At 38.5% G+C, this 69,519-nt stretch overlaps 1 protein-coding gene across 1 annotated transcript; it reads right to left on the bottom strand.

Annotated features, from left to right (window-relative positions):
- Positions 1 to 11,926: 11,926 nt before the first annotated feature.
- SUZ12 (SUZ12 polycomb repressive complex 2 subunit) lies at positions 11,927 to 57,762 on the bottom strand. Its single transcript, XM_077749860.1, has 17 exons — positions 57,650 to 57,762; positions 57,198 to 57,409; positions 54,806 to 54,852; positions 54,655 to 54,719; positions 50,364 to 50,432; positions 38,405 to 38,454; positions 34,549 to 34,634; positions 32,753 to 32,984; positions 31,740 to 31,833; positions 25,369 to 25,474; positions 21,934 to 22,111; positions 20,137 to 20,228; positions 19,787 to 19,930; positions 18,863 to 19,020; positions 18,325 to 18,523; positions 16,747 to 16,826; positions 11,927 to 14,045 (listed from the first exon to the last, which is right to left on the bottom strand). The coding sequence occupies exons 1-17, from the start codon at positions 57,760 to 57,762 to the stop codon at positions 13,700 to 13,702; spliced, it is 2,271 nt and encodes a 756-aa protein (XP_077605986.1). The 3' UTR covers positions 11,927 to 13,699.
- Positions 57,763 to 69,519: the final 11,757 nt, after the last annotated feature.

Genomic DNA, 69,519 nt, shown 5'->3' with positions numbered 1-69,519 from the left:
ATTTTCTCCAGACCGTTTTCATCTCATTTTCTTTGTCAGTTCCTTATTGAACCTCATTATTTCTCATCCTCTGCAGGAGAGTGACGTCTTCCATTTATACCTATAAAATCTGCCTTTTCACAAAAATTACAATAACCTAACTTAATGCTAGACAGGAGTGGATTGTAATATTTTGAACTCTGAAGCTACTTTAAATATTGTTGCTTTTTTTTTTCTTTAAGATTTTATTTTGGGGGGCACTTGGGTGGCTCAGTCAGTTAAGTGTCTGACTCTTAGTTTCAGCTCAGGCCATGGTCTCACAGTTTATGAGTTCGAGCCCCACATCGGGCTCTGTGCTGATGGTGTAGAGCCTGCCTCAGATTCTCTCTCTCTCTCCTTCTCTCCTTTCACTACTCCCCTCTCAAAATAAATAAATAAACTTTAAAAAATAATAAAAATAAGAGTTTTACAAAAAGATTTTAAGTAATCTCTGTATGCAGTGTGGGGCCCGCACCAGGAGTCTCACGCTCCACCGACAGAGCCGGCCAGATGCCCCTGCTTTTTTTTTTTCCCTTGAACTGTGAACATAAGATTTTATTAAAAGCCAGCTCATTCTGTTTCAACATAAAGTAGCCCAGTATTCCAAATCTGTTGGTATGCTTGGAGGGACGAGAGAGTTTGGGTGATGATAATTAAAACAATAATAAGAATTGATGTTTATTGAGCCCCTACTACGTGCCCGGCACAATGCTGAATTTTCAAAACACATTTATTATCTTCGTTTAATCCATGTGATATTTACTATACTGTTATTACTCTTATTCTACCTTAGAGACGATAACAGGCTCAAGAGACGTGAACTAATTTGAGGTCAAGACTAGTAACTAGCCTAGTCAGGATCCTAGCCCAGACCCGATTAGGTCTGGAGCGGCTGCTTATAACCGCTATGCTCCCAGGAAGGGCGGACGCCGCGGGGAAAGCCTCAGCTGTAGGTAAAAATCAGCCATGGGAGCAATGGTAGCAGTTGGTGGAGCAGCACTGTCTTCATACGTTCTAGGCGCTAGTGCCTTGGTGGCTGTAGGGGCTGCAGGTACCTGGTCTCTGGCTGGTCTCGGCATCCTCAGACCAGGGCCTTTTCCAGGGTAAAGTTTCTACTATTGATGAAATCGAATGTCTTAATCTTTCCTTTTATGATTGTGCTTTTTTGCTCTCCAGTCTGAGACCTTGGCCTAGTAGCCCTGGACCCCAAAGAATTTCTCCTGTGTTTTTTCCTAAAAGTTTTAGTGCTTAACCTATTACATTTATGTTTGTGATCCATTTGGATTTTAGTTCTTAGAAGGTTAAGTTTCACTTCGGAACATAACTGTTCATACACGTGATCAGTTGTTCCGGTGTCGTTTGTAGCAAAGACTGTCTTCCCTCCGCTGAACTGCTGTCGCCCCTTCGTCCAAAAGCAGTTGAACATATTTGTGTGAGCCTCTTTCTAGGCACTGTTTGTTCCACTGTGGGTCTGTTCCTCTGCCGGTACCACACAGTGTGATCACTGTAGCTATATAACGTTTTAAAATTGGGCAGGCTGACTTCTCTTTTATTCATCCTTTAAAAAAAATTGTTTTAGTGGAGCACCTAGCTGGCTCAGTCGGTAGAGCATCCATCTCTTGATCTTGGGGTTGTGAGTTTGAGCCCCATGTTGGGTGTAGAGATTAAAAAAAAAAAAAAGGTAAAAGAAAAGTTGTTTTAGGTATTCCAATTTCTTTGCCTTCCCATGTAGATTTTAGAATATGTTGTTTATATCTACAAAAAATCTTGCTGAGATTTCTATAGGCATTGTGTTAACCCGGCTGTCAGCTTGGAAGAGTTGCCATCCTTGCTGTGTTGATCCCTCCAGTCCATGAGTACATGTGTCTCTCCATCTATTTAGGTCTTTGATTTCTTTTACCTGCATTTTATAGTTTTCAGCATACAAGCTCTGTGAGTTTTGTTACACTGACTCCTAAGTGTTTTGTTTTATTTTAGTGATTGTAAATGGTATTGTATTTTTAATTTTGGTTTTCACATGTTCTTTCCTAACATATAGAATGTATCTTTCTCGTTTATCTTGTATCCTGCAAAATTGCTGAACTTGGTTTTCCAGCCCCCTCAAGATTTCCTCTTTAACACATGGATTTCTTAAAAATGTGTTATTTAGTTCCTGAGTGTTGGGAGATTTTCCTGCTATCTTTCTGTTATTGACTTCTAGTTTGATTATGTTGTGTTTGAAGAACAGTTCGTATGATTTCCGTTCTTTTATATTTGTTGATTTATATCCAGCATCTGGTCAATTTTAGTATATGTTCTATGGGTACTTAAAAAGACTCTGTATTCTACTCTTAGTGAGTAACATGTTTTGATCTTGTAGAGTTCTCTCTGTCTTCCCCGATTTTCTCTCAGGTTGCTTTATCAGTTCTTGAGAAGGGGGTGTTGAAGTCTCCAACTGTAATTGTGGGTTTGTCTGTTTCTCCTTTGAGTTCTATCAGTTTTCGACTCTTGTAACTCTTTTGTCTTATGAATACCCACTTAAGATCGCTGGATCTTTTTGGTGGACTGACCATTTTAGCATAATGTCCCTCTCTGTCTCTGGTAATTTTCTCTCCTTCGGAGTCTACTTTATCTGATATTAATCCAGCCACTCCTGCCTTCCTCTGATTAATGTTCACATGATATATATTTTGTGTCCTGTTCTTACAGCCTTTCTATATTAATGTATTTGGAGTTAGTTTCTCGTAGATAGCATATAACTGAGTCATAGTTTTTTGTCGTTAATTTACTCTGTCATTCTCTGAGTTGCGTTTGGTCTGTTACACCACTTATATTTAATTGTTACTATCGATATGTTAGGATTTAAGTCTACCATTTTTTTTTGTTTTCTGTTCTCTTTGGTTTTCTGTTTTCTGCACTCTTGTGGGTTGCTTGAACATAATTCCATTTTGACTTATCTATAGTGTTCTGAGTGTCTCATCCCGCAGCTTCTTTAGTGATTGTTCTAGATATTAAAAATGTTTATAACGTATTTTGATATATACATGTGTATACATTAACATGTATATACATTAATATATACATAGTGTATCTATATTACATATATATGTTGTGTATGTGTGTTTCTACAGATATATATGTGGGTATTCCTACATTAATACGGAAATGGCTTTTTTCATAAAAGCAAAAATCCTCTTTGGATTTCTTTGCATTAGTGAAAACAGATACTGATATAGGGCTTCTTGTAAAGTGATATGGCATAATGTGAACTTTAGAAAGCAGGGAATATTGTTCATTTTATGCCAGTTCAGCTTATGAAAAGTTTTTTTCAAAGCTATTTGAGAGAGAGAGAGGAGAACCAGTGGGGGAAGGGCAGAGAGAGGGGGCACAGAAGATCCCAAGCAGGGTCTGCGCTGACAGCCTTGAGCCCGACGTGGGGCTCAAACCCATGAACTGTGAGATCATGACCTGAGCCAAGTCAGATGCTTAACCAACGGAACCACCCAGGCAGGCGCCCTCTTACGAAAAGTTTCATAGCCACGCTCCACCTGTGGATAGTGGGGGATATAAAACTTCCCAGTGTGTTCGTGTCATCATTTTATCCGTTCAAGTGAAATCATCCTTGCATCTCTTTATCCTCCCCTGTGCACAGTAATTACCTTTCTTAAATATTTTCTCTGTAAATATTTAAAACGTCAGACGACTTTGGCCTAAAAATAAAACAATATTTCAGAAAACTCAGGAGAAGTGTCATCATTTGTATTTCTGCTTACTGTGTTCTGTTTTCCTTTGTGATGCTCCCGTGTCCCTCTGTTATCATTTCCTTTCCGTTGCAAGAAGTGACTTTCGGCATTCTTCCAGAAGCGTAATTATGATGTGCCTTTGCCTGGGATTCTTTGGGGTTATGCTCTTTGGGTCCCTCAGCTTCTTGAATTGTTAGGTTTATGTCTCTTGCCAAATCTGGAAAGTTTTTAGCCATTATCTCAAGTGGTTTTTTCAGCCCTGCCCTCTTTCCTTCCAGGACATCTTCCGTGTGCATCCCCACCGACTCCTGAGGTTTTGTTCGGCTGTTTGAAGTTGGCTTTCTCTCTGTTTTTCAGGCTAGGTAATTCCTGTTGTTGTACTTCCAGTCCACGGATCTGTCCTCCGTCACATTCATTCTACTTTTGGGCCCCTCTGCTGAGCTTCTTGTTATGTATTTTGGTTATTGTATTTTCAGCTCTAAAGCATCCATTTGGGTCATAGTCCTATCTTCTGTTTCTGTGCAGACGTTTTATATTCTTTGCCGAGGCTGTTCATTGTCTCATCTTGTTCAAGTGTGTTCGTAATTGCTTGTTGAAACATTTAAATCATGGCTCTGGTGATGGCCAGTCCTATGTGTCAGTTCTACTGGGCCAAGGGATGTTCAGATAGCTAATTAAAACGTTATTCTGGGTGTTTCTGGAAAAGATTAGCATTTGAATTGATGAACTTGAGTAAAGCAGGTGGCTCTCCCCAGTGCGTTGGGCCTCTTCCAATCTGTTGATGGCTTAAATAGAACAAAAAGGCAGAGGAGGGGCGCCTGGGTGGCTTAGTCGGTTAAGCGTCCGGCTTTCGCTTAGGTCACGATCTCGCGGTTCGTGGGTTCGAGCCCCGCATCGGGCTCTGTGCTGACTGCCAGCTCAGAGCCTGGAGCCTGTTTCAGAGTCTGTGACTCCCTCTCTCTCTGACCCTCCCCTGCTCACACTGTCTCTCTCTCCTAGAAATAAAAAAAAAAATAAAATAAATAAATAAAAATTTTTTAAAAAGGCAGAGGAAAGTAGAATTCGCTCTCTGCCTGTTGAGCCAGGACACGGATCTCCTGCCCTCGGTGCTCCTGGCTCTAGGGCCTTCCTGTCTGGACTGGAATCTACTCCGTGGCTCCCAGGCTTACAGACTACGGCACCGGCTTCCCTGGGATCCCACCTTGCAGGCTGCAGATCCTGGAACTTCTCAGCTTCTAAAATGGTGCATGGGTTCTGTTTTTTCTGGAGCACTCTAACACAGTGGTTTTAAGTCTTCATCAGATAATTCAAATAGCATTGTCAGCCTGGTGTTGGCATCTGTTGTCTGTCTTTTGAGATCTCTCTGGTTCCTGATAGGACACGTGTGATTTTTCATTGACATGCAGGCATTTTGTGTTATGATATAGGACTCTGGATCTCGTTCAGCTGGCTTTTTGATACCACTCCAGCAGGAGAAGTTGGGGGAAGGGAGCTGCCTCGTTACTGCCATGTCTAAATAGAGCCCCCGGTGACAGCCAAGAGGAGATGAGACCCCTTGTTATTGGTTGCCTGGGTATGGGGTTCCTTCTGTGACCCCACGGACACTGCAGCGGGGGGGCCTCATTACCCTAGGCAGCGGTAGAAGTCCGACTTCACTGGGCTCCTTCAAGACTGCATATCAGAGAGGGGGAGAGGTATCTTAGTGGTGAGAGTGGAGACCCAGGCTCCCCTCTCACCGGGGGAAGTGAGTGGCTTCCTTGCCACCCCGTGGGGTGAAAGTTTTGCCTCTCTGTTTGGTCTTCTCTGACGCCATCTTGGCAGAGACGTTGGGGGACCTCATTACAGCCTCGTGAATGTGCAAGTCTAGGCTCCCCACTTGGCCTTTGCCAAGCTGGGCAGGATGAGGAAGCAGACTTTTCTATAGTTATTTTAGTTTCTTACGGCTTCCATAACAAATTTCTATAGTCTTGGTGGCTTAAAAAGACCGGAGTTTATTCTCACAGTTTTGGAGGCCAGAAGTCTGAAATCACGATGCTGGCCAGACTGTGCTCCCTCCAGAGGTCTGTGGGGGGGGGACCGTTCCTTACCTCTCTGCCCGCTGCTGGTGGCTTCATACTCCTTCACTTGCCCCCGCATAACTCCAGTCTCTGCCTCTGCCTTCTCCCTGCCACCTTCTGTTTGTTACAAGGACACTTGTCTTGGCTTTAGGACCCATCCAGATAATCCACAATGATCTTATCTCAAGATCCTTTACTTCTCTGTCTCTACAAAGACTTTCTCCAAATGAGGCCACCGTCGCAAGTTCCAAGCTGTCGGCATATGGTTTCACGGGCCACTGTTCAACCCCGTGCCGCGCTGTTCGGCTGGAAGGGAGCCGTGGTTGGCTGAAGGTTTTCTGTCTTTCTTACTAGGCGCCCCTTCTGTGGTGCTTTGGCTGCAGAGAGCAGGCTTTTCTTGGGGCTTTTTTCTTTTTCTTTTTTTTGTCTGTCTTGTTGGCAGTTCCTGGTTGCCGGCTTCTTCAGCCCCAGCTCTGGGCTACACGAAACAGGAGAAAATCCAAGGGACTCAACACTGTAGATCCGTGGGTTCTGAGACTCCTGGCCAACTGGCTGTCTTTCAGAGTCTTCTTAGGCTTTTTCTCTTGTTTTGGTCTTATTATTTGTTTCTTCCAGGATGTTTAGTTGTGCTTAGCAGGAGGAATAGGGAAAACATGCTATTCCGTTTTCTCAGAGAAGCAGAAATTCTGAAGCTGTGTAATAGATTTTAATATCAAAATGTAAAAAGAGACCAGTCAGGGGGCGCCTGGGTGGCTTAGTCGGTTAAGCGTCCGACTTTCGCTTAGGTCATGATCTCGCGGTTCGTGGGTTCGAGCCCTGTGTCAGGCTCTGTGCTGACTGCCAGCTCAGAGCCTGGAGCCTGTTTTGTCGTCTGTCACTCCCTCTCTCTCTGACCCTCCCCTGCTCAAGCTATCTCTCTCTCTCTCTCTCTCTCTCTCTCTCCTAGAAATAAATAAAACATTAAAAAAAAAAAAAAAAAAAAAAAAAAAAAAAAAAAAAGACCAGTCAGTAGAGAGAAAAATCAAATGCAGCACTTAGGAGGGATTTCCCTCTAGGGAGCACCTGAGGGCCTCTGTTACCATGTGAAGGACTAGTCCAAGGTCAAGAAGTGAGATGTATTAAATTATTGGTAACGATAAGCTCCTGTGACAACTGTGACTGACAGACACTCATGTGGTGTCTCCCAACCTGGCGCAGGCGGGCAGCGACACGCACACAGAACTCCCCGCCGGGAAGTGGGGTCTCAGCTCGCACCCGGTGCCGCCCTTCATGCTCCCCACTCTCCCTGTCTCCTTCCTCGGATTAGTCCAACTATTTTATAAAGTGAAGTGCCTCCTCCCCTTCCTGGGAATCAGTAGCCAGGAGGCAGGATTTTTGAGAAACAGAGATGTGGAAATTCCTTCCTTTTCCCTCCAGTTGATTGGTGATGACTGGTTAAGAATTCTAGGTTGGAGGGGTCCCGGGGTGGCTTGGTCAGTGAGTGTCCGACTTTGGCTCAGGTCATGATCTAATGGTTCAAGAGTTCGAGCCCCGTGTCGGGCTCTGTGCTGACAGCTCGGAGCCTGGAGCTGCTTCAGGTTCTGTGTCTCTATCTCTGCCCCTCCTCTGCTCATGCTCTGTCTGTCTCTCTCTCTCAGAAATAACATAAAACAAACAAAGAATTCTAGGTTGGAGATCATATCCCCTCAGAATTTGAAGGCACCGCTCTATTGTTTTCTAGCTTCTAGTTGTGTCTGGAAAACTTTATTGCTGGTCTTCCCAAGCTGGTGTAACACTTGGCTGCGTAACCCATTTCACAGACCTTGTGGGTCTGTGATTTAAATTTAAGTCGGTGATGACCTGCTTTGAACCCACTGGATCATAAGTTCCTTGAAGTTTTGTATCTACGGTGGCAGTTGTTCACAGTGCTGGCTGCAGGCTAAGCTTTCCTGGAGAACTTCTAAAAATAACAGAAATTCTCCTGTGATTGGTATCAGTGGAGGTCAGGCTTTTTGTTGTTGCCTCTGTGTGTGTGTGTGTGTGTGTGTGTGTGTGTAAGAAACAGATCAGTGGAGGTCAGGCTTTTTGTTGTTGCCTGTGTGTGTGTGTGTGTGTGTGTGTGTNTCCAAAGCAAATAAAACTCAGTCTCCGCAGTGATTGTTACAAATCAAGATGAATCCTACCAAAAAGACTATCCTTTATTCTGAAATAATAAAGGATATTATTCCCTCTTCCCTCTTGTTCTTTTTGTACCGTCCTTTCATAAAGCGAAAGTTCCAGCAAGGTCAGTCAGGTTTGATTGTTTTGTTTGCAGGTCTTCTAACCAGACAAAACAAAAAGTCAGAAGCGTGAGAAATGCGGATTGCCGCTCTGTGAAGTGCACACCTGTGGGGTCCGCTCACCCCCCTACACTACCTGCTATCTGAGCGCCTGAGAAATACTTTTAAATGAACACTAGTACTTTTCTTTTTAAAAGACAAAAGCTGAATTCAGTAAAATAGAACTAATCTCTCATAAGAGCTGTTACTCTCGGGGCGCCTGCGTGACTCAGTTAAGCTTCTGACTCCTGGTTTCCACGCAGGTCATGATCTCACGGCTCATGGGATCGAGCCCCACAATGGGCTCCATGCTCAACATGGATTCTCTTTCTTCCCCTCTCTCTCTGCCCCACCCCTGCTCATGCTTTCTGTCTCTCGAAATAACTATTTTTTAAAACTGGGAAGAGTGGAGCACCCGGGTGTCTCAGTCAGTTAAGCGTCCGACTTCAGCTCAGGTCGTGATCTCATGGTTCGTGGGTTCGGGCCCCACGCCGGAAGCCTGCTTTAGATTCTGTCTCCCTCTCTCTGCCCCTACCCTGCTCACATTGTGTCTTTCGCTCTCAAAAAAAATGAATAAACATTAAAAAAAATTTTTTAATGGGAAAAGATAGATAAAATACAATAGTCCGGGAGGCATCAACCCTGTTTTCTAAAACCAGCTTTATAAAGTGATTCATCCCACGTGACATTTAAGTAACAATCTTACGCTTGTCTAAGAAGGTACTTAGTGAATTTTTAGCCCGATATAAAAATCAACCTTACCCTCATAGGAAGCAGTACTTAGAACCCAAGATACTCCAGGAATTGAGAGTGCATGGTGCATATTTAACCTCTGCCATGTCCTGGTACTGCACTTGGCTGGAGGGGAGACTGCACACATGAGATAAGACTGGAAAGAGAAATGAAGTCAGGTCACGAAGAGTATGATTTTTATTCTGACAACAACCAGGAACCATTCATGATCTCTCCTTTAATACGGCACTTGGTGTAATTAACAGAACCCCACAAATTTCCACCTTTCTAGCAGCAGCATACTATTTATATTTAATAAACAAAAATACAAATTGAAGTTTACAGTTCTTTTTTCTAAATTTTAGAGCATGAGCAGGGGAGAGGACTGGAGGGGACAGAGAGAATCCCATGACCCTGAGATCATGACCTGAGCCAAAATCAAGAGTTGGACGCTCAACCGAGCCACCTAGGTGCCCCCAAATTGTATTTTCAGAAACTATTTTTGACAATAGCAATATTTTCACTTAATAGAAACTTACTGTGCTCCGAGCTCTGTGCGAGACGCTTACCCATTTTGCGTTTTTCCCAGTGAGAACATCATCCTTCTTGAATTACCTTTTGTTTTCTAGATTTAATGTTTTAAAGATTTTTTTTTTAAATACAAGAAATATAGGGAGGCATCTGCGTAGCTCAGTCCTTTAAGCGTCCAACTCTTGATGTCAGCTCAGATCATGATCGCAGGATCATGGGATTGAGCCCTGTATCAGGCTCTGTCTGTGCTGACGATGTGGAGTCGGCTTGGGATTCTCTTTCTTTACCCGCCCCCCCCCAACTAAATAAAACATTTTAAAAGACATATAAGAACTTGGGGCCCCTTGGTGTCTCTGTTGGTTAAGTGTCTGACTTCCACTCAGGTCATGAATTCATGGTCTGTGGGTTTGAGCCCCACTTGGGGCTCTGTGCTGACAGCTCAGTCTGGAGCCTGCTTCGGATTCTCTCTTTCTCTCTCTCTCTCTCTGCCCCTACCCTGCTGGTGTTCTGTCTCTCAGAAATAAACATTAAAAAAAATTATATAAGTATAAAATAAGAATACGTAGTAAATTGAGATGTTTCAAAAATGGCACCATGAAAAGCCGCCTTCTCATCTGTTCTCTTCTCCAGCTATCTTCCCTGAAAGCCACTGTTTCTATGTATTCTTTAGGCATATTCTGTAACCAAATATGGGCACATTATTAGTTTTTAAAATTCGAAGCATGCTAGAAATTGTTCTGTGCCTTTTATCGTCGCATTTGTTTCACATTGGTTCACACGCACGCGGAAAAAAAAAAACCCAACACCTTGATCCTTTTGAATTGCTGCATAGTATTCAACTTATGGATTGTATGATAATTTAACCAGTTCCCTGATGACTTCTAACCTGTTTTCAACAGTGGTAACAACTGGTCATTTTACACATGCTCTAGTTTATCTGTAGGATAGCTACCTAAGGATGGAATATTAGGGCAATAGCTAAATGCATCATGACTTTAATGGAACGTACCAGATTGTTCTCTCTAGACTCGTACCAACTTATTTTCCCACCGGAAATGTCGAGTGCTTGTCAGTAGTGAAGCCACTTTCTAATGACTTCTTAGCAAACCTCCTTCGTTGGCCAAGGTGAACCCGTCTGTGTTCTTGCACTCATTCTTCCCGTTTTCTGGTAACTTTTATCTCTGGCTTCTGTCTCAGTCTGCCTTCATGCTTAACCCCCCCATCCACTGTCCCCCAAACCCTTAACTGCGCCGGTCTTGGGAGAGCCCCATTTTCCTCAACACGACACCGCGGTGTCCCAGCACTTCGTCGCTCTTCCTCACCCTCTACACTAGGGCCCCCCTTCCTCTCTGCACTGGCCGCCCGCGGCTTCCTCGCTGCGTCTCTCNCCAAACAGCGGGGTGGCGCGCGTCGTCTGTGCGGTGAGTCTCCAGCGCTTCCTATTGCCCGGAATCCGAACCCGCAGCGACGCTCGGGCAGCCCGGAGTTCCTGTCACCGAGTGGCTGAGCACCGACTACAACCCGTAGGCGGCACCGTGGCCAGTGAGAGGGACCTTGCGAGGTAAGGAAAAGGCAGCAGCCGCGTCGGAGAAACCACACGGAGTAAGCTCTGGAAGCACAGGGGCCCCCGGCGCGGACGACACGGCAACCTGGGCACAGGCACCACGGCGCCACCGAAGGCAGGGCGGGAGCCGCGGACCTGCCCCTTCCTCCGTAACGTTCCCCTCCCTCTTCCGGAGTGAACTTCAGCAACTAACCTCCCAGGCTGTAGTGTTAACTTTATTATACGATAGATTTTCAAGTTTATTTTTTACTTACTTTGAGAGCGAGCAAGCAGAGGAGGGGCAAAGAGGGCACGAGAGAATGCCAGGCCGCCTCCGCACCGCCCGTGCGGAGCCCCAAGCAGGGCTCGATCTCCCGCACCAGTGTCTCACGACCTGGGCCGAAACCGGGAGTCAGACACGGCTGACCGAGCCACCCTCGTGCCCCTCCTGTTACTTTACCGTTCTCATTTGTGCCCCACTCTAGGAGCTGTTTGGAGGCCAAGATAAATCCTTTTTCATTAAAAAGAGAGGAAAAAAAATCCACAACCAGAGATGGATTAGGTTAACACTGACATTACTCTGAACTATAAATTTAAAAATGTTTTCCAACTATTCACCATAATTACCATAAATAACATAGTAGTTGCAACTAATGTTATTAGAACTGAAAGCAGGATTTTGCATTTTTTCCCCTTAATTCCTTACTAGCTCTGACCAGTGGGTGGGCTTTATCTGGAAACTTCTTATCCTAGCCAAAAGAATATTTTAGTGTACGCATTAACAATGCATAATAATCAAAACCAAAACCAAAACAGAATACAGCTTTTATATTATTGAACTTTATGTACAAAATCATTTGATTTCAAATAAACATTTAATGTAAAAACAAACGTTCTTTTAAACTGAATTTTTTTTTTTTACATCTACTGTACCATTCAAATGCTTTATCATCTTACATGATTTCTTCAAAATCTCTTATCAAGGGTACATATAGAAAAGCATTTTTTTATAAATAGAAACAAAGGGATTTTTTCAGCTTTTATTATAAGATGACATAAAAAGTTTACTCGACAGAAGTAATTTCATTACTATTTGGGGGAGGGAATCACCAACTTTTTGTGCAAACAATGCTAGCCTTCTTTTAAGCATTAAGAGCATAACTGCTTAAGAAATGACATAAGCAATAATTCTACACCTACGTCTCCCCTAAAATAATCTATTTTTTTTTTACATATGTGCACAGCTTTAGCAAATTAAAGCCCGAGAGAAAAGCTCGAGACTCACTACCCAGAGGCATGATCAGAGCTGACTGTAACTCACCGTGTGGAGAGCTTGCCAATCAAGGAGGCTGTAATGAAAGCTGCAGTTTCCCTCTTTCCTATTTTTTTTAACACAAAAAACCAATGACTAAGAACTTAATACTGGATGACAAATCACATCCACACTATTAGTTAAATAGCCTCACAGTTAAACACATCTTAAAAGACCAATCAAATCAGTATTTACATTTTATAAATTTCTGAAGACACCATTAGAAAGCTTATATATCCCTTCATTAAACAAAATAGGGAACTGCATCTGATGGTGGTGGAATGAAATTAAAAAATTAAAAATACCTGTATTTACAGCAGCATTGATCCTTTATAAATAAAGAATATGAAAATGCAATTATCTTTAAGGATAATAAAAAATTGAGGTGATGTTACTCAACCACAGTGCTTGGAGTTGGAATAAAAATCTATTGGTGCTTGTTAATGTGCCAGTAGTGAAACCACTTTCCGTTGGAGAAAATCCAACCGCAAATATGTGCATAAAACACATATCTCACAGGGCAAAACTGCTCACAAAATTCAAGTCAGCTTATCTATATTGGATATTCTAATCATGAAATACATTACAAAGACATCCTTGCAAAGAAAAAAACAAGTTATAACATCTTCTGGTTCATTTTTGTAGAACATTTCCTTCCTTGAAAGTGGCATCTTAAAAATCCCAAACTCATTCTTCCCTTAGTTTATAATGGAAAGATTGGACAGCTGAATTTTCAATGTGATTACCATATTGGGGGAAAAAAAAAACCAAAACAGCAAATGTTCAAGTTTAAAAAAATATACTGGGTGAGCAATGCAGTAAAATTATCCACATAAAAACAAACGGTAACCTTGTAAGCCAATATGACATTTCACTGTCAACAATGTGAAAATTAACGTCTCCTCAAACAGGCATAAGATGAAGAAGTGCTATTTTAAAATTGTAAAATGAACTTAGGTAAAATATCTCATTCCGAATTGATAAATGATTTCAAAATCAAGGATCAAGGTTTGATTGCAATAATGCAACAAAATTTCAAGAAATCTCCAATTTTTAAAAAAGGGCATCACACTCCAATTTTCCCTCCCCAAAAAAAAGTTTTACAATTACAAAGTAGAAAAACAGCCAGTCACAAATGCAAAAAACAGTGTAATTTAAATATAGGAAATAATTTCTAGGTTATCAATTCAATATATTTCATAAGACAATTGTTGAAGTTAAAAATACTTTCTTTGAAATATTGCTGTTCACGCTCAAACTAGAGAGTGTTTTAATGACATCAATGAAACCGGTACACATGTGACGCTGCGTTATGAAGTGAAACAGAAGCCTGATACAAATACCCTTGTTGAAATCATTTACTTCATCTAACAGTGCCTGTTTGAAACCTATGATTACAAACAAAAAGAAAACTCTTCCTAGAGGCTGAATTCCCTAGAATGACAACTTCAGTGTTTGTCCATACCATGGGGTTAGGCCTGTTCTTTTCAGAGTTTTTGTTTTTTGCTCTGTTTTGAAACCCCTGAGACACCATCTGCTTCCAAAGCTTTCTCTTTTGAGTTAATTTCACTAAATCCATTTGCTGTCCCATTTTGTTCTTCACTGATTTCTTCATTTGCAGGGGAAGCAGATTCTCCTTTTTCTAATTTTTGCTGCATTTCACGGAGCTTGGTAACAGCTTTATCTATTGACATTATGCTAATAAGATTAAAGTCATGCATGCTGACTAGATGAAGCATGAAGTTTCGACATAAATTCTTCTTAATTATTTTCTGTCCATAGTTTTCTACAAACAGCATACAGGCATGATTCATTTGATTGTCAGCAATAAACCTATTTAATAAAAAAAAACCAGAAACGTCAATAGTAATACCAAGCATTTTTGTCAAATGCAACATAACTACGATGATAGTCCACTAAGTGATGATTTAACAAGTAGGAAAACTACAATGAATGTGAGATTCAGTGACCTGAATGGGCTTTCGGTTTTAAAAATGTCAAGAGGGTGAATTTAACCACGCTTCTAGAGAGAACATTTCTGTGTGTCCCTAATGAAACTGCACACAGCAGTGTTAAGAGCATATAAAGCATTTTCTCTTGCCAGCACCACTTTCATTAACTGTCTACATACAAACTAACTGTCCCCTTTGTTCTCTCCCTTGACCCTGACATACTTTCCTATTTCAGAAGCAGCATTTCTCTGCATTTTCAGTTCATGGAAAACCTTTAAAGAAGCGACGATGTCACATCTGTGACAATATGGATGGACCTTGTAAGCATTCTGCTAAGTAAAAGAAGTCAGAAAGAAGGACGAATACTGTATGATCTCATTTATATGTGGAATCTAAAAAAACCGTGGCATCTGGCTGGCTTGGTTGGCAGAGCATACGACTCTTGAGCTCGGGACCGTGAGTTGGAGCCCCATTCTGAGTGTGGAGATTACTTTAAAATAAAATAAATTAACAAAAACAAAACTCATTAAAAAAGAGAACTTACAGGTACCAAAGGCAGAAGGTGGGGAAAGGGGGGATCGGAGGAAGGTATTTAAAAGTTAAAAACTTTCAGTCAGAAGATAAATAAGTACTAGGGACAGAATGTACAGCATGATGACAAGAGCTAACGCTGTTGTAGGACACATAGGAAAGTTGTCAAAAGAGCACTAAGAGTTCTCAACACAAGGAGAAAAGTTCTTTTATTCTTTTTATTGTTATCTGTAGGAGAACACGGGCTTTAGCCGAATCTATCGTGGTGATCGCTTCACAGTTCAGGTAAATCAAACCATCATATGGTATGCCTTATAAAGTGAGGTATGTCAATTATTTCTCAATACAACACACACACAAAATCCACAGTAAAATCAAAGATTTGAGGGGGTGGCTCAGTGGGTTGAGCTCAGTGGGTCTGACTTCGGCTCAGGTTATGATCTCGTGGTTCGTGGGTCCGAGCCCTGTGTCCGGCTCTGTGCTGAGAGCTCAGCGCCTACAGCCTGCTTCGGATTCCGTGTATCCCTCCCTCTCTCTCTGCCCCTTTCCTGCTCACACTCAGTCTTGGTCTCTCTCTCAAAAATAAACAGACGTTAAAAAAAAAAAAAAAGATTTGAAGATGTCACAACAAATGGGGTAGAGTGTGGCTGTGTTGGTAGAGAGCAAGTACGGTGCACCTACAAGGAGTAACATTTACAAAAATAAACCAAACAGGAGAATGGCTGCTCACCGAAACGGAGCTCAACAAGGTCTGTAAAGTCTGCCTGCAGGTATTTTAAAATCCAAAGCTTACCTAACTACCTGCCACTTTGTTAGTAAATCATGAAAGCCAATAGTGGTTATGCTAGCAGACTTAGATGAAGGAATGAAAATGGAACTCGATACAGTAACACAACTAAAATTCTATCTTGAAACTGGCCTATCGGGACAAAAGAAAAAACACACTAAGCTTCCACATACATGCTTTACTCATAATGGATTTTTAATGACTAGACCACAGACAAGGCAAACATTTTCTGTGAAAGGACAGAAACATTTTAGGCTTTGCAAGCCATATAGGATCCGTTGTCTTCCTCTTTTTTTTTTTTTTTTCAACACACTAAAAATGTGAAGACTATTCTTAGCTCAAGGCCGTATACAAAAAAAGGCTCACACACCCAAGACATCTGGGCTGGACAGAACCAATTCCTCTTCACTCCCCAGGAGTAAAGAAACAAAAGTGCTCCTTCCCTTTTGTTTCATTACAAACGAAAAAACCTTGGCTCCTTGTGCTATAGAAGAAAGCCTTAAATGAGGATCTAATAATGGAGACAGAGGAGAAAAGTATGTGTACTGCCGGGCAGACAGTTCCCACAGGGAAGGAGGCAGATCTGCAGGAAAAGCAAGGCTGTGGAACCCACTTTTAGCCATAAAGGCACAAGAAGTTAAGTACCTTTCTACCCTGACTTCTATGAAATGGTAGTAAGAAATCAGAAAGTTTATATTTTATTCTTCATAATTACCCAATTTTTTAAAATGTGGTAATAACTGTGATAAGTAGTTTTTAGGATGTCTAGACATGTAGCACAGGACATGTTATCTTTTTCATCTTTGACAATAAAAGAAATGAAAATTGTGTCATTAAAAAGACATATTAAAAATATAAAGTGTTGTTAGAGAGGCACCTGGGTGGCTCAGTTGGTTGAGCGTCCAACTTCGGCTCAGGCCATGATCTTATGGTTCGTGCGTTCGAGCCCCGTGTTGGGCTCTGTGCTGACAGCTCTGCTTCTGATTCTGTGTCTCCCTCTCTCTCTGACCCTTCCCTGCTCACGCTGTCTCTCTCTCCCTCTCTCTCTCTCTCAGAAATAAATAAATAAATAAATAAATAAAAAGGTAACACCTTCCTTACATAAAACTATTTTTCCTTATGCAGTTATTATAGTTTGGATTAGAGTAAGATCAGGAAACATTATGTCTAAACTAACAGAATTTTAAATAAGATTCCAACACAGATGTGAAGCAGCAAGAAGAGCATAAAGGAAATGGAATATTTAAATTTAGAAATACCCTACCCATGTTTCATGACATGGAGATTCCATAGTTTCATCACCTCCTTCTCTCCTTCATTAACATCAGAAAATTCCTCAATTTGCTAAAAAAAAGAAAAAAAAATACCTATTAAGTACAAAATAAACAGAAGCAGTATTTCTAAGAAAAAGCTGTGAGGTCAAAAACTGAACTTTAACTAATACCACAACTTACACAGCAAAGTGTCAACATCAAACAACTTCTATTTTAAGTGGGAATTTTAAAAGGGAAATCTTAAGTTATGAAGTAGTTACCTATTAAAAAAAATAAAAGCATGAATACAAAAATCTCAAGAAGAAAATCTGTATTTCCTTTAGTTAGTAACTGTTTAATTTTAATTTTTTTTTTTAATTTTAAAGTTTATTTATTTTGAGAGAGAGAGAGAAAAAAGAATCCCAAGCACGCACCACACTGTCAGTGAGGAGCCTGACACAGGGTTCAAACTCACGAACTGCAAGATCATGACCTGAGCTGAAACCAAGTGTGTGGGACACTTAAAACAACTGAGCCACCCAGGCTCCCCAGATGCTAACTGTTTAAACAACACAATTACAAAAACTGTGGAGGGCACCCAGCTGGCTTTGTCAGTGGCACATGCGAGTCCTGATCTCAGGGTTGTTAAGTGCCAGCCTAAAGTCAGGGTAGAGATTAAAGATAAAATCTTTTGGGGCGCCTGGGTGGCTTAGTCGGTTAAGCGTCCGACTTTCGCTTAGGTCATGATCTCGCAGTTCNAAAAAGATAAAATCTTTGGGGCGCCTGGGTGGCTCAGTTGCTTAAGCATTCAACTCTTGATTTCGTCTCATGGTTTGTGAGACTGAGCCCCATTGCAGGCTCTGTGCTGATGGTGTGGAGCCTACTTGGGATTCTCTCTCCCCGCCTCTCTCTCTGTCCTTCCTCCACTCACGCTCTCTAAAAGTAAATAAATAAATTTCAAATAAATAATCTCAAATCCAATCAAATCTTTAGGGGTGCCTGTATGGTTCGGTCGACTCTTGATTTTGGCTCAGGCTACGATCCCAGGATTGTGGGATGAAGGAAGCCCCATGTCAGGCTCTGCGCTAAGCATGGAGCTCGCTTAAGATTCTCTGTCTCTCCCTCTCTATCCAACTCATGCGTGCTCTCTAAAATAAAAAAATAAAATAAAATCTTTTAAAAAAAAAACTGTGGGGGGCGCCTGAGTGGCTCAGTTGGTTAAGCTCCAACTTTGGCTCAGGTCATGATCTCATGGTTGAGAAGTATGAGTCTTCTACTGGGCTCTGTGGGGACAGCTCATACCTGGAGCCGGCTTTGGATTCTGGGTCTCCCTCTCTCTCCATGCCCCTCCCCCAACTCATGCTTGGTCTCTCTCTCTCTCTCTCTCTCTCTCTCTCAAAAACAAAGATTAAAAAAAAATTTTTTTAAATAACGTAATAAAAAATTGCAGATTCTCTAGTTCCTTCATTTAGAAAGAGCTCCTTTACATTAAGTCAAGATTTTAATTCATATTAAATGATTAATAGTTTTTAACATATATCCATCATACGATTCCAGACACGGTCAATAGTGATACTAGTAATACTTACTGTAATGGTTTTTTCTCTTAGCCATTCAGGGTCCTTTTCATCTTCACTGTCTACTTCCATTTCTTGTGGACGGAGAGGTAAACAAGTATCACTATGGAAATACAGACGGTTGTGTCCACTACTGTACGTTCGCTGCTGTTCCACTTCTCCATCTTCAGATTCAAGAAATTCAGACATGCTTGCTTTTGTTCGTTTTGGTCTAATGGAAAGAGATGTCGATGTAACACTGAGTGACAGGGATTCTTTCTATTTCACATCTCTCAAATAGAGTACGTTCCTTGGTTCTTATCTAGGTATGCACACGGTTAACTTCCACTGGGAGAATTCTTTAATTCCTCAAACCACTGTAGCAGTGATGACATTAACGCTTAAAACACGGGAAAAAGTGGTAAGGAGGAAGTAAGAAAAGTGAGTGTGGGAGCTGGGGAGGGTTATAATGACTCTCACCTGAACAGTAGCCTTGTCTGGCTCTCCATTCCTCCACCATCATCAATAAAAGTCAGAGAATAAACTTTTGTTGTATGACCTTTTTACTTACCTGCACACAAGAATATGTGTAATAGGTGTTCTCTTTACTGGTCCATTTCGGCTAAAAGCAAATCCAGGTTGGCGATGAATATCCTGAGGATTTCCTGCATAGGAGCCATCATAACACTCGTTGATAGAAACATCTATTCTAGCACCTTTTGGATGATACTGTAACAAAAATGGCAAGATACTTATAATAAGGAAATATTACTTATCCCGACCCTGAATGCCTATCATGCCAATTTATTTTAAAAAGTACTAATGGGTTCATAATGTTTTGAAAACTAAAATAAACCACACATACCAGCATGGTGAAAGGGAAGTCAGGAGACCTGGAGTCAAGATCTGTGTGAAAATCTTGGCTGTGACACTAGCTTGGTAATTTTGTACAAATTATTTCTTGTCTGAGCAAGAATAAAGAAATTACCACTTAATTCAAAGAGCCGGTGTGAGAATTATGGGCGTTAATATAGGTGCGATATGCAAATATCTGTAAACTGAGTAACTAATTCATACATTAAGCAATCCATCAAATGCAAAGATTTTGGTATTTTGTGCAGAAGCGAAATTTATTTTATTATTTTTTAATTTCAGTATAATTAACATACAGTGTTATATTAGTTTCAGGTGTGTAAGAGAGTGATTCAACTATTATATATATGACTTCGTGCTCAACATGGTAAGTGTACTCCTAAAAAAGCACAATTTTTAAAGTCAGACTGTCTTATATACAACTGGTAAGAAAAATAAAGGGGTGTCTGGGTGGTTCAGTCAGTCAGTCAGTCAGTCAGGTGTCTGACTTCAGCTTATGTCATGATTTCACGGTTCGTGAATTCGAGCCCGCATTTCAGATTCTCTGCCTCCTCTCTCTCTCTCTGCCCCTCCCTTGCTCAATCTCTCTCTCAAAAATAAACATTAAAAAAAAGTTACTTACAACATAATTGAAGATAAATCTGCTATGGCAGAGTTTAAGATGCTTGAGTAAACTATAAAGTTTACGACAATTCAGAGTACACCATGGGCAATGTAGGTCATCTCTTGCTTCAGTTTGTTGTCTTGTATTGTTGTTATAAAGGAACTTTAAAATAAAAAACAAAAAATAGCAAATCTCCAACTTAAACATCTCAAGATACTGTTTCAACATCCCCTTTAAAATTAGATGAAACAATTTAAAAAGAAAATCAGAGACATTCTTTTCATTTAAATATGCCAAAATATTTCAGATGTGACATGTAAAACAAAGGCATCTCATGATTACTTAAAAAAGAAGGGCCAGATGTTTACCTGATAAAATATTCTTAATTTTTGTCGGTTTTCATTTGAAGTATCTTTTTCTTTTCTTGTTTGTAGGTCTGTATTCAATGATTCTTTAACAGCTGAAAATATATACTTTTATATTTAATGCAAATACCTTACAAAAAGTGAAATAATCTATCTTGTGAAAATAATTAAACATTAAAGGTCTCAAAGAATTTTACCCTTGGGGGGCATGGGTGGCTCAGTCAGTTAAGCGCCAACTTAGGCTCAGGTCATGATCTCATGGTTCGTGGGTTCGAGCCCTGCCGGGCTCTGTGCTAACATCTAGCTCAGAGCCTGGAGTCTGCTTCAGATTCTGTGTCTCCCTCTCTCTCTGATCCTCCCCTGCTCACACTCTCTCTCTCTCAGAAATAAACATTAAAAATAATAAAAAATAAAAAAAATAAAAAAGAATTTTACCCTCATGTGCGGATTACAGGAACAATCTCCTGAACCAGCACCCTTCATCAGTTACCGTCTTTCCCCGCAGGAGCCATTTTTTTTCCTTTTAAAAGGAAATGGTTTATATTCTAAACCATTACAAAAGTAACCCCAAAAAATTATATGTAGTCACTACAATATTTTAAGCACTTTTAGGTCAGAGTGTGGCTCTGATTGGTCTTTGTATTTTCAATGCACAGCAGGGAATGGTGCACACTGTTAGTTTAACAAAAATTAAATAAAAAATGATTGTACTAATTTCATTCTAAATCCAAAAGATAATGATCATCAATAATTTTGGTATATTTCTTTATAGACTTAAAATGTTTCTATTTTCCCTGACATAACTAACCATTTTATATGTACAATTTTGTATAAAACTTTTTTTTCCATTTCCTTGAAACTCTTTACCTAGTAGACTGGCCACAGAGTATTTTGAGGAGTACCCAGACCACGATTTACTTGGGAAATTTTTGCCCTGACACGGGCCACTTCTTACATCTTTTGGACTTTTACAGTAACTGTATACCATAATGGACAGGAGTGGTCAATGTCAAAGACAACCATCTTACACCTTCTGTCTTTAAAAAGACTTAGATAAAAACACATAGATGCTCTAAACCTAGGACAATGTTCCTTTCAAGCAGGTACAGGATGACAGACACTGCACCTGGGCCTTAACTCAGCAGAGCTAACTTCATTTAGAAATGTGCTTCCTCTAAAAATTAACTGCAAAGTTTAACCAGGTAAAATTCAAGTTATGATGATCCAGACCTACCTAGAACTGTGAAAACACTCTGACATACTGAATTCAGTTCTATAACATATACAAACCTTTACATGAATTATAAAAAGCATACAGTTCCAAAACCCTTAATATAGCTGCAGTTCCAAAGTCTAAAAAGGTAGATTAATTTTCTTGTGAGCTTGATAGAAATTTATTTAGTGGAAAAACTTGTCCTAAATAGACACGAGGCCATCTCTAGACCTCATATGGAGGTGTTCTATAACACAAGGCATATATATACTATATATTCCATCAGGCTTTTAACGTTAGAAACAACAGCAAAGAAATTCCCAGACCTAACTGGCACAAAACATAAGGAACTGCTGAGATTTCCAAAAGAATAATTATTAGAGCAAAAGGCACACAAATTAATCTGAAGCCAAGTTCTAACTCTGCAAAGCACTATTATAATAATTTTTTAAAGTTTATTTTTGGTAATCTCTACATCAAACTTGGGGCTCGAATTCACGACCCTAAGATCAAGAGTTGCATGCTCTTCTGACTGAGCCAGCCAGGCACCCGTGCAAAGCATTATTTTGACAGCAATGTTTTCTTACCTATGGTCTGAGTAGGTTTAACTGAACCAGGCTTGTTTTCTTGATGAAGACTCTCTGAATTTCTTGTGGCAAGAGGCTTGGCAATAGGAGCTGTAGATTTATCATTGGTCTCTCCTGTCCAACGAAGAGTGAACTGCAATGTAGGTCCCTGAGAAAATGTTTCAAATGGAGGCAGCCTCTAAAAAAGAAAACATAGAACAGTGAAGTTCCATATAGTGAAAGAAATTATAGGGGGAAAAAGCCTCCCAATATTTATTATGATAAATTAATGTGGATCTGAAATCCTAAAATGCCTGCAAAGACAGCCAGGCAGTTCAAGCAAATGCATGGCGCTGTACCAACTGCAGTGCTGGGTTGCTCAGGTTGTACGAAAGAAACAGCCACATAACAGAACGGATGAACTGCTGCCATGTGCAAACACAAGCCCTGCACCATCAAATTTTCAGATTTTTTCAAGTCAGAAATCGAAGTTCGCATGGGAAATCTTACTATTCTTACATATTGGTAATCAATAGAAAATGGCTTCAAGGGCAACCAAAAACCTGTGGTAACCAAAGCCTGCCAGTTTGCAACCTCTGTCAGATGACCAACTTTCTTCTTGTAAACTGAACAATTATGGCCATTTGTGATTTTTCTGGCACTCTTCAGCTTCAATGACAGCTTCCCTGTTTCTCCTGTTTGGGTTTTGGGACCTTGAACTAAGATAGCCTTCCTCCTCAATCTCTAATTACTTACAAAATGACTCCTCTGGTCTCGCTTAATTCCTAGCTAACATTTAGCCATCTACCCTAATCTCTCTCTCACCTGTCTTCAAGGATTTACCTATTAGGCTGATGATCCCAAACTGATTTTCCACTCTTTATGCTCGAGGTCTAAGCCCATATATCTCCAACTGCCTATGAGACACTACGGCTTGGATGACATCAATGTCACCTTGAACCAAAACTATGTTTACATGTAAATCTATTTTCTTTCCTTCCTGGGCAGAATTATTTTTCTTCCCAGCATTATCATTCTCCTAGTGACCCTAAATTAAAGACTTTAGAATTACATTTGACCCCTATTTTTCTATTGTTTCTCTTATATAATCACCAAGTATAGATCCTTATTACCTTTTTACTACAGTATCTCAACTGCCCTCCTGCTTCTATTTTTTATCTCTCAATTCATATATAGAAGACCAAATAATCTTCTGAAAGAATGCTTTCATGTTATTCCATAGAAACCTTCAGTGGGCTCCTGTATATTTTACTGCTATACACGCGTAAACTCCTACATCTTTATTACAAATAGTCCTCTTAAAACTATAAAACTATGATTTTAGACAGGAATGAAGTGTGCTTTTATAAACTAGTTTTGAAACAGTTAAGTCTGTATCTAGGTATTTATCTTATAAATATACTTACAATGCATAATATATTTACAACATTTGTGAAAATGTGAAAAAAATAATAACTGAATTACCCATTAAAGTAGCATTGGTTTAGTAAATTATGGGACATTTATTTAAAAGAATACCACAAAACTTTTAAAAAGTTAGAACCAAATCTAAATGTGCTGATTTTAGAAGGAGGCCCATTTCATATTGCTTCAATTTCTTCGGAAAAACCATCAACTCATATATATAATTTTTATTTCCTTGTAAGAACTTAAACTTTAAACAAGAAATTTAAAACATAATGAACACATGCATGAAATTCAAACACTGTAGATAAGCATAAAAAATAAAAATTAAAAATCCCATAACCTAGAAGTAACCACTATTAACTTTAGAGAAAGTAGAAATATGTATACTATTAAGTAAATAAATACTATGGAAATCTTATCAAAGTATTGCTCTTTTTAATGTCTACCTTTTTAGATTTAGGGTACTCTCAATTTCTCACTATTTACACATTTTGCCAGGACCTGTTACCTACAACTTATCAGATACCCAGTTACTACACCTGTGACAAAATTAAGGCACTGGACTTAACTGCTAATGCCTACATACACAATTTAAAATGTCATCCATTTTGCCAGTCTGCCCTCCAGTAAGGGTGTCCCAACCTACTCTTCCATTAAAGCATTATTTGAGAATGTGTGTCCTCACACCTCCAACTACAAGCTGTCAGCCTTCTTAATTGTCAAACCAGTAGTTCAAATAAGATCTCTGACTTTGTTTACGTGTCTTTGATTGCTAATAAGGTTAAACAGATCTTTTTAAAAGCTTGCTAGCCATCTATATTTGTTGCCTTAAGAACTTCCTGATTGTCCTCAACCCAATTTTCTAATTAGATAGCTTATCTTTTTTCTGGTTGATTTATAAAATTACATATTCTTAATACTAGCTTTTCATAGATTATATTTTCCCCAGCCTATCATTTGTTTTTAACTTTAGATTTTTGCAGTATTAGAAATGATTCACCTTTAATTAGTTATTTTATGCTTTCCACCTGTTGCATCATACATACAATGGCTGTTTTCATACTAAGATTATATTTTCACCTACATTTTTATCTGCAGTTATGTAGTGTTAATTTTTACATTTCATTTACGAGGCTTCTGGAATTTATCAGGTCTGAGTTTGTTTCCAGATGGCTAGAGACCAGTTCTGCCACAATTAATGAACAGTCTGTCTGTCCCACATAGATCTAATACCAATTTTGTCACAGATTAAAGTCCAAATGTACCTGAAACTTTTAAAACTATGCTTCAGCGACTGGTTCACCTGTTTCTGTTTATTACACCATACAATTTAATTTTGTTGTTTTTTTTTCCTTTCTACTATGTTCTACTATTAAGTAAACGTTCTCAGAAAAATTCCACAGTTTTCCCTAGTATTATTACATACTGTTCTATGTTAACTTGAGGCTAATTTTCAGACTTCAAAAAATCCTGAGATTTTGCTCATGATGGCACACTAACCTATTTAGGAATAAACGACATCATTATTTTGTTGAGTCTGCCTACCCAAGAAATGTTATTTATTCTTTTAAGTCTCTTAGAAAAGTTACTTAAAGTATGGTTCATCTAATTTCTTGATAAATTTATTACTGGTCATCATATGTTGCCTGCTGTTACTATGAATGGGATTTAAAATAGTTAACATTTATTGAGCACTTATTTTATGCCAGGCACGGTGGTAAGTGTATTTCATTATTTCGTTTAATTCATCAATTCTGCCTCACTTTACAGATAAGAAAACGGAGACACAAAAGATTAAATAATTTGCCAGAACGCCACACAGCTTGGAATGGAGATTTGAACTGTCTGGCTCCAAGGACAGTGCCTTCCATGAAATACTCTGACTAGGTAATTTTTACTTTGGTATTTTAAAGTATAAAAACAAAGGACTCTTTACTTCCAACATGAATTTGCACTTGGGAAAGAAAACATCAATTAAAAATGGGAGTTCATAACTATAACGTGCTCCACCTTCTAAATATGCCATACCTTCCCATCAAGAATAGTCTCCCATGTTGCTCTTTTCTTGCTTATTGGACATTCTTCCATTTCCTGCATGGCTACTTCATACTCCCCATCTAAAAGCTGTAAGCGCCTGTTAGACAAACACATACACTTTAAAGTAACCTGTGTATTACTGTAAGTACACAAATCTGCATTTTTAGATTTATACTAAAAAGCATTTATTAAATTTATAAACTAGCTTACATACCCAACAAACTTTTGAAATATACCTATTCTCCACTCCTGACAAAAACAATTTTAATGATTTGCTCTAATAACTGCTACTACTAGAAAATTATTTCATTACTGTAGCTACTCAGATATAAATTTCAACCTTTAAAGTATAATATATGCCTAAAGTCTCAAAACTTGGTAAATTTAAAGGATAACATACGCCTGAAGTCTCAAAAGTTGGTAAATTATAAACATGAAGTATAAAGCAGGAGTGTAGGCTTTATACTTTTAAAAAATGGGATAATAACAGTGTTACAATACTTGCCTTAGGGAACCACTAAGAACTAAGCCTCTGTTATTTCTAACTATTGAAAATATAGTTCGAACTAAAATTCTTCACTTTCATTCATGACCAGTAAACTTGGTGACTATGACTGTGATAACTAGAAGATCCTGGGGGCACCTGGCACATATAGGTGCTCAATAAACATTTCATGAATGGATGAATGAATGAAAATACCAGTTGAATCAAGTAATTAATGCCCATATTCACAGTATAGTTTTAATGTGTGTATACATATGTGTGTGTATGAATGGTTTATATTATTTTTTTCCATACCTTTAATCACTAGTAACACTACTACCCTAAAGACCATCCTTCAACCCATGCTCAATAATTAATTGTATGTAGCAAGAATCTGGCTTCTATTTGTCATTCTTGGGAAAATTCTGCTAGGTGATAACAGCTAACATTTATTGAGTGCTTACTATGTGCCAGGCACTATTTTAAAGACTCCAGGTTTCATTTAACCTCCCCAACTCCATAAAGTAGATTACTCTGCTTTTCAGAAGAGGAAACTGAGGCACAGAAAGATTAAGTAGCTTGCCTTAAGATGACACTGTAAATAACCAAAGCTAGCAACTGAATCCGGATAGTCTGTCTCTAATCTTAACACCAAATGATTCTGAGACTTAACAATTTTTGTCTTTAAACTGTGCTCCTTCTATTTATGCTTTGATGGTACATCAGCAAAGCTATTCAACTTAGTATTTTAAAAAACTATTTCTTCTTATTTGAATAGGTAATACATTCATATATTTCTAAACTGCAACGAAGCTTCCCTCATGCGTTTACATGGCTACATAATAATCCTATTTTACAGTTGCACATTTGATAGCTACAATCCAATTTACTCTCCTACCTGTAATGCATGAGGAGGCCCTTTTTTCCCACAGCCTCATCAACAGTGCTTTATCAGTTTTTTGATCTCTGCCAAACTGGTAAGTGAAAAAATGACATCTCAGTGTACTTTTATATTCAGATGTCTTATCTTTTAAATGTTTAAGAACCACATATATATTTCTTGTAAACATTTTTATCCTTTGCTCATTCTTCTATTGTGCTGTGGTGTTTTTAATGAGTATGACCTTATTATATTAAAGAAATGAAACATCAACCTTTAGTATGAGTTGAAATTAATTTCCTCTTGTCATTTTTGACTTAGCCTGTGACTTCTTTGTTTTCAAAGTTTTTAATTTTGCTCAATTTCATACTTTTTCCATATGGCTTGTGAATTGTAGTCATTCTTCAAGGAGACTTTAACTTCTCCGAGATTATCAAAAGAATTTTTTATACATCTAACTCCTCACATCTTGGTTTGTAAAGTACTCTTCCACCATTAAAAGGGATCAAGACTTTTTGAAGAACCAGCCAATTCCAGAACAGATGTAGAGAGAGGGAATGTAAGCCTGAAATATCATACTATTCAGAAAATAAGGAAAAACACGGGCCCCTGGGTGGCTCAGTCGGTTAAGCGTCCGACTTCGGCTCAGGTCATGATCTCACAGTTCGTGGGTTCGAGCCCTGCATCTGGCTCTGTGCTGACAGCTAGCTCAGAGCCTTGAGCCTGCTTCAGATTCTGTATCTCCCTCTCTCTCTGGCCCTCCCCTGTTCATGCTGTCTCTATCTCTTTCTCAAAAATAAATAAAACATTAAAAAAAAAAAAGAATGACAACACGAGTAGATTAAAACAGACAACAAAAATGCAATTTGTAACTGATTAAGAAAACATACCAATTAAAAAAATAAACTGAGAGGAAGAATGCTCTGCTATTTCATAATAAAGATGCCAGTAAACATGGAAGAAATAATAGAATGTTAACATTTGGCAACTGTCGTGAGAATAATTTTTTCAGGTGTGCCTGGGTACCTCGGTTGAGCATCTGACTTTGTAATTTTTTTTTATTTCTGAGAGACAGAGACAGCGTGAGCAGGGGAAGGTCAGAGAGAGAGGGAGACACAGAATCTGAAACAGGCTCCAGGCTCTGAGCTAGCTGTTAGCACAGAACCCGACGCGGGGCTTGAACCCATGAACTGCAAGATCACGACCTGAGCTGAAGTTGGACATTTAACCAACTGAGCCACCCAGGCACCCCAAGCATCTGACTCTTAATGTCAGCTCAGGTCATAATCCCAGAGTCGTAGGATCAAGCCCTGCCATCGGGCTCCACACTGAGCACAGATCCTGCTTGGGATTCTCTCTCTCCCCCTCTGCTCTCCCCCCAATTCATGCTCTCTCTTTCTCTCTCTCGCTAAAATAAGTAAAATGAAAAAAACATTTATTAAGAGTAATTTTTTCAAGCAAGATTCATCGATGGATGCCAAACTATTGGGTAAAAGATTGGTAGGGAGAAAGTGGACATTTACCCAGTTTCACATATTACCACAAAGATTATATTATCTTCTAATTTTTTTTAATGTTTATTTACTTTAATGTTTATTTACACAGACACACATGTGGAAGAGGAGCAGACAGAGAGGGAGACACAGAATCCAGAGCAGGCTCCAGGCTCTGAGCTGTCAGCACAGAGCCCAATGCTGGGCTTGAATTCATGAACTATGAGATCATGACCGGAGCTGAAGTCAGACACTTAACTGACTGAGCCACTCAGGTGCCCCGAGATTACCTAGTGTTAATTAAAGGAAAAGGGTCTGTTACAATAGAGAAATAATATGAACACCACCTTAACCAAGTGACCAAACCTAATTTTACCTGTGCTGGTGATATACACAAAGAATACATCACCATTCAATGTTCCTGCCCAAAATGTTTCTGAATCTAATTATAAGGACATATCACAAAAGCCCAAACTGGCAAAATTATAAGCCTGTACTTTTAAAAAGTTATCACAAACAAACAAACAAACGAGAAAGCACAGAGACACATAAGCACAGAAAACAAACTAGTGGTTGTCGGAGGGATGTGTGGGATAAACGAAATAGGTGAAAGCAGGGCTCCTGAGTCCATCAGTTAGTTAAGCGTCCAACTCTTGATTTCAGCTCAGGTCAAGATCTCATGGTTCGTGAGACTGAGCCTCACACTGGGCTCTGTGCTGAGCCTGCCTTGGATTCTCTTTTCTGCCCTTCCTCCACTCACACACACATGTGCTCTCTCTCTCTCAAAATAAATAAATAAACAAGGAAGGGAGGGAGGGATAGAGGGAGGGAGGGAGAGGGAGGAAAAAGTGGAGTAGAGTAGGAGGTACAAACTTCCAGTTATAAAATAAAAATAAATAAGTCACGGGATGAGAAGTACAATGTAGGGAACACAGTCAGTGATACCATAATAACCTTCTATGGTGACAGATGGTGACTACACTGATCACACACCCCACAAAATGTACGGAATTGTCAAATCACTATGTTGGAATTACTAGTTATACTCCTGAAAGTAATTTCATGTGTCAACTACACTTCAGTGTACACAAATGTAGTACCAATTATAATTAACAACAGGAGGAGTGGCAAAAGGCAGAGAGAATAGAAAAAAGAAAAAAAGGGTTAGAGAACTATCCCAAACTGAAGGAGACTGAACAGATCTGGTGATTAACAACTAACTATACAGACCACAACTCTTGACTGGGGTGGGGTGGGAGGGGGGCATTTTTGTGGTCCACTGGGGACCTGAGTATGATAGGTATACTATGGTTATGAAGGGAACTGTTCTGTTTCGAGGAGATACGTACATATTTTAGGAGGAATGGAGTGTCACAATCTAACTTTCAAACGGTTAAGCACAAGAATAAAATACACATTCACAAATAAAGCAAATGTAAAATGTTAACAACTGATGTTAACAGTCAAAGGTTATGTGGGCATTAATGATACATATTGTTCAACTTTTTCATGGTGTAGAGATTTTCATAATGGGGCACCTGGCTGGCTCAGTAGGGTACAGCGTCCAACACTTGATCTCAAGGTCGTGAGTTCAAGCCCCACATGGGGTATAGAGATTACTGAAAAATAAAACTAAAAAAAATTTTTTTCCCAAAATAAGTGGGGGGAAAATTCTGTGTTTTCTTCTTGGTACTTTTATTTATTAAACAGAAAGCAGTATTTCAGGGGTGCCTCAGTCGGTTAAGCAGCCGACTCTGGCTCAGGCCATGATCTTATAGTTTGTGAATTCGAGCCCCGCATCAGGCTCTGCTGTCAGTGCAGAGCCCACTTCCAATCCTCTGTCTCCCCTCCTCCCCCCCCCGCCCTTCACTTGCTCACACATGGTCTCAAAAATAAACATTAAAAAAATGGCAGTATTTCCTAAATACAAGTAATATGTTAATATATATGTAAGGTAGAAAGAATTTTAAAAAGAACACAACACACATCCCCCACGCTGCCTAAAATAGCACACTGACCCACACCAACAAAGCCCACTGTGTCACATCCTACCTGCTTCTCCCACAGACGTAACTACTGTATTTGTTTCTGTTGTTTTTCATTTAAATCTCTAACTCACAGGGGCGCCTGGCTGGCTCAGTGAGTTAAATATTGAACTTTGGCTCAGATTGTGATCTCACAATTTGTGAGTTCTAGCCTCACATGAGGTCTTTGCTGTCAGCGTACAGCCAGATTCAGACTGTCTCCCTCTCTCTGCCCCTTCCCTGCGCGCTCTCTCAAAAATAAACATTAAAAAAAAATAAATCTTTAACTCATAAATTAGACTTTCTAAAGACACTATATTGGTTTAATATTAAATGATATATTCTAATAGTAATGTAAGTGATTTATTCTAAGACAATACAGTAACCAGAACTTATGGCATTATTCCTAATCTTTACTTTTACATTAAAGGCCTTGTGAATTTCTTTACCTGGTGGCTAACAAGTGTTTACATAAAGCAACAATCTAGTACTTTTTACCGAGTAGGAGGATGTACCAGGTGCTGTCCTTGCTCTTTCTCCTACACCTGACTAGTGAGCTGTGTTAACTACGAGCAAGCAGCCTGCAACAAGAACTCATGGCACATTACAGGTTCCATTCTCCAACTGGGTCAAAAAAGAATGCTGCTGGGGCACCTGGGTGGCTCAGTCAGTTAAGTGTCCAACTTGGGCTCAGGTCATGATCTCACGGTCTGGAAGCTCAAGCCCCTCGTCGGGCTCTGTGCTGACAGTTAGCTCAGAGCCTGGAACCTGCTTCAGATTCTGTGTCTCCCTCTCTCTGCCCCTACCCCACTCATGCTCTGTCTCTCTCTCAAAAATAAAATAAAAACATTAAAAAGAAAAAAAAAGAATGCTGCCTATGCTTCTTAGATCTTCTTTCACTAGCACTAAGATGCTTCACTCCCCAATGAAAACCGCAGAGATAATGACAAACCCAGGTCTTCTTTGCTACCCTGTGCCAAATGCACACAGAGCATGACACACAGATTTCTTCCTTATCATTACAGTAATATACAATATCAAGATTTGCACAGGGCCCACTTAATTCAGGTCTCTGTTCAAGTACTACCTTCTCCTAGAAGCTTTCTCTATAAAACAACCACTTAACATTCATCACTAAGTGACATTACTAGTTGATAGAATTTGGGGGCAGTGGTGTCTGTTTTCTCCACTAGAAGTTAAGTTCCCCAAAAGGAGGGATTTTTTTTTGCCTTTTCACTAACAGAACAGTGTGTGACAAAGAGAAGACACTCAGAAAATGCATGCCTAATATAGAATCTTAACTGAGCCATTCAAATAGCAAACTCGTCTGTGTTACTGCTTTCTATGTGACAAAGAGTATTTACAAATTTTTTCTTTTTTAATAATTAAGAGAAAGTTGGCAAAAAATATCACTATATTACGCTTGAGAATAAAAACATTTCTAGAACATTATGGGAACCTCACTTGTCTATCAACATTACCTGTTTTTATCAAATACTGTCATTTGTGCAACAAATGTCTTTTCCCCATCTTCACGATTTCGTTTTCTTCTAGCTGGAAGTTCTTCATTGACATCTGAATTTCACAAACATTTCTCATGAATCACATATTCAACAAAAATGTCATATTTATGATATATGGTCCCTTATCCCAAATTAGGTATAAATTATGATTAAGTTGTGATACAATATCCAGATTTATACTCTTCAATTTTCTGTTTTACCGTATGTGAATGTCCTTAACTAGGCAAGGAGAAAAAAAATCCTCATTTACGGTTACTTTTCAAGAACTTCAAAGGATACTTCAAGACTCAAAGATTCTTTCTCTCAAGGTGCTCCTCCACTAAACTTCACATGTACTTCTATTATACCAGTCCTCATTTTGCTATAATTATTTATAACTCTGTATTCTAGGTCAGCCTTTGTGAGCTTTTAGAAGATAGGACTAGATGTTTTAATGATCTTTGTATCCCCAGCACCTATATATTGGCTGAATAATTACCTCAAAGGTGGATTCAGAACTGTTGGGAAGACAGAGGAATAGATACGTGATAAGAAAATATTGTAAAATCTTAACTGCAGAAACTAAGTAGTGGGTAGATAGATGTTCACTACATAAACTCTTTCAACCATTGTGTATGTATGAAATTTTTCACAATAAAATGCTATGTGTGGGGGGAAATGAATTCATTGTTTGCTGAGAGACTAATTTGAAATGCCAGTCTTCTCTATTCACTGTTTAATATATATTTTCTTTACTACATGGAATACGTTTCAACATGTAACACTGAGAACTTTACAGATTAAATACCTAGTACAGCACAATAGCCAACAGTTTAAGATCCAGGGCAATGTACCATAAGATTAATATCTCATCAGACTATAAAAGATTTGCAAATAAAGGCCATGCCTTCAGAATGAATGCAATTTACTTCTAGTTCTTCCTTGGAAAAGCAAAGTTTAAAATAAATTAAAATTATTGGAATAAAAATTACCGATATTTTCATTGGTTTCTCCATTAATCATTCCATTAAACTCTCTTCTTCCCGGACGAGTCACTCTAAACAGCAATGAGTAAGACTTCACCATATGGCTGTTACTAGGTTCAAATTCATTACTGGAAACTGCAAGGGACGGGAAATTTCCAGGTTTTGTTTGATTGAGATCAGGATTCAAAGGCACCTGCTTTTTACCTGTAGGAACTTGCCTTATTGGACAACTTACATCCTGCAAAGGCAAAGATTATGAAATTATACTTATTTATGCATATGCAATTATAAGAATTATAATAAAATTTCTAATCACAGATATAGGAAACATCATTACCAAATGGCATGTTGAAATTCTAACCATAGTTCTGAAAATTGTGATGAAGCAAAAAAAAAAAAAAGGCTTTGGACTAACCGTATACCAAATCTTAACACAACTGAGGATTTCTCCAATTCAATGTACTACAAATAATGATAGAATATATCCAATATTTAGCTGGTGGTCATCTGAAATACTTTTACCTTAGAAATATGGAATTAATACCATGCTTAAAATGTTAAGCTCAAATAAATTAATAATCCTTTCCTTTATATCTTCTATTTTAACAAGGTAACTGATGGGACCATTAGAAATGAGAAAAGAAAATTATACTACCACTGTAAACATTATGAAATAAATCTATATATTTAAATGTTCCTTAATGAAAGCAATATTAAACATCTTATGAATAATGTTCTAAATTATATAAGTGGAGTTATACTGAAAAGAAATAATTGAAAAATTAGAAGATGTGGAAGACCTTTATGGCAAATTAGGATCTTCTTTTTGAAAATAGAACATATCTTATTATTTAAAAAACAGTTCTACTCTACAGAAGAGTATAAAATGAGAAATATTTAAGTTTGCCCCACCCCCCCTAGGCCCTACACTCCAAATATTAGCAGCTGGCTGTGTATATCCTTCCAAGCAAATGTTTATACCTATTATTTTTTGAAACACAAAAATTACATTATAGTTATATTAACTTCTTTTCCCCTGAATAATAATGTATCTTGAAGGATTTTCACATCACTGCTGTACCAGGATTGCATGGGAGTGGGGAGTGGTATTTCTTAACTTTGAAGTTTTGAACATATACTTACACCTATCACCTTAGTCCACTCCATTATCAGTGCTCTAGGAGTGTTCAAGCCCTGTATCACCTTACTAGGATTTTGGAAGAACATCAGCAATAGGAACCTCTATGCAGGTCATTCCTACTCTTAAAATACCCTAGGTCTTGAAGCTACCAAAAGTAGAACTATTGGTTTTCACGGGTTGCCAAGGTAATTTAACATGTGTTTCTATGATGAAATGACTTCATCTTATGAATAAAAATTTGTAGCAATGTGTTAATAGGTGTAATTAATACTGCCAACAGAATTTCTTTGCCTGAGAGTAGTCTTAGAAAAGGTAAAACTCTCTCAGCCCTTATGTTTAAATTTCAATTGGTACAAATAACTAAAAAACAAGGTAAGACACTGAAGTGGTAGGGAAACAATTGAATTTACATCCTAAGATGCTAAAAGACAGTTTCTTTCCTTCAGTGTCAAACTCCTATAGGAGAAAGTTTTATGCACGTATGTATCTATAGCCAGTCCAGAAAAAACATGAGAGTCTGCAAGGTTGGCTTAAACTGATAAGTTTTATGATTCAGCATCAACATATTTAAAGGCTTTCAAGGTTTAAAAAGCACAATATATATGCATGAACATATTTAAAAAATTATTCCACATAATCTACCAGCATCATTTTATGTTACCTTTCTTTTTTTGTGGCAAACTTTCACAAGCAGGACTTCCAGGGTAACAGAATTTTGTTCATTTTCTGAGTTTTGTGATGGCTTATCTAAAGAGAAAATCAGTGTTTTAAAATATATTTTTAAAATATAAATATCATACTCATTTTCCTAAGTAGTCTGGGAATTTCCAACAAAAAGACTTCCTATAATGAATACTTCTCAGAAGTTTACTCATTTTTCCCCATGAAATCATTTTCAAATTTGCAGCAAACTCTTTCAAAGCCTTTAGAGCCATTTAAATAAACCTTTCACAATACAATTATAATTACCTTCCTACAATACTGTGATTTTCTTTTGACTCAAATAAGATGCTCAATTATTTTAATACTAAAAAACCTTATTTGGCTCTAAAGAAAAAACATTTATGGCAATAAGAGAATATAATAAAATGCTGGTCAAAAATATTTATGACAAATGCAGTTAAAGCTTCTTGGCAGAAAACACAAATAAAATATTCAGGAGAGACAACCACATACAAAATAAACATTAAAAGATTCTTTCCTTCTCCCAAAATCCATTACAAAAATTACTTAGTTGAAGATACACTTAAATTGAACTAGTTATTATTATGTTTCACTTTGAATATACAGTGATATTAAACCAAAAAGTTCTGATTTGACTAGGAATTATGACCAAAGGGATTAAAATAATGGATTTCTAAAACGTTTAACAGTATAAAAGTTATCTAAACTATAGTATCATTTCACAAGAAAAATAACTAGTTTTTTATTTTTTCCCCAGAATTTCTCTAAATCCTAAACAGGATAGCAAAAATTAGGGTATTATTTACTACTTGGTCTACAAAGCTTAAGGATTTTAATTTAAATAATAGTCTATATTCTCTGTATCAATTAACTAACAAAGGCTTTTGCAAATTGCAGTTCTAGAGTACTCTTCTATAACTTAACTTGTCTTCAATCCCAAAGGCATTATTAATAAGTTTAAACTAATCATTTATCATTAAGTTTCTGTAACATATAGAACTACCACAATAAATGAATCCACAAAACATAAAAATAAAAATTCTGTTCTGAGATTTTGGACAACTCTTTTTTCTACTTTAAAATATTCTTATGTAGGGTGTGTGCAAAAAATACACTTGAATTCATATCTTTGAAAGTTGCATCCAGAGTAAAAAAAAAATTTATTCTTTTTGCACACTTTTTATTTAGTTTAAAAATTTTTTNGTTTTAAAATGCAGTAACAAAAATACTCTCCAAACAATACTACCCATGAAAATAGTACCCTAATAATCTTTGTACATTCCTTCTAAGCAGTTTCAAGTAGTAATAGCTAAACAAAAGTCTTCATTTAAAAACAAAAGGAAAAATAATCAGATTTTAGGGATCTTGATGTTGGTTTTCTATTTTGGTTTCTTAAAAATACTATTTCTTTAAAAATAGAAACTACTACAAATACAGCTTGATTAGACAAGAGAGGCAATATAGCTGTTTCTTCCCAACTTCCACTAATTTTCAAAGTTATAATGGGAAATTATCTTCTGGAAACAGTACCAACAGAGTTTACTTTCTCATTTACTTCAGTAACATCAAGAAAAAATAAAAACTCTAATGGAATTTGAGCAATTTTGAACTTTACATATTTTTGTCATGTACACAGGAAAAAGTTTAATCAGACTACTCTCCAATTAATTTCAAAGTAACATTAATTCAAGTTAAATATTAATCAAGTGACATTAATGAGTCAATATTCAATTAATATCCATCACCAGTTTCAGTTATGAATGATTTTATTTTGTCCCTGGGAACAAAGAGCTATTGAACCTGTAAAATTCAATTCAATTACTTTATTATTTTTTGTTTTTAGAGAGTATGTGAGCAGGGGAGAGGGGCAGAGGGAGAGAAAAACAATCTCTGCAGGCTCCATGCTCAGTGTGGAGCCCGTTGCGGGGCTCAACCCCACGACCCTTGCATTGTGACCTGAGCCGGTATCAAGAGCTGGAGACTCAACAACTGAGCCACTGAGGCGCCCCAGAGTACTTTATAAGTACCACAGAAAACCAAGTATAATGAATGAGCAGAAAAAAGGGACTCTATGAGATGATTATAAGTAATTTAGGAAAAAACATAAAAAATGCTACTCAGTTTATTTCTATATAAAAAAATGGACCAGATCTAAGGCAAAACCAGAATTACAGTAGCTGTTAATATAGATNCCTCCCCTGCTCACGCTGGGTCTCTCTCTCTCTCTCCTAGAAATAAATAAAAATATTTAAAAAAAAAAAACTTTATTTTTCATGAAACAATACCAAGGATTACCAACTTGACATGTTTCTGGTAAAAAGTCTCTTTCTCTCTTTCTCTCAGAAATAAAACATTAAAAAAAAACAACTTAATTGTATAAAAAGATATTCCCATTATTTTCTAGCTACGATCTCTCGAAAGATGATGGCTCTGAGTTGGGTAAGACAGTATTACATAGCTTTTTTTTTTAATGTTTTATTTTTGAAAGAAGATAGGGACGGCGTGAGCAGGGGAGGGTCAGAGAGAGAGGGAGACACAGAATCTGAAGGAGGCTCCAGGCTCTGAGCTAGCTGTCAGCACACAGCCCGATGCAGGACTCAAACCCACGAACCGTGAGATCATGACCTGGGCTGAGGTCGGACGTTTAACTGACTGAGCCACCCAGGCACCCCTACATAGCTTTCTTTTTTTACAGCGATAGTTAGTGCCCTAAAAAGTACAGTTGAAGGTTGAGCTGGAATTTCATCTATTTCAAATTAAGCCAGACACAGCTAACATTTACCTTCAAGAATGATCACACAGCACTAAATAATTTTAACAACCTCAAAATCTACTTAAAACTTAAATAGCAAGAAAGCAATAAGGAAGCCAGGCTATGAACAAGATTTTATATATAAGGTCCACCTAAGAAAAATTTTTAAGCCAGTTTCTTAAAGTTTATTCCTTAACCAACTTTTGAATTATGTTGGTGCTTTATTAAAATGCAGGCTCCTAAGCTATACCAAACTTTGGCATACCAAAGCTATATCCTACTAGATCTGATTCTTTGTAGGTCCAGGTATATGTATTTTAAACTGTCAAAACATTTCTACATACACTAAAGTTTAAGAACCACAACTTTAAAAAAAAATTTTTTTAATGTTTATTTTTGAGAGAGAGACAGAGTACAAGCAGGGGAGGGGCAGAAAGAAAGGGAGACACAAGATCTGAAGCAGGCTCCAGGGTCTGAGCCATTAGCACAGAGCCCGATGTGGGGTTAAAACACACGAACCACCAGATCATGACCTAAGCCTAAGAAGTCGGACGCTCAACCGACTGAGCCACTCAGGTGCCCCAAGTACCACTACTTTTAAAGTTTAAAGAGTTACAAGTTACATCTACCACATCCCATCATTGACCAAATAAAGCAATAATTGAAATTGTTGGAGAAATCAACTAAAGAGAAACTGAATTATCAGAACTGACATTTTTTCCATTAAATATAATTTTATAAATATTTGTTAATGTTTATTTTTGGAGGGATGGAGGGAAAGAGGTGGGGGGGGAGACAGAGAGAGAGAGAGGGAAGCGGGGGGAGAGAGAGAGAGAAAGAGAGGGAGACACAGAACCTGAAGTAGGCTTCAGGCTCCAAACTATCAGCAAAGAACTCGACGCAGGGCTCAAATCCATGAACTGTGAGATAATGACCTGAGCCCAAGTTGGATACTTAACCAAGTGAGCTACCCAGGCACCCCTAATTTTATAAATTTATACACACATGCAAAATTATTCTTTTTTACATTCACAAAGGTTCTGTTGTTAGAATGTTAGAATATTTATTTTCAAGTACATACCGTTTTTGTGGAAGAAACCAGTAAATGTAAGCTGTAGATGAGCTGACAAGCTAAAAACAAAAACAAAAAAACTTATCACTTTAATGCTGTATAATAAAAATAGCCTAAACTTTAAAAATTAAGACTGAAATCAAAAGTTACTTCAGCTAATCTATAAATAATGTTTGACTTTCTTATTCTTAACTCTATGCAATGCAAGCCCACAACTTCACACATGTCTATACAAATAAAAACAAAACAAAAATATACAGCATACAAAAATACCAAAGGAAGCAAAAATAATATAAAAACTAGGAGGGGGACAAAACATAAAAGACTCTTATACAGAGAACAAACAGGATTGCTGTAAGAGTGGTGGGAGGGAGGATGGGCTAAATAGGTAGGGGACATTAAGAAATCTACTCCTGAAATCAATGTTGCACTATATGCTAAGTTGGATGTAAATTAAGAAATAAAAAATTTTTTTAAAATACCAAAGGAATAAGGCAGGGAAAAAAAAAAACAGACCAGCAAATACCTTACTGTGCTTTAGTACTATCTAACTATAAAATGTGAACACATTTCCCATCCCACCCCTTAAAAAGAAAATGTTGATAAGGGTAGCTGAGTCCATGCAAAAGTGCTTGAATATTTTCAAGCTGTGGAAATTCAATCTCCTAACAAATGATGCAGAATCATCACTTTCTTCCTCCATTAGAGGTGAAATAGACAATTACAGATCTCCCATAGATTTGTAATTTATTGTTTCTTTTTAAAAAAATTTTTTTAATGTTTTATTTATTTCTGAGAGAGAGAGAGAGAGAGCGAGGGAGCAGGGGAGGGTCAGAGAGAAAGGGAGACACAGAATCTGAAACAACCTCCAGGCTCTGAGCTAGCTATCACAGAGCCCAACACAGGGCTCAAACCCACGAACCATGAAATCATGATCTGAGCCAAAGTTGGACGCTTAACCAACTGAGCCACCCAGGCACCCTTGTAATTTATTGATTCAACGCATCATTTTCACTGTTTGTTTCAGAACCAATGGACAAGGAAGCATAAACTATACTGATCCTTTTGTTTTGAGAATTATCAACTGACACGGAAAGACTATTAAGATGAGACNCTCCTACAAATAAATAAAACATTAAAAAAAAAATTAAAAAAAAAAAAAAAGATGAGACAGAATAAACAGAAACATCCATAGGCTTTTGTCGTACCTTTAAACTGAAAAAGAGAGCAATCTATTAATTGATCAGGAGCCATTCATAACCTTCTAAAATACAGTTTCTGTCATGTGATACCGACAGATAACAGATTATAGAGAACAGACTTTGGGGGAAGGGAAAAGAACACTGATTCCTTAATCAAAAAATTTACTAGTGTAAAGGCAATAAGGATCAATAAAGGGTACAGTTTTGTTTTTTTTAATGATGGTGACAATCTAGTCATTCTTATAATCAGAAGGGAAGAGTTATGTAAAGATTGAGGCAAAAGAGTTTTAAGGAGCAAGTAATGATTGAAAATGAGGACATATTATAAAGAGATTAGCTTTGTAACTCTGCCCAGGATTCCTCTTTCTTAAAGAAATAAAAGGAGAGTGATCCTTCAGCAGAAGATGTGAGAATGTCTCTATCTTCTTACTGAGGTAAGGCATGAAACTGTATGCTAAAATACTACAGGGCGCGTGGTCTCAAAAAGCATTTCCAGAACAGTACTAAGAAAAGTATGCTAGGATATCAGTAGAGGACAAAATGGCTATGGAAGAGTAGAAATGTAACGGTCCAAGCAGAGTTAGAAAGCATAAACATGAATAAACATGAGGGGGAAACTAAGAATAACAACTATTACCTAAGCATCAACAAAACAAAAATGGGATAGAATGGGATCCTTGAAAACAGGTAAATCATGTATATTACTCACTTTCTGACATGAATCAGATTAAAAAAAATTTTTTTTTAATGTTTTATTTATTTCTGAGAGAGAGAGACACAGCATGAGCAGGGGAGGGTCAGAGAAAGAGGGAGAAACAGAATCTGAAAGAGGCCCCAGGCTCTGAGCTAGCTGTCAGCACAGAGCCCAACGTGGGGCTTGAACCCACAAACCATGAGATCATGACCTTAGCCAAAGTTGGACGCTTAACCAACTGAGCCACCCAGGTGCCCGTCAGATAGATTTTAAAAACACAGAAGGAGTGGGGAAGAAGAGGGCTGACTATAAAAGGGTCATGAGGGAATTTTTAAACACCTTTATCTTGATTGTGGTGGTTACTACCTGACTGCATGCAGTCGTGAAAACTCAGAACTATACACCGAAAAGACTGAATCTAACTACATAAAATTTATACCCCCAACCAAAAAGTACATTAAGGGGACAGACTTGTAAAGAGACCCAAAGGAATTTTTCAAGATGATGGAAACGTTCTATATTTGATTGTGGTTATGTTTATGCGACTGTATACATTTGTCGAAAAACTCTAATGGTTTTTTCTAAAGGTCAAAAAACCTTAAGGTGAATGTATTTTATTGAATGAGAGTTATATCCAAATTTGATTTTAAAAAGTACATCTGCCATCTACAAAATCTACATGTCATTTTACTAGAATAAAACAAGCATTTTCCTATTTAAAAAAAAAAGTTCCATAAATGTCACCTTACAAAGCAGAATTACCAAAACTCCAAAGCATAACTGAAAGACAAAGAGGAATATTCTATAATTTCCACATGTTAGAAGACAATCCATTACTCATAGCCAATCTATCCTATTCTTCATTGTTTGAGTTAACCTCCGTCTCAAGGCCAGGTTAATTTTGTTAAAACACCTTTCTATATGTATTATTCCTTTCTCCGAATTTTCCAATGAGCCCCCAACTGCCAAATCTTTTTGTCTAATTGCTGCCTACAATATGGCTCCCATTTCTTTTATCTCCAGTAAAACCCTACATAGGAAAATAAGATACAACGGTAAAACAGAGACAGAAAAATCCAAGTTTAAATTCTGGCTCCAGTTATTAGCTGTGACCTAAGTATCTGCAAAATGAGGAAATAACCTCTCTCAAAATTGTGAGGCTTGCATAAAATAAAGTATCCATCAAAGTACTTTCCCTCTTCTACAACTGTCCCAGACCCAACCATCCCAGAGCTTAATGATCAGAGCTTAATCCCAAGTACCTGTATTCCCCCTTTTTCTGTCACTGTTTTTCCACACATATTCTGTCAATCTTTTTATTACATCAGTGTCTCCAGCACCTGGCAATGCTCTTCATTAAGAGCGATGTCCTCCTAGAGTAATAGACTTTTTAAAAAAATTAAACACTATACCAAACATGGGGCTTGAACTCCCAACCTCATAATCAAGAGTCGCGTGCTCTACCAACTGAGCCAGTCAGGTGCCCCTAGAGTAATAGATTAAGGTCAGGGATCATGACCCATTACACTGTAGTGCTCTGCTTACAGTATTATTTACATTGTTTTTATAGAACATGTGATTTCTAAATTCCAACTCTGAAATGCCAGAAACATCTCACATTGACTACCCTTGAAACTATTTTAAATTTGTGTTATTCAAAATGTGTTCTGCAAACTGAGATAACGGGAAACTTGTTTCCATTCCACAACAAGGTAAGAAACTGAGAGTACCTTTACAGAAATCTAACATTGCCATAACATCCCAGTTTGTGATCAGTAAGTTTATTTACAAAAGCATCTATATGAAACACTGAAAATTAAAGACAAATGAAAAGGTCCCTTACCACAGATGGCTTGAGACAGTTTTACATCGTACATTGTAGGGGGGCACCTGGGTGGCTCAGTCAGTTACACATCTGACTTTGCCTCAGGCCATAATCTTGCGGGTTTAGGAGTTCGAGCCCCACATCAGGCTCTGTGCTCACAGCTCAAAGCCTGGAGCCTGCTTCAGAATCTATGAGCCTCTCTCTCTCTGCCCCTCTCCAATTCACACCCTATTTCTGTCTCTCAAAAAATACATAAACGTTAAAAATTTTTTTTCTTTTTAAATAAATGGTACACTGTAAGGGTGCCTGGGTGGCTCAGTCAGGTCTGCGTCCAACTTTGGCTCTGGACATATCTCGATTCATAGGCTCGAACCCCGTGTTGGGCTCTATATTGACAGATTTGGATTCTTTGTCTCCCTCCCTCTCTGTACTTCCCCTGCTTGCACAGTTGCTTGCTCTCAAAAATAAACATTTGCAAAATTTTTTAATTAAACATAAAAAAACAAATGGTATACTGTGAGTTAAATAAGATAGGAAGCACATATTCAGCTATCAGTCTAACGTTGTTTCTTTAAGAAAAAGAATTCCAGAGGTGCCTGGGCAGCTCAGTTTGTTAAGGGTCTGACTCCTGATTTCAGGTCAGGTCATGATCTCAACAGTTTGTGGGTTTGTGCAATGATAGTGCAAAGCCTGCTTAGGATTCTCTCTCCCTCTCCCACTGCTTCTACCCCCTCTCAAAAACAAAATATAAACATTTTAAATAAACAAACATCAAAAAAAAGGATACCAAATTTCAATTAACCAGCTTAAAAAATAACTTTGGGAATCTGATTTGCTCTGCACAATTTCCCCTGCACCTCCCCTTGTCCAAAAGTAAACACTCTACTATATGCCTAGAATAAAACGTAACAACGAGGCCTAGTTGCTCTCTTCCAAAGGCGGCTTCATTTAAGGAAAAAGGGCAATTTTCCTTCCGTTCCTGATTAACTCTCTTCCCCCTTTTTAAAATTTTTGTTTATGTTTAGTTACATATTTTGCGAGAGAGGGCACATGCGTGGGGGATGGGCAAAGAGAGGGGGAGAGAGAGAATTCTAAACCGGCTCCTGCTGTCAGCAGAGCCCAACATGGGGCTCAAATTCACTAATCCTGAGATCATGATCTTAGCCAAAATCAAGAGTCAGAGGCTGAACTGACTGAGCCTCCCAAGCGCCCCACCTTCTTCCCTCTCTTGTGGCTACTGTATCCACATCCTTTTTTTTTTTTTTTTAAGTTTATTTATGAGAGATAGAGACAGCAGGAGTAGGGGAGGGACAGAAAGAGGGGGAGACACAGAATCTGAAGCAAGCTCCAGACTTGAAGCTGTCAGCACAGAGCCCGACGCAGGGCTCGATCTCAGGAACCATGAGATCATGACCTGAGTTGAAGTCGGTTGCTTAACCGACTGAGCCACCCAGGTGCCCTACTGTTATCTACATCTTAACTGTTAAGAATGGGGGGTGCCTAGGTGGCTCAGTCGGTTGAGCGTCCGACTTCGGCTCAGGTCATGACCTCACAGTTCATGGGTTCGAGCCCCACATCGGACTCTGTTCTGACTGCCAGCTCAGAGCCTGGGGCCTATTTCAGATTCTGTATCTCCCTCTCTCTCTGACCCTCCCCTGCTCACGCTGTCTCTCTCTCTCTCTCTCAGAAATAAATAAAAAACATTAAAAAAAAAAAAAGAAAGAAAGAAAAGAATGGTAGGCAAAGAAACATGTAGGACTGGTAAGGCCTATTTGGCTTCAGGCTGCACGTGATACTAACTTAATCAGAATAAGATATCAGGTAAGGATTTGGTTCATTTCTGTGATGGGTTCCCTATCTGTATCTTTATTTTTTAAAACATTTATTTATTTTTAGGCAGAGAGAGAGCATGCGTGAGTAAGCAGGGGAAGGGCAGAGAGAGACAGAGACACAGAATCTGAAGCAGGCTCCAGGCTCTGAGCTGTCAGCACAGAGCCCAACACGGAGCTGGAACTCACTGACCGCAAGATCGTGATCTGAGCTGAAGTCGGATGCTCAACCAACTGGGCCACCCAGGCGCCCCCCTATCTATGTCTTCTGAGGAAGCAAGCTATGGGGCAACAGGAAACTAGATGAGGAATTTGAAATTTTGAGGTAAGATTCCAAGCATAAACATCTAACAATTCTAAAGCTGTCTATGGAATGAGATTAAATAAATTTAAGCAGTCCCCCCAACCTGCCCAAAAAAAGAATAGCCAGATCTCACTGAAGGACCAAAGTTTTTATGCTGGAAAGAGACCAAGATTAGTGCCTCTATTTTGTACACATTAATCTGGTAGTGGCAGATGTAAGTCTTCCATTCTAGGGGCGCCTGGGTGGCTTAGTCGGTTAAGCGTCCGACTTTTGCTTAGGTCATGATCTCACGTTCGTGGGTTCAAGCCCCGCATCGGGCTCTGTGCTGACTGCCAGCTCAGAGCCTGGAGCCTGTTTCAGTCTGTGACTCCCTCTCTCTCTGACCCTCCCCTGCTCACGCGGTCTCTCTCTCTCCTAGAAATATTAAAAAAAAAAAAAAAAAAAAATGTCTTCCATTCTAGAATTATAGCTAGCTATAGCTATCATCCTCAAAACAGCTAAACTATTTCTGTTAGAAGTATACTCTTAATGTATTTAATGTATAATTTCTTATACATTTAATGCTATGATGTATAAATCTGAGGAATTGGTGACTACATCAAGCCCCTTATTCTGGAATCTAGTGTATCTTCTGGGGCTCAGATACAGATGGGAACACTTTAAAATGAGAAGATAAAGTTGAATGAGGTGAGGGAGTTCATTACAAATAAATAAATCCCCTTCCAGAAGTATAGTAGACAAAACATAAAGGAATTATTGTAGAGGCGCTTCAGTGGCTCAGTTAGTTAAGCGTCCGGCTTCGGCTCAGGTGATGATCTCGCAGTTTGTAGGTTTGAGCCCTGTGTCGGGCTCTGTGCTGACAGCTAGCTCAGAGCGTGGAGCCTGCTTCAGATTCTGTAACTCCCTCTCTCTGACCCTCCCCTGCTCATGTTGTCTGTCTGTCTCTCTCTCTCTCTCTCTCTCTCACACACACACAGAAATTAAAAAAACATTTAAAAAAATTTTTTAAATAAATAAATAGATAAAAACAATCAGATATGCTCAGGAGCAACTATCAATTGCTACTTCAGGAATAGGTATCTAAAAAGAAATCTATGGCTTAGGTTCTGAAAGAGGACCAACTAAAACTTGAACATAAAAAGATGCTGATTTGAAAACAACTTCAAAACTTATAGTCAATACAAGATTGTTAAAAAAAAAAAATACCTAAGATCATATTAATGGTGGAAAAGACATACAATGGAGTTAAGAAGCGGGCTGAAGTTTTTAAAATGCAGCTAAGCTAAAAAGGAGAAGGGTAGGGAAATGCGTTAATTCAATATATATATTTAAAGTATTTATGGCTTTCCTGGGATAAAGACCAATATCCTCAAATAGCCTTCAAGGCTCTGCATATCTGGTCTGGGCCATATGCTCTAGCCTTATCTAATACCACTCTCCTTATTCTTTCTAGTTAGCTACTCTGGACTCAAATGACATATGTATAATATTCCCTTTATTCAGAATCACCCATCTGTTCACCCTCTCTCTCCATTTTATTCCTATATTCACTTTTCACATCTCAGCTCATTTTTTTTAAAGGAAGCCCACCCTGACCATCAGTATTCCCAAATCCAACATCTTGAACAAGAACTGCTTCTCCTGCTCCATCCATTCACTTTCCCTATGTTTTTCTTTCCAAGCGATTATTTTATAATTGCATCTTTTTTCTCTCTAACAGCAGGGTCTTCACCTGTTTTGCTCATCATTCTATCCCCTAGATCTAGTATAGAATCTTAGACCTGATACACTAAAACTAGTTCTCAGAAAAAAATAGATCCAAACTTTGTTATAGAAAAGATGCTTAGAAAAGAAAGATTACTAATTCAAAAGCTTACGTTGTAACAACAATAAAAAGTGATGAAAGGCTATTTATGTTACTGATCTACTAAAACACTGGCTTGAAAATGTCCCTAGTAAAAGCTCAAATTCTGGTATCTTTTCTTTTCTTTCCTTTTTGAGAGAATGAGCATGGCGTGCAAGCAGGGGAGGAGGAGTGGGAAAGGGAGAGGAAGAATCTTAAGCAGGCTGCACACCCAGCATGGCTTGATCTCATGACCATGAGATCATGACCTGAGCTGAAATCAAGAGTTAGATGCTTAACCGACTGAGCCACCCAGGCACCCCTAGTTTTGGTAACTTTTAAGGGGATTTCTTAAAAATCTACTAACAGTGGACCAGGAATGGATGATGATTAAGGGAAAGAGAGAAGAGACATTTTTGTTCTCATCTGCCCCCTGGAAATGCTTATAGAAGCAACTCCAGTTTGGAAATCTTTTCATGCTACCATTTAGCCAGTGGACATGCACTTAGAAGTCAGAAGAGTTATGACTACAGAATTCCAAAACTGGTGGTACTAACAGCACAAAAGACTCCTGGGATCATGCCAGAATAGAAAACTAAAGAAAGACTAGAGATTTATTCCAATAAGCCACAGTGCTTGGTAAAAACCCAAAATAAGTTAAAACCCGTAATAAATTGGAATGTCAAAATCACAGCTGAAGGGGAAAGGATATAAGGAATTATTTCAGACATTCTAAAAAGAAAAGACAAGATACTTTAAATATATCTCATCACACCAAAAAAGCAAGGAGAAATAACGGGAAAAACTTGAGAGAATGAAGGTGCAACCACTATGAATTTCTAAAATTTGCTAATTGATATGGAGTTTTCAGAAGTCATTCTTCAAGAAAAGAAACAATCTTCATAGATGGTAAGGCTTATTACTGAGTTTTCGGGTTATATATGTCAATTCCGGTCTACTGTCATGAATTGACTGACGTCTTAAAAAAGTAAAAACCATACAGTGCCCGGGGTTTTCTTTTTTGTATCAGCTGCTTCTCCTATTAAGTTCTGCCAATATCTGTGACTAGGTAAGACAACTGTAGATCTAGAATATAAAATAATAAAAGATCCTCAGACACCAACTTCATTTTCCAAAGATAATGCTGGGAATTTGGTTGGGTTTATAAGTTATTACAAATGTCATAAATATGTCAGGCAGCTAGCTGATCATTCTCTTTTGGGCTGTGTGACTACAATATTTTTGTCTATCATAATAATGTTCTTCTGGAACTTTGAAGAATGAAATTCATGGGATTTAGGAGTAGAAATATAACTTTGGAAATGCTGAATGAACATGAGTTCCTATGAAAGACTCCCAGGCTACCACCACTGAACAAATTCAGGGTCCAACTAGACTGAATAAGACATGTCTGAGATGGTACAGAATAAAAAATATAGATGGAAGAGAAATATGTTCTAATGCATAAGATTTTAACTTCTACTAATTAATGCCAGGGAAGAACAAAGATTAGTATTGTTCTCTTGTGAGACAATTTGAACAAATTTTACAAAGTTTTATAGTACTGGTATTACATATTGCTGTCTAAGGAACTTTCTTACAATCCTATGTGTTAAATTCAGTGGAACAATAGGATTATGCCTTATTTTATTTTTATTTATTTTAAAATTTTTTTAACGTTTATTTATATTTGACAGAGAGAGATGGAGTGTGAGCCAGGGAGGGACAGAGAGAGAGGGAGACACAGAACCCGAAGCAGGCTCCAGGCTCTGAGTCATGAGCACAGAGCCCAACTTGTGGCTCGAACCCATGAACCGTGAGATGATGACTTGAGCTGAAGTCTGATGCTTAACCGACAGAACCACCCAGGTGCCCCAATTTACTTTAAAGTTTGGGCCCTCAATGCAGGGCCCAAACTCACGTACCATGAGACCACGACTCAAGCTGAAACCAAGGTTTGGATGCTTAACCAACTGAGCCTCCCAGGCACCCCAGGACTATGCCTAATTTTAGATGAGAAACACATTCAGTTAATTTAATAATATAGAGCTCTGGGGGTAAACTTAAAGTGAAGCAATCTTCTAGTTCATTTTAGTGACTCTGGGAATGACACTGAAACATTCATAGAGACTGGGGCAAGGAGTCGGGGGTGCTGAAGCACTTAGCACAGTAACTCAACATCTCCAGGGCCTAAAGTGCCTTCCTGGGTATTAAGCACAGTCAGCTCTAACATATGTAGGTTTGTTATTAAGAGAGAGAGAAATAGGGGTGCCTGGGTGGCTCAGTGGGTTAAGTGTCCAACTTCAGCTCATGTCATGATCTCATGGTTTTTGAGTTTGAGCCCTGCACTGGGCTGTAGTGACAGCCCAGAGCCTGGAGTCAGCTTTAGATTCTGTGTCTCCCTGTCTCTGTCCCTCCCTCACTCACACACACTCGCTCTCAAAAATAAACATTAAAATTTTTTTTAAAAAAGAGAGACGACAGGGTGGGGGGGAGAAAGGGGAGGGGAAGGAAGGAGNGGGGTTGAGATGACCAGTTCACTAGTCCTAGCTGGATACTAAAAACTGAAAAAGTTGTTTTTATCAGAATCACAGGAATTCTTAGAAGCCTCTGATGTTTCCGTGAGTTAAAAACACCCCTGTTACAGTACTGCCCAAGCTGTTGAACTCACTGGGTCAAAAGAAACAAAATTATTAGGTGATTATTCAAAGAGAACTGACCAGTTATTATTGATCTCCCTCACGACACACATTCTAAGGGAAGCTCTGTAGTATTTATCAAAGCCAATATCACAAGATAATAGGGTTTAGCAGTGACAAACATGGAACCTTGACGGCAAAGATGAAGGGGTCAAGTTTTCTTTATGGTTTATTCTGCTTTCTCACACAAACTCTGAAAGACCTAGAGAGCAAACTATTAAAATGTTCAGGAGAAAAGAAGCAGGAAGCTCAGCAATCAGGGTCTGACTACAGTTTATACTTGAAATAAAGACCCTGAGGATCCCAAGAGCTCTGTCTAGGGTAGGTGACCAGATAAGGATCTGGAATAGAAATTCAAGCAAAAAAGTATACATGTAACTGAGAATATTCTCAGTCCTACGATGTAAGGTACTCCTTGAGCAGTAGGAGATTAGGTCAAGAGTTGGGATCTCAGCTTTCAGAATGGACTATCACAGCTTATTCACAAGTCAAAACTGCCTGGATATGGAAATATAAATTACAGTTCAGTCCTACAAAAATGCAAGATATAAAATTTTAAAAATGTGATTTTACAATTCAAGTAACAGAAGAATCTAATTCAAAAGCCAAACTTAAAATATAAGCAACTGCAAAAATGACATTTTACACCCGTTACTATAGATGAGAAACCATAAATGAAGCATCACTAAGTCAGTGTACACCCTATCTAAAGATGATTTAAAATTTCAAGAGAAAAAAAAATCTACTGTGACAATTTTACCAGCTTCATTTTTTTAAAAATCTAGTACTTTTAGTTCTGTTCTCCCTAAAAGTAGTCAATAAATAAATAAGACCCAAGTTCCTGTGTCTTATTAATAATTAATAATACTCACATTTCTTCAGTTTACATATCAAATGAGTAAATGGAAGCACACTACCTAACTTAGGCAGATATTAGGCTAGTCAGAACATTTAGGGATTAGTTCTGGGTATTACATTTGAAAACATACAACAGATTCTATCCAAAGGGTCAAGTTTCTGAAACTTTAATGTGATCAACATATTTCAAATATAAAATAAAGTTATGAATATTATGACTAAAAGACGTAAATATGGAGAAGAGCAAGCAAGATAGAAAGAGAGCCTCTCTCAGATTTGAAGACAATGATTTACAAGAAATGCGATGTTGTGAAGCACCTGGCATAGCATCAAGTATATAGTAAATATACCATAAATATGAGTCTCCATCCCTCCTTACACGAGGTGGTAGGACTAATACCAACTGCAGAAGTCATAGAAACTCTGAGTCAAAAGGCAAGAAACTGGTAATAGAGATAAACAATAATGAACACAACTGCCTTAGAAAACACCGAGTCCCCAACATTGGAGATATTCAAGATGAGGCTTAAGGGTTTTCTATCACGAATGCTATAGAATTAGTAATTCCTGATTTGTGCAGGAATTTGGACCAACTGACCTCTAAGGTGCCTTCTAACTCCTTACAATAGTGGGGTGATCACCAGAGAAATGATCACTCTAATTTCTCCTCTTTCCTCAAGTATGTCACTTAATGTAAACTGATAGGTATCTTACCTATGAGATTCTTGCTCTCCTTTCATTTTCTCTACTTTTGATAACATATCATCAACTTTAAATGTTTTCCTGGAAGAAACAGATAAACAAAATAATCACTTCTCCACTGGGGAAAAAAAACAGATTACACTTTAACGTCACTATAATAGGCAAGTTGGAAATCTGATTTTGATTATTTTTAGTAAGATAAATTGTGGATTGTTAGCCATAACAATGAATACTATATTGAGACAGTGTATGTTATAATACAGCAGACGAGCCTTCAAGTCCCATCTCAAATGCTAACTTTTCCATGAAACCTTTTGTAATTATTCCCAAACCAGAGTGATTTCCCCTTACCTATGACACTTGGCTTATATTTGACATTTAGGAGACTAAATGTCTCCTTGCATAAATATTTTATTTCTCTTCCTAGACTGTAAGTTCCTGAAAGGTAGAGCTTGCTTTTCTTCAAGGAAAGCCACATAGTGCTTCACACAGTACCTTTTGAAGGCATTCGAGCTCTCTGCTCAACTGAACCAAACAAATGCAAATCGTGTGTACTGTGAAATATTCGTACTTCTATAAAGTAACTTGACAAATATATGCTAGCACTATCACATAAAATATATCTGAAGTTAACAAAGCATTCTCAAAGATTATCAGCAGTGGCTCAAGTTAAATGATATGTCATATCAAAGAGATGAGTGTCAACCATCTTGAAAAAATTCTGAAGTTTAGGGGATACACCCATCAAATCATAATAAAATTATTACCTTTTAACTTTGCAAGTTTAGAGAAAAAAGTATTTTCTCCACAAAACAGAAACTCAAATTAAGAACTCCCAGACACTCCCAAGCAAAGTGAGAATGAATGAACGGACTCCAGAACAAGCCTCATCTTAGTTTTTAAGGTGGTCTATTGTATCTGTCCTAAGATAGAGGCTAAAAATCTAGACCTATATGTTAACTGGAAATGAATACTCCTCTTCATACACATACATTTCCTCAGGTTTAAAACAAGAAAAGCTTAGTGTATTCTACGTAAGCTGCTTTGTAAAACGTGAATTCAGAATTTAGATAGTAGAAATTATTAATGTGCTCATTCCTCAAAAAAAGCTATTATACTCAACTACTATAGTGTAAAATTATCAGTAGAATAATTTTAATGTAAATATTATTACAGTAAAACACCAATAGGAAGAGCAGAATTGATGCAATCTATAATTCAGGTGAATAGCCTCCATTAACAAAAGATTTTTTTTTTAAAAAGCTTCTCTCTTTACCTTTAGAGTTACTAAAAACTTCAATATTAAAGTTTCATCCAATGAGCACAGTTAAGAAGCACTTTAGGAAGGATGGCAATATATTTTCAATTTCCACAGATAAGAGAGAAGAAAGGAGGAAAATGTAGTATTATAGGCTACTTACAAAAGAACTTTTTAGTATAAATCCTGAAACGTACTACTGAAGAAGGTTGTAAAGTTACTGGAAACTTGTAAGAACATGTTTATCTTTATGTAATGATTAAGAAGAAATCCTGTCCGTAGGAAGAAAAGTTAAGACTAGAAGTCACAAGACTCATCTCTTCCAACATTATGGACGTGTGCATAGGACAAGTGCACAGGAAAGTTGAATATTAAAAACCATTTGAAATAAGTAAGATCATAAAGGCAATCCAGCCTTCCTTAAGGAAAAAAACCAACCACATGAGCAGCTATACAAAAGCAACCCCACTCCGAGCACCAAGTATTTCTGTCCTTTACAAAGGTACTGAAACAGTAGGTCAGATTTAACAAGGGAAATGGTTATCAAAAGATCATCAAAAAGGAGAATATTTTTAAAATTCAAGAAATTCCAGGAAATTGTCTTGGGAGGATTCAGAAACAGCTTATGTGAAATCCAGTAAAATGGATTTAATAAAAGATGCCCTTCTTCTCACCAGTATTTCCCCTGTATCAGTGTTGTGTTAGTCTAAAGAATTTGAATACTTCCATGAAGAGAGACTAAAGTACAAGGTGAGTTTAACAAACATATCAGAATTAATATTACAACTGAGTGTTTGACTTCAAAGGGAGTGATATATTTATTCCAACAATGGATATTATGCTATTACAATAGTAAAAAGGGAATTCCAAAAACATTTTGAACAAAAGGATAGTATTGAAAGCAATTTTGTAAAAAGAGTCCCCAAAACATGGTTAACAAAGACCACAATCACTAGGCTAATTTACCACCCTCCAAAGTCACCAATTACTCTGAAAAGAACAGCACATTCATTTAAAGATGTAGGTCGTATAATTTGTTAAAACTTAATTTTAACGTCTCTCATAAGCCAGGCATATAACAAAGGCATTAAGTGATTCCTAACGTGCTTTTGCATGAAAATAAACTATGGGATTTATGTTTCTTGTCTGGTAAACTGCTGCAGAACTCCCCCAAAAGACAATTTTTTGCCTAAAGAACAATAAATTAAGAAAAGTAGCTTCTACTATCAAACTTTTAAAACTGTCTCCACCTATTAACAGACAACAGAAACATATCCCACAATGAGACAAATAGTCCAGAAACAAATGACAAAATAATGATTAGATTTTAAACATATTTTGTATTTATTTATGAATTAACTCATACTTATTTTGAAAAAAAATTTTTTTTTTAAAGATTTTATTTTTTAGTAATCTCTACACCCAACGTGGGGTTCAAACTTACAAACACCCCCCCACTCCCAAGATCCAAGATCAGGAATTGCATGCTCTACTGAGCCTGCCCGGAGCCACTAAAAACTTAAGTCACTTTAAAATCAGGCCGCAACCTAAATGATAACTCAAGTAATCTTCCATATTAAAAATACCAGAGTAAAAGTTAACTGCTTAATCAAATTCTCCTAGTTTTATAGACTAAATCAGTGGTCAGCACACTACAGACCATACGCCAAATCCAGGGCACAGTCCACGAACTAAGAATGGTTTTTATGAATAAGTACTTGCGACTGATTTGATAGAGAATCTAAACCCAAATTAAGGAGAAAGTCATCTCCTCTCACACCACAAAAATAAAAGAATCCCACACTTCTGACTAGTAGGCCTGTATTATAAAACACTATACTAAATTATTATATTTTAAATTTCATCAATAAAAAATTTGCAGCCATTTGTCAACTCTCTTTTTGTGTAAGTACCCACCCACTTTCTACTTAATAACCTCAATTCTGCCTCCTGGACCACAAAGCCTAAAATATTTACTATCCGGTCCTTCAGAGAAAACTCTGCTGAACTCTGGCATAGATCAAATAATTGCACAGACAGGCAAAAAGCTGACAAATTTAATTCTGTTGCCTAATCCATCACCTTCTTCCTAAGTTATTTAGGCTCTTGGCAAGCTTCACCTATTAAATGTAATGCGCACAAGTGCATAATCGCTCCCACGCTCTCTGTTCAGAAAGATTACCAGAAGACAAATTAGTTTTAACATTTCCATCCTTCAAAATACACATAGATATATCTACAAAGCTAAACCAAGTCTTGCTATTGAAACATGATGCTTACTTATTAGTAACCAGAAGGAGCCTCTATAGGAGTTTGGTTTCAAAGTCTATTGGGATAATTTAATGGTTTTAGGGAGTTAAGACTAACAATACCAAATGTTTAACACAACTTCACTCCTTTAAATTTATCACTGTTGACTTGATATGCTCAATAATCTTGCATGTATGGTAAGAAACTAGCATTCCATAATTACATATGGTTAAATATTACATATTATAAACAAAAATAAGCTCTGATCAACACCTCCAGACTCTACCTGAAAACTAGATAAGATAATTAAGGCTTCTTATTTTTTAAGAACATTCAATGTACTGACTTCAAAAGTATTTCCTCTGTTAGAAAGACCACCACCAAAGATATAAAGTGAGACTTTCTGAATCTATCATTATGGAAGCAAATTCTTTACTGTTAAAACATATAAGAAATATTTAAAAATTAACTTCATATATCGAAGATGGTTCCCCTGAGCCCTTTAATATTTAAATCCTAAACTTCTATCAAACTTGAAAGAAACTCCTAGCACAAAATAAAAATGTTAATCAGTAAAATTACTTCATATACTTCACTACTAAATCATTTCTATTAGGAAAAAATGTGGTAATAAACTGGGATTTATAAAAATGAACTTATTAAAAATCACTTGGCAATCAATTCAACCATTCTTTCATCTCTGTTTTCATGTTTAATCTTTAATTAGAAATAATACTTTAATATAAAACTTTAACATCCTTTGATCAACTCGAAATAAGATTCATAAAATGTTACCTTTTGATGTTTGTTCTGGAGTTTCGATGAGACATGTAAGTAAGAGTCCTGTGCAAAAATATTGGCTATAAAAAAAGTTTTAAAAATATTAAAATTAAATAGGTGAAATTTTAGGAAAAAATAATATTCATTAATTTTATTGATTACTTACAGCTATAAGATTTCGAGTTCGAAGAAATCTATAGATCTGTGTTGGTTCTAGGTAACAGGAAACAAAAGGATTATTTAAGTTCTCAAGAAAATAACCAATCTTGCCAGTATTATAACTAATGTAAACCAATCACCTGCATGAAAATCATGTACTAAATATCGATATCAAGAAAATTAGCATGCACAATAAAATCAAAAGACATTCAATTTATGGCATATATTCACAAAACCCACCTACAATTATTTTAATGTTTATTTTGAGAGAGGATGAGAGGGGAGGAGCAGAGAGAGAATCCCAAGCAGACTCTGTGCTGTTAAGAGCCCCATGCAGATCTCATCAACCGTGAGATCATGACCTAAGCCGAAATTAAGGGTTGGATGTTTACCCATCTGAGCCACCTAGGTGCCCCTCTACATTTATTTTAAATTTAAGGTCCTCTACAATCTTGTGCTTAAGACTTGCGTTTCTAAGGTAGCTACTTTTTAAACTAGTCTTGCAGGTAGAACTGAAAAGTAATTACACTGATTTAATTTAGCTAATTTAAACAATTTATAACCCATCTCCTCCCCCAAAAAGTAGCTGAAATGAGGTAGCTGGGATTCACCAAAGGAACATACTGATACCAAATGACAAAATGAAATTTTCATCTTTTAACTGGTCTTCTAAAATATTTATAGTAAACCAAGACAGAATAAAACTGTTTCCTAGATATCCTAAAATAGATATGAAAGTCCATCAATAATGGAAAAAAAATAAAGACTCAAACTGTAGTTAAAATTTCCAATGAATATTCAGTTATAATTGAAGTTTGTATCTGTTTTGTTCAATGTAAATATCATCCCAATATGTGAATACTACCTCAGAATATAATTAATCCACAGATTCCTAGCCTTTTAAATTCTATTTAGTTAAAATCAGTTTGCCTTTATTAAGTAAAAAGTACCTTACATACAAATATATATACATTCATGATCTATTAGTTTCACATTTCTTTAAATAAAGGAGTATCAAAACTAAAGATGACGGACTATATCAGTAAATACATCAAATCATTTCAACTTGTCAGAAATTAAGATCAATATTACAGAAGAATCAAGCTGTTTTGTGACAAAATCTCGCACTTCATGACAGTTTGCTCCCCCCAAGGTAGACTCATCAGAAAGCAAAATAGCTAAAACTTTCTCGGCAGATTTGTCTTCTCATAACATTTAGAAAGAACTGTTTAAACGTCCACTTAATCGTCAGGTAGTTTAGTTTTAGAGGCAAATAAACAAAAAGGAGAGATGATATCTTAGAAGGAGTACAAACATGTGATGTTTATTGTCATCACTGCGCTTCAGTTCTCTACCATTTTTCCAATTTAAAGCATCTCCAGAATTTTCAAAGTAGATTAAGCAAAAGAAATGTGAATCTCCCTCAAGCAGGTTCAATATTCGTTTCAATAAAATCGGAAATTCCTCGTATTAAATTCCAATTAGAATTTCATGAGGCACTAATCAGAGAGAATGAAAGGAGGGTATTAAACAAGGTAATACGTCTTTTCAGGCACAGCTGATACCATGGCCTTAACATATGCCACGGTAAAATTGTAAATAAAGACATTCCGCGGTAAAGCCGAGTTTATTCAAGTTTCTCTAATTTAGCCATTAGCAATCGTCCGAATTATAACATGTACACAAAAGCAAAAAGGAAAATTACCAGAGTATACTACTCATTAAAGGACAGTTGAAATTATTCGCGGTCTTTATGTTTTTAATAAATTCTATTGTTTTATTTCTAGATACCTTGCCTCCCTTATCCAAATCATGTCCTGGCCTTGGCCCCTTCAAAAGAGACCGTGAAAGCCGAAATTGACATAAGAAAAATGTTACGGAATTAAAACACAAGTACAACGCGCAGAATTCCGAGGTCGTCCCAAGACGCGATGCTTCAACACCACCTGCCTCAGTTTATGCACCCACGAAATGGGCGGCTAGATTTGAAAGGTTAAAAGCACCAAAAGCTGCCATGTTCACAAGCAGCACCAAGTTGGTGCGAAAGCGTTTCAGACAAATGACAATCGGTCGACTTCTCTGCGCTCATCTCTTCACGGGCTTCATTTTGCTCCTCAAAACCTACAACCGAAACCCCGGTACTTCTGGAGTAAAAAAAGACGTGAAAGAAAGCAAGAACTAGTCTCGGGATCTGACTGCATCCTCAGTCCAACTGTAACCGCNTTCGCCCCCCGCCCCCGACCGTAATCCCTGAAGTGGATACAGCCCCCTCAAATTTCTCCCTCCACTCCCAAATCAAGTCGAGTCCCGGAGAGGAAGGGGGGCCCAGCACGAGTGTCCCGGCCCCCTAATGCTGGGAGAGGGGGTATTCCTGCCCTCAAAGCCTCAAACGCACTCACTCTCAAAGGCCTGGAGGAAAAGCTCGTGGTNGGTTCCTGCCTCCTCCCCCCGCCAGCTATCCGCCGGGCGGCCCCGGAGAGTAAGCGCCTGCAATACCAACCGCTCGCCCCAGCAGGCTCCGGCGGACCGAGGGGGGAAGGAGGAGAGAGGGGAGGAGAGGGGAAGGGAAGGGAGNCGCGCTGCCGGCCGCGGGCCCGGCCGCCTCTTTGAACTGAATTCGCGGGAAAATTAGGGGTCGGAGCGGCCTTCCTGCTGGCCCCGGTGCATTGTGGGGAGAGAGGGACCCGGCGAGCGGCTTAGGGAGCCGTTTCTCGCCTTCGGAGCGTCGTCAGTCACCGCCCCCAGGGGGGTACGAGACCCCTGAAGGGAGGCGGGCCTCTGAGGAATTGGGGGCGAGGGGCCTATTTAATGAACTGAGATCCATTCCAGATCATCGAGTCTCTAACTTCACAGGAAGGGGCCTGTCCGGGGGTTGGGTGGGTCCGTTTCTCGTCCGAGGGGCCCCCGGGGCGTTGATCGCGCGTCCCCTGTCCCCTTCGCCACCACGTGCCCCCAGCCACCCATGGCCGAATCCCACCCAGCAAAGCCCTTGAGAAGATTGGGGGCAACCAGGGGGCTGTGGCTGCCGCCTTCGGACGCGACCGGGCTCCACCAAAGAGAGCGACTTCTGTGTAGCAGGAATCACCTATGAAATAAGGAAAACTATTTTTGGTCGGTGCTTTGAAGCTTCAGGATCGTTGGCTGAGAAAGTCGTGGTTTCTCAACGTGCTGGAAGTCAAACCTAGATAACTGATCGCCCCCCCCCCGCCCCCACTCAGCCCGGCCAAGCACCATACGAGTGGGCAGAGGCGTAAACTGAACTGATTTCTTAAACGTAGGTTTAACCTTATTGAGAACCTATTCGTTCTGTGCTCAGAAATCAGAAACTTGAAGGAATCTGTGGTTTTGCTGGTCCTGCTTAAAAAAGACAGATCACAGGCCCGATTTTAGTCTGCTCGTACACACGTTTAATTTCAGCTGGGACAAGGTGATCTCTGAGATGTTCTTCCAATTTAAATATTGTGATCGTACATTACACTAAAATGAAACATTATCTTCAGAAATCCCAATCTATAAGCCCAGAACCATGTCATCCTTTCAATAACAATACTTTCATACTTTGAAATGTCTGCTTTGGGACCCTTATAAAAGTTAACTGCAAAACACTATCTTTGGAATGGTTTTTCAAGCCGTTTACAAAACTAGCGCCTTTGGAAGAGTTAAACATCTGAAGTACTGATTTTAATCAAAGCATTTGTATATCTAGGAATGATGTATTTAATATGAACTATGGCATTTCAGGAACGCATCTGAAATAAGGCATACCTGTTGCTGATATTTAAAGTATAGCCTATATCTTAGATAAAAAGTTCAGAATGCTCTCATTTGTTCTATTATTCTGTGCTCTCCGAAAAAACTCCACCCTCTCAGAAAAAGAGGTGGGGTTTTTTCTTTTTTAGATTTCTGAAATAAGCCTTTTCTGATTAATGCATGCCACGAAAGCTTGTTATAGATCTTGATAAACTGCTCGTCTAACTTTGCAGGGTTAGAAAATGAAGTTTCCTCATTCGGTCGGGGTTTAGAGAATTAAATCACACGAGGCAAATCACAGAATATCAAGTTAAAGACTAGAATGCTAATTTATTAACAGTAAATATAACCAGTTAGTGATCTATTATTTATACAGGGTTTTCCCTTTGCCGGGGATGATGAGGGACAGGTACAATCAAAGAAAAAGAGTAAGTCACAGGCTGTCATCAGTGTTTGATGAACAGAGAAATAGAGCTAAGGGAGCTGGGATGTTCTTAAAGGGTATTTCCCATGAGAACTCCATGTTATTAGCATTCTTGGCGTAGGCATGGGCATGGTGTTGACGTTCGGTAGTTAACCAGTACTGGTCTTGAGAATCCAAGCCAACCATGCTGTGAAAGAAGCATTGTAACCAATTCTCACTTTTTGTATTCTTTGTCTAGAATATGTGTAGAACAATGGAAAAAATCGTATAACCTTGGGCAAGGTAGAGTTAACTGATGAGTTGTCTTACAGTCTACACAGTCACATTTTGTGCCACACGCAAAACGTTTGGAGAGCATCACATGGCTGGTCCGTTTCTGCCGCCAGCTTACTTATTTTGTGTTTCTATTTCTAAATTTGGGGCGGCCGCTGTTTTTGAATCTTGTCATGCCTCTCTTTGAAGGCACTAAATACGATCTAGCAGCAGTTCAATCTGATAACTATCATTATTCAAAGTAATGATGATGGCAAATAATAGTTTGAGATACCTGTAAGAACTGTAATGTGATACGGAAATATCTGTAATTTCTCCTGCTGTGATCGACCTATCACCGATATTAGTAGTTGAAGGAAATGCTAATTTCAGTTAGAAACTCCTTGAATCTGATTCACAACCCCTATGTTATAGCACCAAATCTTTTTCCTTCCACTTTGCTGTAACCTCCTGAGTGCCAGGATATTGGGTGATTTGTCTTAGTAACTTGGATAATGTCTATTATTATGCCTGGCATAGAATAGGGAGGGACTCATCCAGTGAGTTTTGGTGAATAAGGATGAACACCAGTGCACCAGTATAAGCAACAATAATGATTGAGTGCTTACCATGTGCCAGGCAGTATTTTAAGGTTTTGTTTGTTTTTTTAAGTGGGCTTCATGCCCAGTGCATGAAGCCCAACACGGGGCTTGAACTCACAACCCTGAGATCAAGATCTGAGGTGAGATGAAGAGTCAGTCTCTTAACCGACTGGGCCAGCCAGGCATTCCAAGGTTGTTATTGGTGGGGTTTTTTTTTTTTGTTGTTGTTTTTTTTGTTCTTAGTCTTTAAAACGTTTTATTTTTAAGTAATCTATACACCCAACATGGGTCTCAAACTCACAACCCTGAGATCAAGAGTTGCATGCTCCACCACCTGACCCGGCCAGGCACCCCAGTATTTTAAGTTTTTAACATTTTTAACACATTCAGTCCTTACACCAAGTCTCTGAGGTAGGTAATTATTATTATCCCCATTTCATAGATGAGGAAACGACAGCAAGATTCATTAGATAACTTGCCCAAGAAAGTAATGGAGCTGGTATTCTAACGCAGACCGTTTCCAGAGCCCTCACTCCTGACCATCATGCCATGAAACTGGAGAGTTTTAGAGATAAAAGATGGTGCACATGTCATTTCTAGGTCAAGAAAGATCAGTAAATATTACCTCTGATATGCTGAGGTAAATAATCATCAGCATTGGATGCATTTGCTGACAAAACCTAAATGTAAAAAAAAAATTTTAACATTTATTTATTCTTGAGAGCGTGAGTAGAGGAAGCGCAGAGAGAGAGGGAGACACAGAATCCGAACCAGGCTCCGGGCTCTAAGCTGTCCGCACAGAGCCCAATGCGAGGCTCGAATTCACAAACTGAGAGATGATGACCTGAACTGAAGTCAGACGCTTTAAGCCACCCCGGCGCCCCTCAGTTTTCGTTTTTAAATTGTACAGTGTCTTCCTATCCTCAGTCCGCTCCCATCACCTTAATATTAAGTGCTGAGACTATTAAAACAAGCCAATAAATGCTATATCAGAAAAATATGTTTTAATCTTGCTGTAAGGAAACTAAAAAACTATATTTGCTAATAAGTTCTTAGAGAAATATAATCAAGTGTGATTTTAAAGAAATGGTCTCTCCTTGAGAATAGCAGTAGCCTTCCTAATAAAAGTTAGTGCAAAGGGATCATTTTAACAGTTCTAGTCGAAATTTAAAGCCAAAAGTTAATTTTTGTTTCTTTTGTCTAGAAAAGACAAACATGGGGAACATGGAACATTTACTGCAAACTATGGAGTTTTTGTAACAAACCGCTGACTTGAACGTGTGTGTTTATCTGGAGTTAACTAGATATAATAAGGATGGTAGTAGGCCATTGTTAGAACCCCTGAGACAAGAAGAAACTTGATACTAATAACCTGAGGGATGAAAAAACACCTGAGACAAATTGAAAATATCTAAACCTGAATTTTTGGGAGGCCTACATCTGGAGACAGCTATTATCCCTGTTGTGTTTTTCTTTTCTTTAATGTTTCTTTACCTTTTCATAACTTTATGTTTAATTCTAAACAAAAGCAGAAGTGAAGTGATATTTATTGAACATCCTATCCTTACAACAATCATAAGCCGTAATTTTCGTTGCTATCTGTGACCTCACGTACATGTAACTAAATCTCAAAGAGATTAACTCATCATCCCACAGCTTGTAAGGGGGTTAGCTGAGATTCGAGCCCAGTTCCAGGAGACTCAAAACCCCATGTGTTTTCCAGTACAACAAAAGTATCCGGGCTGTCATGTTGAAAGCTCCAGAGTTTCAAATGCTACCCCAGGGAAAAGGCAAGGCTGCACTATGGTGGCTCTGCACCCCGGGGCAGCTACTCTGATTTTATCTATTTTATAATTCATTTGAAGATAGTGGTTGTAGTTACTAACCAAATTTGTTTTGAAAAACACTCCATTACACGATGCTGCCTTTCCAAATCTGGTAATGAGAAACAATGAGTTAAAGTGGCACTAATCAGGTATTCTGGGCTATACTCACCTCAAAAATTAACAGCACTAAAACCAAACCTATAAGAATAATGAAAACTACTTCATTTCATAGTAATGAAATATAGATGAAAAAATCACTTTGTGTATATGTTAATGCATGCTCTGCTCAGGAAAAAAAAAAATTAGTCTTGCTGTTGTTACCTCTAATCTGTGTGTGAGCCAGGCGCCTGGGAGGCTCAGTCCGTTAAGCACCCGACTGCAGCTCAGGTCATGATCTCATGGCTCATGAGTTCAAGCCCCACACAGGGCTCTATGCTGCTAGCTCCGAGCCTGGAGCCTGCTTCGATTCTGTGTCTCCAATTCTCTCTGCCCACCCCCCAAATAAATAAAAACATTAGGGGCGCCTGGGTGGCTCAGTCGGTTAATCGTCAGACTTTGGCTCAGGACATGATCACAGTGTTCGTGGGTTCAAGCCCTGCATCAGGCTCTGTGCTGACAGCTAGCTCAGAGCCTGGAGCCCGTTTCAGATTCTGTGTCTCCCTCTCTGACCCTCCCCTGCTCATATTATCTCTCTCTCAGAAATAAATAAAACATTAAAAATGTTTTTAATAAAAAAACAGAAAATAAATAAAAACATTAAAAAGAATAATAATCTGTGTGTGAGCTTATTATTTCCAAAATAAATATTTTCTGAGGAAAAAACAGCATTGTTACGTAGCTGTCCTTCATAAGTCACGAGGTATTATAACCACTTCCATAATACTACTATAGTCTGTATATTCTTTCTTTTTTTTTAATTTTAAATGTTTTATTTATTTCTGAGAGAGAAAGAGAGGGAGGGGAGGGTCAGAGAGAGGGAGCAGGGGAGGGTCAAACAGAGAGGGAGACACAGAATCGGAAGCAGGCTCCAAGCTCTGAGCTAGCTGTTAGCACAGAGCCCGACGCAGGGCTCGAACCCACGAACCGTGTGATCATGACCTGAACCAAAATCGGACGCTTAACCGACTGAGCCACCTAGGCGCCCCTGCATTTTCATTTAAAGTATAAATTCGTCTAAATTTCACCAGTACTATTTACTACTGTTAATAGGAACAAATTAAGAGTAAAAAAGGGCCTTTCTTCTTAGCTAGTTTTTATTGCAAATATCGTTCTTATTTCCGTGATGTGATTTTTGTTTGAAGGGCATTATTTAGCAATTACTATTCAGAAATTGTGTTATATGAAGACACTCTTAGAGTTAGAGGAAACTTCGTTTCTAGTTTAAGCCTCTTCATACACTTGAGGAAATGGAATCCTAGAATTTATAGTAATTTGCCAAGATTATACCGGAGGTTGAGTGCATGTTGAGAGAGAATCTGTTTGCGGAAGAGTTGTCTCCTAGCTTAGAAATTCGGTGTTGTTTAAGATGTTTCATGTACCTCACACAAGAAATGCCTTTACCCACCTTACTCTACTCAAGATTTTATTTCTGCCTACACACGATTCAGTGGAACGAGTTCCTGGTGAAATGTTGCTGTTATTCCCGGTCAAACTACTATCTGTGTTTTTCTTCACACTCAAGGCTTAGCCAAAATGCCGATCTTAGCCAAAAGGCCGAAAAGCGATGGCTTCGTATCTCTTAATGTCAGCCTCTAGGAAGATTTTTCCTAGGACCCTGTAGCAATTTGAAATCTGCTGTTAATCCATCGAAAGGCATTGTCATTCCATATTGGCCTGCACTTGTTAGCACTCGAATTAATTTTTGGCATGGAAGGTGCCACAACTTGCTCATGTGACTAGTTTTAGAAAGTTGCCACCTTCATGACTGAGCTGAATGAGGGAGGTACTGCAGAGGCCACAGAATGATTTAGCAGCTGTTTTTGATAAAACAACAAGGGCTTATATGTTGTCACTAGGAGAGCTTGTACTCTATGTGCTTGGAAGAAATTTCTTGAGATTACAAAAGCATTCAACAACAGAATTCCGAATTCTGTAACCATTTTCTATCACAGAGGCACAGCGAGGAGAAGGAACCGGAGGAGTAGGATTTCTACTTTGTATCGAGGTACGTTAAGTTTCTAAATTAACTTTCAGTGGCTAAGGATCAAATTAACAGAGGCCAAGGAATTTTTATTTGGTTGGGCTTTCCTCAGAAAGAAAGAGAGTTCTCTTTGAAGAGAGTTCTCTTAATAGGAGAGAAATGCTTCTAGCTCCACTTCTATTTTTAAGATCTGTTTTGTCCTCAAGTTCCGCTTCGCAACAATCTTAGGAGAAAGAACATCGCATTGTACTAAAAGCAAGACTTATTAGTTCAGAGTGTGAGTTTGAGAAAGTTCTTCAACTTCTCTGACCGCAGATTTCTCAAATATAAAATTAAGGTTTGATTTAGACCAGTGATTTTTTGGCCATGATCTCTGGAAGTTGAGGATGGGTCATGTGTAATTTGGAAAATCATATTCAACATTATGATTTTATTTTTGGCAAGCAAGAACAAGGTCGTCTGTAGTTTTTACACATTGTAATCACCGAAAAGAAAATTCTTCATCACTGGATGTTAGAATATTCAGTGTTTTTTTTTTTTTTAATAAATTTCTGTGAGAGAGAGAGACAGCTTGAGCAGGGGAGGGTCAGAGAGAGGGAGACACAGAATCTGAAACAGGGTCCAGTCTCGCCGTCAGCACAGAGCCCGACATGGGGCTCGAACCCACAAACTGTGAGATCATGACCTGAGCTGAAGTTGGACGCTTAACCGACTGAGCCACCCAGGCGCCCCAGGATATGCAGTGTTCTTAAGACACATCACTCTGAAGAGATAATTTCAGGGGTGGGGAATAGGAATTTTTAAAAAGTCAAATCAGACATTGACAAAAATCAAGAAATGATGTAGCTTATTGTTAAAATTATCTTAGTTCTTTAATTCTAAGAAAGTCACTGAAATTTCATTGTACTATACCAAAGTTAAATTCACACTACTGTTCCTTTCCTATAAAATTATATAGCTTGGATTCCATTTTTGGATCCTGAAAGATCAATAAACAAAGGGCAAATAGTGTTATCCTTTCTCCAATATAGCAGAAAGGGGTTACACATTCAGCTCAAAACATGTCAAATGATGTCGAAAGTGCCCAGTAAGAAGGTGAACTGCTCAACGTTTAGAATTGGAAATAAAAAGGAAAGTTTATATCACACTTATTATACAAGAATCTAAAAACCCTCTTTCACAAATAGTAGAAATATCTGAAAAATAGTGAAAGTACAAAAAGACTGGAGCATTCTGATAGGTGCATCACAAACTAAAGTTAGGCCCTTTTTCCCCCTTTCTCACTTTTTTTTTTTATATCCTATAATTTCTCTAACCAATCTCTTATTAGTTCTGTGTTGCACTATAGTAAGGGGGAAAGAAAGGCTATATAATATGTGTTTTTGAGAACTTGTTGAATTTTTTTTCAGGGCCTAAATTGGTCAATTACTTTAAATGTTTCATGGATGTAAAATAATATGCATAGTTTCTGTTGGGTAAAAGTTTACTGTTTATGTCTATCTACCTATCTCTCCAGTTATCATACAGGATACCACATTACTTTTAATCCTCAAATCTCCTTAGTCTCCTCTGGTCTGTGACCTGTGACACTTCCTCAAACTTCCCTTGTTTTTAATGACCTTGACAGTTTTTTTAATTTTAATTTTATTGTTTTTAAATTTTTTAATGTTTTTTTATTTATTTCTGAGAGAGAGAGAGCATGAGCAGGGGAGGGTCAGAGAGAGAGGGAGACACAATCTGAAGCAGCCTCCAGGCTCTGAGCTGGCTGTCACCCAGGCGCCCCACCTTGACAGTTTTTTAAAGAGTCCTGGTCTCTGGGCGCCTGGGTGGCTCAGTCGGTTAAGCGTCTGACTTCAGGTCAGGTCATGATCTCACAGTTCATGGGTTTGAGCCCCATGTCGGGCTCTGTGCTGACAGCTCGGAGCCTGCTTCAGATTCTGTGTCTCCCTCTCTCTGACCCTCCCCTGCTCACACTCTGTGTGTCTCTTTTTCAAAACTAAATAAGCATTTAAAAATAAAAATAAAAAAAGACTCCTGATCTCTAGTAGTTTGTAGAATGTTCCTCAATCTCAGTTTGTCTGATGCTCTTTTTTTTCATAGTTTATTGTCAAGTTGGATTCCATATAACACCCAGTGTTCATCCCAACAAGTGCCCTCCTCCATGCCCATCACCCCCTTCCCCTCCCCCCAACTCCTCATCAGCCCTCAGTTCTCAGTATTCAAGAGTCTCTCATGGTTTGCCTCCCTCCCTCTCCCCAACTATTTTTCCCCTTCTTCCCCACCATGGTCCTTTGTTAAGTTCCTCCTAATCCTCCTATATGTGCAAACATATGGTATCTCCCCTTCTCTGCCTGACTTATGTCGCTCAGCATAACACCCTCAAGGTCCATCCATGTTGCTACACTTGGCCAGATTTCATTCTTTCTCATTGCCATGTAGTATTCCATGGTATAGATAAACTACATTTTCTTGATCCATTCGTCCATTGATGGACACTTAGGCTCTTTCCATGATTTGGCTATTGTGGAAAGTGCTGCTATGAACATTGGGGTGCATGTGCTCCTATGCATCAGCACTCCTGTTTCCCTTGGGTAAATTCCTAGCAGTGCTATTGCTGGGTCATAGGGGAGTTCTATTGTTAATTTTTTGAGGAGCCTCCACACTGTTTTCCAGAGGGGCTGTCTGATGTTCTTCTAAGAGTGAGGTTATGGGTCTTGGGGAAGTAAGATTACAGATATAAAGTACCATTCTCATCACATCATATCCAGGGTACATCCTTTTTGTGTGTGTGTGTGTGTTTATTTTTGAGAGAGAGATTGTGAGTGGGAGATGGGCAGAAGGAAAGAGGGAGACACAGAATTGGAAGGAGACTCCAGGCTCTGAGCTGTCATCACAGAGCCCGATATGGGGCTTGAACCCACGAGCTGTGAGATCATGACCCAAGCCGAAGTCAGAGGCCCAACCGACTGAACACCCAGCCACCCTCAGGGTACAATCTATCAACATGACGGTCCTTGATGATGTTAACCTTAGTCACCAGACCAACTTAGTATTTGACAGGCTTTTCCACTGTAAAGTTAATTCGTCTCCCCTTGTTGTACTGTATTCCGGAAGCAAGTCCCTAAGTATAGCCCACGCTCAGGAGTGGGGATAGTGATTGGGTGGTGAATTAAGCTCCACCTTCCTAATTGGGGAGGATCCATATAAATTATTTCCAATGCTTTTGTACAGATTTTCTTCTTTTCCTTCATTTCTGTATTTATTCAATCATTTATTTGTATCAGTATGAGTTCTTGGATATTTGATGTATCTAATACTACATTATTTATTTTGTTATTCATATTGGTCTTTCTTTGGTCATTGGGAAATCTTTTAGCTGGTTTCTCTGTCCCTTTGACATGGCCCCATCATCATGGGTTTTTACCCTTTTAGCAATTCCTTACTTTCTTGTAAGATGAGAAGCGCGTCTCATCGTGTATATTCCCTACCCCAGTTCTAGATCAGCCATTTTCCCAAGGAACCCTAGTTCCTTTCATTTTAATAAAATGATACAGAAGCCAAGATGTGGGTGCTAAGTGTGTTTATTGCCTCTGGGGTGTCATTGCTTCTAGGCTCTGTCAGTGGACAAGGAAATATGTGTATGTAAATGAATACATATATGCATACAAATTTATAATTATTCCTATCTATTCATCTCTATACTAAGCTAAACATGAGTTCATACTGCTGTCTCTGACTCGAATCCTTTTTTGTTTCTTTCTTTTTTTTTTAAGTTTATTGTGTGAGAGAGAGGGCTCATGTGAGAGCACAAGAGAGGAGCAGAGAAAGAGGGGGAGAGAAAATTCCAGGCAGGTTCTGCATTGCATTGTCAGTGTGGAGCCTAATGTGGGGCCCGTGCACCGTGAGATCATGACCTGAGCGGAAATCAAGAGTCAGATGCTCAACCGTATGAGGCACCCAGGTGCCCATGGTTTCTCTGTTTTTAATGAGAGTAGTCATATTCTTTTCAATCTCGCCTTTTCCTGAGCACTTATTCCAATTGGCCCCAGTTGGTGTTGTTAATACAATTACATATGTGTTTAACAAGGCTCACCATATTTTAGTAAGAAAGAACTAATTTTATTTTCCCAGGAAGCTTGAGATATATGACAACCAAATTCTGGAGTTAGAGGAAACACAACATTGCTCCTAGCTCTTCCCAGCAAATGCTGGTGAGGGAAAGAGGCAATACAGATTGCAACTGAATTGAACGTCTACTTAATAGTGATGTCTCTTCTTCACTGGAAGAGCTCACTCTCCAGACTGCGGACTTACTCTTTCCTTAAATATGAAGCCCTGTCATAAGGGGCATGTTTGAGGTTTCTGTCTTGAAGGGCATAAAACTGTATTATCAACTATATTTTTATGATTATGATTATGTTGCTTATATACCCGATTAAAGCAGAGTTATTTTTCTTTCTCGTCAGAAGTTACCTTGCAGGGGCGCCTGGGTGGCTCAATTGGTTAAGCGTCCACTCCTGATTTGGGCTGAGGTCATGATCTCCGGGCTGTGGGATGGAGCCCTACATCAGGCATATAATAAGTAGTTGGAGACTTTTTGAATGCCTATGCTACTGATTCCTGACTCAAACAATACCATGATAGAGCCTTTTGCAAAGTTAATCAATACCCTTAATTTCTTAGGTAAAGGCCTTGCAAATCAGAATCTTCCCACCCTCTTAACTCATTTCTTTCTGTTCCTGGCCATACTGCCTGCTCTGGGTCATACTAGGTTCAGGATTATTCCGTGAACATGTCTGTACTTTCTCAATATGCTTGGGATGCCTTCCCCCATTCCCTCACCCAAGTTCTACACATTCATTACTTTAACTCAGATGTCATCTCTGGCATGAATATATCCCCCAATATTCCCAGATAGAATAAATTACCCATAGTGCATATGTGCTTGTCTACCCTGTTAGCTAATGTCTAATTCATCTGTGCATCTCTACAGCCTCTTACTGAACAGGTACGCAACAAATGTTGGATGAACTACTCAACAAAGGAATGATCATATGGACAGATAGTTGTTTCTCTACTGCTTGGTGGACATCAGAGCTTGCCCCTAGGTGAATATTTTAAGTATTTTGAGGAAAAGACACACTGAAGTATGAACCAGGACACCTAGTTCCTCTAATCCTAGCTCAGCCAACATCTATGTAGCCTTAGAAAAGTCACTCCAACTTTTTGGGCCTAAAAAAACTCAAAGACTGTTTTTTTAATGTTTATTTTTGAGAATGAGAGAGAACGAGAGCATGAGCTGGGGGAGGGGCAGAGAGAGAGGGAGACAGAGGATTTGAAGCAAGCTTTGTGCTGATGGCAGAGAGCCTGTTGCAGGGCTGGAACTCACAGACTGTAAAATCATGATCTCAGCCCAAGTCAGGTATCTGTTCAACCGACTGAGCCACCCAGGTGCCCGTACACAATTCAAAGATTCTACTAGATCGTTTATTCTCACTTCTAGAATAGGATCATCGCCTAAAATATTTTGGGCCAGAAAAATCTTGCTAACTAACTTGGATTTAAATTTAAAACATTCTCAGAAACTGTAAATTGTTTGTATACGTTTGCAGATCTAGAAATCACTTATTTTGAAATTTTGGCAGCAAATGAGAAAGCACAAGTAAAAAGTAGGACAAAGCCAATGAGTGCTGTGCTAAGTGAACTGAATGGTAAAGAAACTACTTT

This window comes from Crocuta crocuta, unplaced genomic scaffold (genome assembly GCF_008692635.1).
Source record: "Crocuta crocuta isolate KB4526 unplaced genomic scaffold, BGI_CrCroc_1.0 scaffold149, whole genome shotgun sequence".
Lineage (NCBI taxonomy): Eukaryota > Metazoa > Chordata > Mammalia > Carnivora > Hyaenidae > Crocuta > Crocuta crocuta.
Note: the sequence above shows the minus strand (reverse complement) of the source record. Positions and strands in the feature narration are given on the sequence as shown.